The 72,089-nt window shown below is 39.2% G+C and overlaps 1 protein-coding gene across 2 annotated transcripts; it reads right to left on the minus strand.

The window, feature by feature from the left end:
• Window positions 1-35,296: 35,296 nt before the first annotated feature.
• LOC120317881 (inactive heparanase-2-like) lies at window positions 35,297-59,703 on the minus strand. 2 transcript variants are annotated; one of them, XM_039364866.1, is made up of 4 exons: window positions 58,448-59,703; window positions 57,203-58,060; window positions 56,121-56,278; window positions 35,297-35,846 (listed from the first exon to the last, which is right to left on the minus strand). In XM_039364866.1, the coding sequence occupies exons 2-4, from the start codon at window positions 57,460-57,462 to the stop codon at window positions 35,668-35,670; spliced, it is 597 nt and encodes a 198-aa protein (XP_039220800.1). In that variant the 5' UTR covers window positions 57,463-58,060; window positions 58,448-59,703; the 3' UTR covers window positions 35,297-35,667. The 2 variants fall into 2 exon arrangements, with proteins under 2 accessions (XP_039220800.1, XP_039220799.1); XM_039364865.1 differs by having other exon boundaries at window positions 57,203-59,703.
• Window positions 59,704-72,089: the final 12,386 nt, after the last annotated feature.

Below are 72,089 nucleotides of genomic sequence, written 5' to 3' on the forward strand. Positions count from 1 at the left end.
AGAAACCATCTTTCCCAGGAGCTGAGACAGCTGGACCAAAGGCACTGTTCTCTCTCTCCAAACCTGGTGCACGAGCTTTCAGATGCTGATCCGACGCTCCTGTGAAAGATAAACCTTGCAAAGATCTGAATCTATAATTGCCCAAAGATGAAGGAGGCGCTTTGTGGGGATCATGTGGCTCTTTTTGAAGTTCATGGAGAACCCGTGAACCTGAAGGGTATGTATCATGATTTCCAGGTCTGACAGAGCCGACTGGAAGGAATTGGACTGTACTAAGATATCGTCCAGGTAGCATTGCACGCACACCGGCATCATCCTGAGGTGGGCCGCCAATACTGCCAAAACTTTTGTGAAGACCCTTGGAGCTGAAGAGAGACCAAAGGGAAGGGCCCTGTATTGGTAATGCCAGTGCGCGTAACAAAACCGAAGGAACCTGCGATGGTCCAGAAGTATCGGAATGTGTAAGTATGACTCTGTCAGGTCTATGGAGGAGAGAAAGTCCCCTTTCCTGATGCTGGCCAGAATGGACTTTAGGGACTGCATCTTGAACCTGTTGTAGGTCAAGAAGTAATTTAGACCCTTTAAGTCCAGTATCGCCCTCCATCCCCCTGAGGCTTTGGGAACCACAAACAGGATGAAGTAAAACTCCTCTCCTTCCTGTTCCTGTGGTACAGGCTCTATTGCCTTGATTTCTACCAAATGGGAGATGGATGTGGCTACTAATTTTGCTTGGTTGTGTTTCGTGATACTGGGCACTGGATAAAACGATCTGGAGGAGGTGAATAAAACTCTAGAGCGAGCCCGTGTTTTATGGTCTCTCTGACCCAAGAGTTGGTGGTGGTGACCTCCCAAATGTCGCTGAACAGTGCCAAGCGACCCCCTATGGGAGAGTCCTCCTTGGCATCACTTGGACCGCCTATAGGGGTGGCCCCCAGAGCCTCTGAAGGGACACTTAGACTGGAACTCGCCCTTGGCTGCAATGTTCTGGCGGTCCTGTTGGCGATCCTGCCTGGGGGGGAAAGATCGCGAGCCTCTGGGCCAATCCCAGGACTGCCTGGTCCAAAAGGGCTGCCTCCACTCCCAGGAACCACTGGGACGGAAGGCCTGCCTACGAAACTCCTGCTGGGGCCGCCTATCCGACCTTTTGGATGGGTGTGCCAGGATCTTACATTTGTCCTTGCCCTCAATTATGTGTGGTTTGAGGATTGAACCGAATAGGTGTGTACCACTGTACTTGGATGTCGACAGATGCCACTTTGACCTTAAGTCAGTCCGCCACTGTTTCAGCCACAGTAGTCTGCAAGAAGCGACAGTAGCTGCAATGGATCTTGCAGAATACCTGGCCAAATGAAGAGAAGCGTCTGCCATGTACTCTGACACTGCCACTAGTTTCCCTAGTGTCTGATGTGTCCTAACCTGATCAGGGAGAACGAGTGCCTGATGTTCGCGGAGCCACATGATTGATGCTCTTGCGAAAAAGAAAGATGAAGTCGCAGCCCTGATCACCCAGGTTGAGGATTGGTGAGCTCGACGAAGAGAGAACTCAAACTTCTTGTCCTCTGCCTTCAGGGCCTCAGCCATATCCCCTGGAGTAGCAGAGGTGGAAAACAAAGGAGTGTCCAAAGAAGGCACATCTAAGAGAGAAGCGAATGAGGAAGAAACATTGAACAGTTTCTTCTCTGTACTACTGGGAGAAGGCAAAGTAGCCAGAGATGACCACTGTTTCTCCACTGTAGTATGAAAGACATGCGGACAAGGAATCTGTTTCTCCTCCACAACCTGTTCTGCAAACAAAGGTTTAGACTCTTGGCTAGTGGAGGTGGAAGGTTTGTCTTACTGTGCCGAAGTGAGGTTGGCCATGGTACAGGCCTTGATAAGTAGAGACCTGAAAAGAAATGGATCAAAAAGACCCGAAGTTGGCGCCTGCTCAGGCGCTGCCTCCTCATCCTCAGATATAGGCATGTCGGCTATCTCTAGGTCAGTGGTTCTCAACCTTTCTAATGCTGCGACCCCATAATACAGTTCCCCATGTTGTCGTGACCCCCAATCACTTATACATTACCATGTGCCAGGGGCGTGGCCAAAGAAAAGGGGGAAAAATGGCGGACAGCCTTGTTTGGCGACCCCCGTGAAATGGTCGTTCGACCCCAAATGGGTCCCGACCCACAGGTTGAGAACTACTGCTCTAGGTCCACTGAGCCCTCCTCTCCTAACTGGGAGGAAGTCTCAGAGATGTCAGAACCAGGGACTGTGGCACGTCCCACTTGAGAAGGTGGTATGGATGGAGGCAATGGAGGTTGCAAAGGTGATTGATTCCTAGAGGAGGACATAAACTGAGTAAATGCATGTTGCATAAATGCCTGAAATTGTGCCGACCACACATTCTGTTGGTCCCTAGAACTGACCCCAGCCTCAGTTGAGGCATACGTGACTTCAGGACCCTATTGTGTAGGTGAGGATAATGAGCGAGGAGGACCAACCTATTCAGTTTCCCCCTGAGGAGACCATGCCCTAGGGGCATCATGGGAAGGCACAAATGGAGGCTCAGATGGAGAAGTGTTCAATGGAACGGGGGGAACCACTTCAGCTTCACTGACATGAGCCTCAGGGCTTTGGAGAATCCCCTCTCCAGTGCCTGGTGTCTCCTCGTGGCCTTTCGCTCGGCTGCCTTGGAGGGCTCCTTGGTAGATAAATGCTTTGTCTTGGCCTTTTTCTTCCCCCACCCCAGCGTCCAAATCAGTTGATCTGCGCTTTGTCTGTGTGGGGGGGATACCAGAGCCTTGTGATGCCTGGGGTGAGGAACTGTCTTCCACTGCAATCTAGATAATCCGGGCAAGACATATCTAGAAATGGGGGGAACCCAAACACGCAGATCTAGTAGTCAGAGATGGGAAACCGACCCTCGCTCTGAACCACAGCAATGGCAAAAACAGCCAGACAGTTCACTAGAACTGCCTGTCAAGGCCTTGTGGCACAAAGCCACAGACTAAACAGAAACAGGTGGATTCTAAAATAAATTCCCCTTCGCTCAACACACACTAGTAAAGAAGTTATACAACCTTAATTTCAATGAGTAGTCAGAATAATAATGCAGGTGCAACGAGGCGATCACTGGTGTGATTCTCTTAATAATACACCGAATTATCTAGAAAAAATCCTCAAATGCTACCCCCCGGTGAAGGCCTGACACAGCAGGCCAGGGCAATCAATCAAGCAGGCCCCAATAAATCACAAAGGTCCCTACAAAATGGCGTCTGCGCCTAAATCTGTTCCAAAATGGCGACCGCGCCCTGAGCACATGCTCAAAATGGCGGCCACGTCTTTTAGTGCCTCTGAACAATGGCGAACACGCCAAAAAAACAGAAGAAATTGGAGCTACAAGTCCCCTTGGAGAGAAGAGCCTTAAGAATCAGCAGTCTAAATAGGCTCCCTTCCCCCATTCTGAAAAAGGCACTTGCAGTTTGGTCGCGCATCTCTGCTGCGATCCAAAGTCGCCTGCTTCCAACAGAGAAAACTCCTGCGTCGGCAACAGCAAGGAAAGGAAGCCCTCCGATCTGTGCAAGCTCCGAGGAACTCTGAAAAGCCGCAAACCAGCTGTCCAGCTGATCAGTAGTCCCGCTGATCAGTTCAATGGGAGCAAGAAACTCCACTAGTGATCAGCTTGTAGCCTGCCCTGTAGGAGCCTATTAGGCTCTTGAGGCCCAAAGGCCTGAGTAATATCCAGGAGGATTACTGCCAAATTCTTGCCAATTTGAGTCCAAATATCAAGTAAGAATAAAACAAATAAATTTAGAGATCTTTTGAATAAGTTGAAATGCAATTAGGAATGAACCAAATTAATTAACCTAATCTAACTGAGGAGCCAAAGTAATTGCGTCCTACTGAGTGAGACTAAGTCAAAAAACTGGAGGACACTCCCAGAGGGAGGCATGGCTAAAGTTCTGACTTAGTCTCTTCTGAGTAGGAAGGCTGAGATTATCCACAGGTGGATTCTACATTCATCATGCTGGAGAATGCTAATTTACTATGTAAAGGGAAGGAACAAAATATGAAATTGATTTATTTGTTTAAGATTAAGATAGTCCTAGACTTACAACAGTTCCTTTAATGAACATCCAAAACTACAACAGCACTGAAAAAATTGCCTTATGATCATTTTTCACACCTACGACCATTCCTGCATCCCCTTGGTTACCTGATCAAAATTTGGACGCCTGGCAACTGGCATGTATTTATGACAGTTGCAGTCAGGCAGGTCATGTGATCACCTTTTGTGACCTTCTGACAAGCAAAGTCAATGGGGAAGTTAGATTCACTTAATAACCATATTATTAACTTAACTGCAGTGATTCACTTAACAACTGTAGCAAGAACAGTCGTAAAATGGGAAAAAATATCAGTTACAAATATCTCACTTAACAACAGAAATAGGGGGCTCAATTGTGGTCGTACATTGAGGATTAGCTGTATATTGTTATTTCTGATACCTCATAAAGGACCTTTGTTAATTAAGAATGAATGATGTGGGTTTCTTATTTGCTAATAGATAAAAAAATCATTTATGGGATGAACAGATTCCTAGTTGAAATGTTAGAGAAGATGATAAGTTACTGAAATTGTAAGTACTGATCAAGGAGGAAATCATTTCTTTATATGTTTTTCTTTTTTTTTTCTTTTTATATATATTTTCTCTCCCTCCCCTTCTTTTGCTCTGCACTTTTTACTTTTACTTTTTTGTATTTTTCTTAGTTTATATAAAATAATTGGAATGTAAAAGCTGTTCTTTAAATAAAATTTTAAAATATTGGTGGAATGTACCTTTGTAAAAAGCATTATAATGCAATATTTACAAAGATGTTTCTACTAAACTAGATTATGCCACTAGCATATAAGTATGCACAGAGGAGTGGTGAATTGGCACAATTACAACATAAGGAGACTTCCTATTGTCTGTCTTCCTGACCTCAAGGTTACAGGAAATGGATTAAAACAATCTTAAAGTAATCGGTCAGTTTGCTGCTCAGAAATGCTAAGTTTGAAGGCAATGTGTTAAATGCTTGCTGAGCCCTGTGCTTCAGTATGACACATGAAAGAGGAGGTCAGATTTACTAAGTGCTGAGGAGGTGTCATCGAGACATACATATTATTTCAAGATGTGCTTCTATCAGCAGTGGGACTATATTATACCTTATAGAATAAGCCTGCTCCAATTGTAGGCTGCTTTATCTACTAGGAATTTTTAAATCTTAGAACTGCTGGAAGAACACCTCCAGCTGGTATGGAACTGAGTTCAGAGACTATCTATATGTTACACTACCAGTGAAAAGCAATTACATTTTGTGTGCTGCTATGCATATATTTGTTGCCTTGAGAGATGAACAGAAAAAGTGGCAGTTAAAAGGAACAGGGATGATTCCAAAAGATATTAATATGAACCATGTGCTTTCCCCCATTCACCCCCCCCTCCAGCTGATTGGGACTTCACAGACAATATAGTCAGAATGTGTTGAACAATTTTTCTACCCTTTGAACTCCCATGAGTCATGGCATCAAAGTATGGCAGCAAAACATTGAAGAGAGGTGAATTTTCAATAGAGCCATTGAGGACTACTCATTGAGTACGGTTTGCCAACCAGCTACAGATCCATCAGGTGGTGATGTTGTCTATTCCATCTTTTTCTAGCTTACCAAGGAATAGGTTGTGGTCTACTTTATCAAATGCCTTACTGCAATTTAAGTATACTACATCCACACATTTTGCTGGTTTAATAGTTTAGTCACTTTATCAAAGAATAAAATAAGATTGATTTGGCATGATCTGTTTTTAACAAACTTGTGCTGGCTATTAGTTATAACTTTGATTGCTTCTAGTTGTTTGCAGATCTGTTTCTGATTATCTTTTCTAGGATCTTCCCAGGTATTGATGTTAAACTGATTGGTCTGTAGTTTCCTCAGTCTGTTTTTTTCCCTTTCTTGAAGATGGTAACCACATTAGCCATTTTCCAACCCTCAGGTACTTCCCTGGTGCTCCAGGATTTATGAAAGATATGGTGCAATGGTTCTGAGATAACATCTGCCAGCTCCTTCAGAACTCTGGGATGTAATCTGTCGGGTCCCCATGATTTATATTCGTCAAGGTTGGATAGATGCTCTCTTACCATTTTATTGCTTATTTTAATTTTTGTTTGTAGTTTGTCTTTTGCAGTGGGTTTTTTTTGGTATGTTGGGCTATAGTTTCTTTTTGTGTGAAGACTGATGCAAAGTATGAGTTAAGCAGCTCTACTTTCTCCCTGTTGCCTGTTATTACCTTGCTATCTTCTCTCTTTAGTGGACCTACAGTTTCCTTGACTTTTTTCTTGTTAATATGTTGGAAGAAACCTTTTTTATTATCCTTGATTTCTGTTGCAAGTCTTTGTTCATTCTGAGCCTTTGCTTTCCTGACTTCCTCTTTGCATGTTGTGGTTGTCTGCTGATAATTGGCCTTAGTTATGTACCCCCCTTTCCATTTTTTGTATTTGTCCTTTTTGTCTTTCAGTTTGTCAGAGAGATCTTTGTGCAGCCATGTTGGTTTCTTCTTGAATTTCTTGTTTTTCTTTTTCAGTGGTATTGTGCTGGTCTGGGCTTTTATCATCACATTTTTCAGAATTTCCCATGCTTCTTGGGTTGTTTTTCCCTTTAGGATTTTCATCCATGGGATCTTTTCTAGGTTCTCTCTAAGTTTGTTAAAGTCAGCTCTTTTGAATCTTAAGACACTGGTTGGGTTGGGTTATTTTCTATTACTAGTATTTGCATTATATTAAATTTCAGTATGATGTGGTCACTTTCACCCAAGGTTCTGGCAACTTCAACTCCCTCTATCACTTCTTCTCTATTAGTAAGAATTAAGTCCAGTATAGCTTTATGTCTAGTTCACTCCTCTACCTTTTGGGTGACAAAGTTGTCAGCTAGGTTGGTTAGGAATCTGTTTGATCTCCCAGTCGCTGCAGAGTTTGTCTCCCAGTTGATATCTGGATAGTTGAAGTCTCCCATTACTACTGTGATATGCTTCCTACATGCATTTGTTAACTGGTTGGCAAAGAGTTCGTCTATTTCTTCTGATTGGTTGGGTGGCCTGTAATATACACCTATGGCAATGTCACTTCTTTACTCTTTTATATTGACCCATATACATTCTGGAGAGATTTTATCTTTGATCATGTGCATTTTTGTAGATATGTAGTGTTCTCTTACATATAGTGCAGCTCCCCCTCCTTTTGTAGACCTGTTTCTTTTGAACAATTTGTATCCACCCATCAGTCCATTCCAATTCATGGGTTTCGTCCCACCAGGTTTCTGTAATGCCAAGTATGTCATACCCTCTCTCGTGTACTATTGCTTCTAGTTCACCTGTTTGTTCCCCAACTATGAGCATTTGTATATAAGCATTTAAGACTTTTATGCCTGTCTGTAGGTATGTTTCCTGCATCTCCTGATAGTTATTTGAGTGTTTCTTTTTTCTCATCACTGTCTACCTCATTGTTTGATTTGTTTTCTTGGGATTTATGGTTTGTTTTGGGTTCTAGAGATTCTAAAGATTGGTGACCCTTCCCCCTCAATTTTAGTTTAAAGCCCTCCTGATGAATTGGGCCAATCTTTTTCCAAGTACTTTTTCCCCTGTTTTTGTGAGATGCAGCCCATCCCTTGCCAAGAGTCCTTCGTGTAGGAAATGCAGTCCATGATCCAGGAAACCAAAGTTTTCTTGGTGACACCAACCCTTTAGCCAATGGTTTATTTCTAAAATTCTTTTTTTCCTCAATGGGTGTTAGCCTTTTGTTGGGAGTACTGATGAGAACACTATTTGTGCTCAAAAATGTGTTTTGTTTATTTTGGGGCCAAAAGGGTATGTGAATAACCCGTTATATCCTAGGGCAGTGATGGCGAACCTTTTAGAGACTAAGTGCCCAAACTGCAATCCAAAACCCCTTATTTATCACTGGGTGCTAGGTGGGCGTGGCCCACTAGGTGGGCATGGTTGTGGCAGTCATGGCAGACTGGGTGGGTGTGGCCAAGGTGGGCATTGTCACCTTGATGTTGCTCATGGGGAGGGATGCCTGTGGGGGGCGGGCAGGGTTGGGGGAGATACAGGGGGTCTCTGGCAGATGGAGCGGTGGGCAGGAGGCTTGTCCTGCAGGGTGAGGTGAGTCAACATTATAACCAAACCAAGTCCCACTCCTCATGGTTTGCATTATCTGTGATTAGATATTTTAAGATTTATTTTCTGCACAGAGATTATTTGAAGTAAACACCATAGGAAGTCTATAGAAAATTGAGAATAATTTTATGTATTCTCACTTTTTGTGTCATCATAAAAGTAATGGGAAGTCTAAACAGAAGCACATTTAACCAAAATTGGATTACTGTAAGGAACAGGTTGTTAACGGAACAAGTTTTGAAATCTTTGGTTTTAATACATTTGAAAAAATAACAAAATGAGCCTAGCATGATTTTAGCTCAAGGGTGAAGTTGAGGTCACTTGATACAATAAGAACTTCTCCATGCTATTGTTCATGGTATCAGCCATAAAAGGTAGTCCTTCAGTTTTTAAAAAAGACAGAATGGAGGACAAGCAGAAAATCTTTTTTTTAATTAACTACCAAAGAATTACACAACTCTGAGCAAAGCTATGAGGTATTTCACCACTAGTTTCCTCACAAACATCTAGAAAAGATATGTATTAAGTTTTTCAGAGCAAGAATCAGATCACAATAAAGTGAGGCATAGTGAAACAATGTAATGCTAACAGTCTAAGCATTTGCTGTAATCTTACGTTATGAAGTTAATGGCCCTTATTCTTTCCTTTAGGATAGAGTTCCTAAAGAAATGATTTGTGAAAATCCTTGACAAGAACACTAAAGGTCATCCAAAAGGCTGAACACTTGAACAGATTGTCCACATTTCCTATATTGTAGGCCTATTCCAGACTTTAGAGCACGTTCTTTGTTGGTAAAAGTAATTTATGAAGCAGATCTGACTACCAGAATCTTTTTTGGCAGGGTACTGTATATAGACTTTATGGACTCCCCAGATAAGCAGCAGACAGAAATAAACAAGAGGTCAAAGAAAAGGAAAGGAAAGGAAAACTGGAAAATTGCCTAAGACCAAGGGATAAACAAAACACACTTGTATTATGAATAACAGTAGTTCTAGATATAAATCCAGCTTGGACAGCCTTGGATTTGGATTTGAATTTACAGATTCTCTCTGTTTCATCACAAGTGCGATCACATAAAATCCCCAAGAAACTTTATTTATTAGGAGAGCTACACTAACAGAAAAAAAGGAAAGCCGCCCAACATATGCAAAAGTCTAGCTGACAACCCCGACTTAGAGGAGGAAGTAATACCATATAAACATTTGAGAAGATCCATAACCAAATTCACCTCACTCCCATATTAGGTAGTATGGGTGACTTAAACAGACTTGTCCCAAGTCGAGTCATGGCCTTACTTCATACAGTTCCTATCTGGTCATGTCGTATATTAAAAGTATATCAGAAATAGGATCTGGAGAATGGAACATTCTGAAACTAGGACACTGTCAGTTTTTTCTGCTATAAACAGGAATAATCGTATAATAGTGGCAAATTTGTTTTAGTTAATTGATTCATAAATTCATTTGAATATTAGCTTTCATAAAGTGTTTTCTCATACAGTGTACCTGGTGTGTGACAGCTGCTTCTTTGTAACTTTAGGGAACTGTGGTTTTCCATTTGTGAAAATTCAAATAAATCTATCATTGTTTGGAAAGCTACTATGTCCTGTGGTTCTCAAATATCTTTATAGGTTAAACACTTGGAAAGAATTCAAGGCTCCAATCTATGGTAGAATATGGGGAAGTGTTTAACAGTATATAAAGTAAGGTATGTCTGTGCTTGATGATTATTTCAGGATTGACTAATGACTTGTCCTGCTGCCAGACACCTCCAAGATGGCTCAGGAGGCTTATTTTTAAAGCTTATATCCATGGCATTCCATCAAATGGAGACTCTCTTTTTTTTCTGCAAAAGCTCTGGACTTGGGAATTCAGAGCCAGAAGAAGCATAAATGAACTGCTGGATACTAAGACTAAACACTCCTAGATGTGATCATGCAATTAAATCATATAGCATTTCCATATACAACAGCCAACAGTGGGAGAAACAACTTTTTAAAAGGAAGTAAAATGGGGCCATGATGTCAGTTGCAGCTTTCCTTAGTGATTCTTGAATATATGCCAAATTGTAGTTAGCTTTTTCATTCCACAAACCATTCTTTGCTAAGTAAAAATTTCAGAACCCTTAAAGTTTAATATTACATGCCCACAATTGCTGGGAGTCAGGCCACATATACTTATATATATTTATTTATTATTTATATGTATATATACTTATTGTTATTACTATTATTACAGCCAAAGGTTGTATGTTTTCCTAAAAGAACAAGCATATTTGCATGCACTGAAAACAATGAACCTAAGAAGTACAGTATATTTAAAAATACTAGATAATCTATAATTACTTTATAATTATTTTAATTTCTATTTAGAACCTATAAGTGTATCGATAGATGACAGATGGAATTATGCTTCAAGTGGCAGTGGCATATAGTTTAATCCAAAAAAGCTATTATTTAGAAGGAGGGAGTGAAACTTTCAGGGAAAAAACCAGATCTCTCTCACCAGCTCCTAACTTCTGAAAAGAGCATGGAAAAAAAAAATAGAGAGTTATAGCAGTGAAAAGAAAAATCAATGTGGGGGGGGGAGGACGGTGTTTAAAAAAAGGGCAGTTTCTACAGATCCTTGAGGGTCATGTACAAAATATATAAATTAATACAAACTGTAGAGGAATATATCACAAAGGTTTCTCACAAAATATGCTAAAAATAGAGATACAGAAGATTGAAATATTTCATACACTATTCTACTATCATTTAGGATATACACACTAAAGTTAATTCATGTGTTTTCGTTTCACTACTGTTGTAAGATTGGATACTCTGAGATCAATAATTTTTAAATGCCAGTTTCAAGGAAAGAGACATATTGTTCTGAATCATAAAGATAGCAAGTAATGTAGCTACTTTCTACATGTGCCCAATGTTAAATGGAAAAACAGAATTAAGTGATCTGTAAATCATATAATAGGGAAATAACTAAATAAATAAACAAACTGGGCATTTCACAGACACAGAAAGAGACGTCCATAGCTATTAAATATATGGAGAATAAATGAATGAACTTTTCTAACAGTGAAAAAGTTATATTGTGTTTTTATTGTTAGCCGCCCGGAGTCCTGCGGGAGTGGGGCAGTCTATAAATTTTAATAAATAAATAAATAAAAACATTGGTACAATGTCAATATTATTGCCATCACAAGGTTCAAACCACAGGTGTTCACAGTAGGCAAATGATGTAACGTGTTAAGATGTCATGATACAAACTCCATTCTTTTGTTATAATATACTCATGTTGTGTAGTTATATGCAAGTGCATATGTGCTAGAGCTTGCTTTCTGACATTATGTTACATGTTTTGTCATTCTAGTAAAACCTTCTACAGTATTACTGCAGATGCCCAAGTTCAAAACTCAAAATCCTCTTTGTCCTAGCAGATTGATAAATGGTTTTTTATATATATATTTGAGTCTAATGCTAATAGACAGTAATAGACCCGTGAGCTTTTATGCCGAAGGAAATACTAGAATTCACTGTTCATAACTATTCTTTATAATTATCCCACCAAACTAACTGGTAGGTTGACTGGCCAGCTAGCTAACTAGCTAGTTATGATGTAAGGAAGAAAGAAAAAAAAAGGCAGTTACCTGCCTTACTATACAGGCAGTCCTTACTTGCAACCATTTGTTTAGTTACAACAGCACTGAAAAATGTGACTTAGGACCATTTTTCACATTTGCTATTGTTGCCTCATCCCCGTGGTCACATGATCATTTGGAAGCTTGGCAACTGGCATATATTTATGACAGTTGCAGTATCCAGGGGTCATGTGCTCACCTTTTGTGACTTTTTAACAAGCAAAGTCAATAGGGAAACCAGATTCACTTAACAACCATGTTACTAACTTAACAAACTGCAGTGATTCACTTAATAACTGTGGCAAGAAAGGTTGTAAAAACTCACTTAACAATTGCCTTCCTTAGCAATGGCTCAATTGTGGTCATATTGTTTTCATGATATTAGCAGAATTGCTCTGAGGAAGATGAGCGGCCTCCAAATTTAATATATAAATGAATAAATACAAAATTTAAAAGTGAATCATAGGAATTCATTTCAGGATTTGACACCATAATACACCATATCTCCAAAAAATATAAAAATAACATTTAATGTTTTAAAAAAATTTTAAAAATGACCAAAATCTAAAATCTATATCTCATAAAATCTGTATTCTCAGCTGAGATTACATAAATTTTTATCGTTTGTATTCTTTTTTAAAAACATTCAATTTTTATTTTTTTAAAAACTGGCACCCATAATTTTGTTGAAACCATACAACAATCCTCATAACCTAAAAATGCTACTGATCCTACTCTATATTTCTGAGTTCTGTCTCTCTCAATAAGCTCATTGAGATAATACTCTCCTTTCCTAAAAAAAATATCGTAATACTGCAACATACAAAATTTTGCAACTGATTCCCTATTCTTGAATCCTGTCAGAGAACACAGAATGGGAGATTTTTTTAAAAAAAAAAAAGTTTTATCTATATATATATTAATTTCTCACTAACCTTTCTCATCAGTGATACTTTAGATCAGGGGTGTCAAACTCAAAACGTCACGTGACATGTTGCAATGTATCACGACTTTTTTTCCATTGCCGGCAATGGGGTGGGCGCGGTTTCGGCATGATGCATCCGGCCTGTAGGCCGGTAGTTTGACACCCTTGCTTTAGATATATCCCATTAAGTATTTCCTCACCAAATATATGGTTCCAAGACTGTTTGGAGGAAAGACAGCTTAGACCACCCAATACTGTATCTTGGATACTGAACTTGTACAATTTCTTTGTTAGGAAAAGTTCTGCATTCCAAAATATCTTTTCTACATCTACATGAAAACTTTTTATTCTGCTTCGCCTCCTTTCTGCTTGCCAGTTGCTTCTTTCAAATTACCCAATTGGGCTGGCTCAAATGTATCAACTTTTCTTTTTTAACACGTGCACAAATAGTGACACTGTCATACAAGACAAGTGAAGATTGAATCTAAGGGCTAAAAACCAGATGTTTCCAAATATTCCTCTGTAAGTCATATTTTATCTATAGCTTGTCTCTAATTTATAGCCAATGAAAAGATGTTACTAGATTAGCTCATGGAGGGGGTGGATGATAAAACAAGGGAGGAAGAGACAGACAAGACCAAAAGAAGCTATCCAGAGCACTGCAATAGGAGAAGCATGACGAATGGGCAGTGTGGCTGCTGCAGGCTTCAGCAGAAAGGCAGATTGCCAGGCTAGGAGTGATTGGCCACAGCTGGAAGCAGCATTGCAGGCACCATCTGGAGTCCCTTAAAGAAACTTCCCCAGGTAGTCCAGTTTAAGGGGTGTCCAACAGAATGAAGAAAAGGAGCAATTGAGGCAAATTGAGCTCCAGTGTCCTCTATTTATTTAATGGAATATGTTTCCTCAGATCTACTGCTCTTGCTTCTTTGCCAGCAAATTCACATTTTATTCCTAAAATATTTTTCACCATTTTTATCTGAAAAATTCTGAATGTGCAAGTCATGACATAAGAACCCACCAAATGCTGGGAGGAATAAAACTGATCTATTTATCAAATCCATTTCATCTCAGTTTGATTTAAATATACTTCTAGAGAATGTGAATACCTGTTAAAGCTTGTGCAGTTCATTAGTAGAAATATATTCCATGCAGTTCCAGAATACAGGTATTCCTTGATTTACAACAGTTCATTTAGTGACCATTTGAAGTTACATCACTGAAAAAAGTGACTTATGACCGTTTTTTATACTTACGACCATTGCAACATCCCCATGAACACATAATTAAAACTTGGATGCTTGGCAACTGGTTCATAATTATGACAGTTGCAGTGTCCCGAGATCATATGATCCCCTTTTGCGGCCTTCTAACAAGCAAAGTCAATGGGAAAGCTGGATTCACTTAACAACCATGTTATTAACTTAACAACTGCGGTGATTCACTTAACAACTCTGGCAAGAAAGATCATAAAATGGGGCAAAAATCATTTAACTATCTCACTTAGCAATAGAAATTTTGAGCTCAATTACAGTCTTAAGTTAAGGACTACCTGTATATGACAGTTTTGACTGTGTAATTTAGAACCCATGTCCAAAATGTATATGAAATACCACAAACATATACACATACATTTGAACATCAATCCACATTTATTTAAAAGAAGTATGTAAAGTGTGCTACTCTGTCCCAATTCATATGCCATTCTAAGCCCAGAAGGGAAGCTATGTTATTGTTTTCTAACACAAACAACCAAGGGTATTTGAAGTATAACTATGAGCTTATACCAGCCTTCTTTATCTTACTATCCTCTAGAGATGCTGGGAATTTCTGGGAATTGCAGTCTCAATACATTTGAAGATTCAACAAGGCTAGCCTAGCACAAGATTTTTTGTTATTTACATTGAAACTTGCCTTACAGTTTAGTCTTATGTCCAAGTCTTTATACCATCCACTTCTCAAAAACTTCAGAATAATACAAGGTATAGATAATCACACCTTCAGCATAACAAACAGAATACCAAGACTCAAAGAATCTCCTAGCTATGTGCTGGATTTCTAAGACATGTCCAATCTATACTTACGTATCACTGTTCATTTCTTTGAAATCTTAGGCTGCCTAAGAATCACAGCTGCCTAGAAATTCTATTTATCCTGACCAAATTAAGGATAAAGGGGAGGATATCAATAAAATAGGCTCTGTCCCTTAACAATCATTAAATCAGGATTTTGTTTTCAATAGACTAGGTGGGAGAACAGGAAAAGTTGGAGGCAAGGAATCAACAGGGGAAGTGGTTTGGAGTTAAACTAAGCACTCGCATCAGATTGTATTCCTAACAGCAGGCAGTGCCCCTACTGATCAGAGCAACCCTTGTGGCCACTTAAATAATAATCCAGATGTACACTCACCCACTGTTCTGTCTTCCTTTGCTGCTGCTTCTAAATTACAGAGGAATCTTATTCCAGCAATAAAGAATTGATCTGTCATCAGAACATGTCCCTCAAGGTACAGATGAAAGAATGAGCAATGACCCTATCAGCAACTTGACCACAACATTCCTTCAAACTCTCTTCCCAGGATCTTTAGCATCATATATATGTATAGCTTTCACAGCAACTCACTATCCCCTTCTCTTAACAAAACCCTATCTTAAAATAATTCAAGATTGCCTGCTGGGTGATAACCTCAGTGTCAACTTCCTCTAATGCAGCACTCTCCACATGTGCTAGAATTCTCATCTTCTTCAGCCAGCATGCCCCTCTAACATCTCTGGGTGGCACTAAATTGAGCAGTAGCATAAGGTGCTAAATTTCAAGACTGAAAATTCTATGAATAAAATGCTAGGTATATCAAGACTATATTATTCACATCTTTGGATTCAGAATCCCAACTGTGTCATAGGAAATAGAAAACAAAATTCATGTTGTTTATTCATAAACAGAAATGCTATTTTTCTATTATAATGTACTAAAAGCAGCTTACATTTCCTTTGTGATTCTCAGACTAATGTAGTTTATAAAATAGTCAGATAAGTTGTGGTTTTGTTTGTTTTTTTTTTAATTTTTTTCCCACCTTTTTTCCCATATACAACTCAAATCGGAAAACATACCAATACCCCTTTCTCCTCCTACTTTCCCCTAACAACAAACTTATGAGGTGAATTGGGCTGAGAGAGAGTAAATGGTCCAAAGTCACTTGGCCAGTTTTTCATGCTTAAAGTGACACTAGAACTTACAGCCTCCTGGTCTAGGCTAACACCTTAACGCAGGGGTTCTCAACCGGGGATGCGAGGCGATTATTCCAGGGGGTGCAAAAACTGCTAAACCCAAGTTTCAAAATTATAATGTATATGAATAATTCATTGCCATTATTTCAAACTTTTGTAAGGGATGTGAGAATATATCAGAAGTGTTCTAGGGGTGCGGGGTATAGAAAAGGTTGGGAACCGCTGCCTTAACCATTAGATGAAACTGCTCCAAATTACCATTTTCTTCCAACCTAAAATGAAGAATAACTTAATAAGACAATGAAATACACTTTGAAAAGATATTCTGAATATTGAGGATATAAAACTTAATTAAAAAATAACCACAAGATTTATACTGTGGTATGATCTAAATTGTCTTTTATGTTTTGACAATTCTCCATCACACAAGAAAAATGCCTATCAACATGTTAAGTATCACTTTCTACACACAAGGAAAGAATGAACCATGTGCCCAGAGCTTTGAACCACATTTCGGTACAAATATCATCAGAAAATGGCACTCTGGTATTTTTCATACAAATATTTCAGTATACATATTAAACAATTTTGCCTGCAATCTATGCTGTTCTTTAAATCAATTTTAATAGTTGCATTTTTTTTCTAGGATTGATGCCTTAGAAAAATTTGATGCGTTTTACTAAAGATGGTAGAATATTGTAGCTTGAAACCTAGAAAGAATGATTTATGTAACATAACATGATCTATCTTTTTACAGAAATAACCCATTTTCTACCTTGAAATCCTGAACCAAATGGCCTGGGCTTACAAAGTAGACTAAGTCTACAGGGAAAAAAATTATCTAATAACTGCAACCACTAGATTTGTAACTGATTTGCTAAGAATATTGTGTAAACATAGCCAAGGAATTTATATTGACCAGTCTTGTCTTACTGTTTTGTGCCATTCCATTCCAAAAGCAGCAGGCCTTTAATGCTTTGTATCATTTAAAACTGCCTCTATAATATTTGTTTTACCCGGAATTTGTAACAGATAAAATCCATTTTTAGAATATAATCCTCCTCCTCCTAGCTGTATAATTCTGCTTCTATCATGCCAGTGTGAGATGGTCATATAAAATGACTTTTTATGCATCAAAATGTCATACAAATGAACTATTCCAATATTAATTTTTCTTTAGAATAGTGATTAAAAATAACATGATATAAAATTTGCTTTTATTTTAACTCTAAAACATGTACTAAAATGTTTATAGCACTTCATATTAGCATTATCAAATAGAAGAATTTTTTACACTACAGACTGTCTCTTAAAAGTGCTTAAGATCATTAAGCCCATATAATACGAGGAATAATGCTTTTAAGAATGTTAGAAAAGGAAATTTTATCTGGTGTAGTATGACTTCCCCATCTTCTCCCATCAGCACTGTATATACAGGTAGTCCTCAACTTACAACAGTTCATTTAGTAACTGTCCAAAGTTACAACACGCTGAAAAAAGTGATTTATGATAATTTTTCATAGTTACAACCATTTCAGCATCCTCATGATCATGTGATGCATGGCAACTGGTTCATACTTATGATTGTTGCAGCATCCCAGGGTCATGTGATCACTTTTTGCAACATTCTGACAAGCAAAGTCAATAGGGAAGCCAGATTCAATTAACAACCAGGTTACTAACTTATCAGCTGGAATGATTCACTTAACAACTGTGGCAAGAAATGTCATAAAATGGGATAAAACTCACTTAACATAAATTTTGGGTTCAGTTGAGGACTACCTATAATGGAGTTAAAAATATCTTGTTGTATAACCATGAAAATCACACAATTCAAAATGAATGAAGATTAATTTACTTGGACTTCAGTAAGGCATTTGATAAAGTAGATCACAACCTACTACTTGATAAGATAGAAAAATGTGGGGTAGACAGAATCACCACCAGATGGATCCGTAGCTGGCTGACCGGCCGTACTCAGCGAGTGGTCCTCAATGGAACTGCATCTATATGGAGGGAAGTGTGTAGTGGGGTGCCCCAGGGCTCTGTTCTGGGCCCAGTGTTCTTCAACATCTTCATCGATGATCTGGACGAGGGGATAGATGGGGAACTCATCAAATTTGCAGACGACACCAAGCTGGCAGGAATAGCCAACACTCCAGAAGACAGGCTTAGGATACAGGAGGATCTGGACAGACTTGAACACTGGGCGCTATCTAACAAAATGAAATTCAATGGTGAAAAAAGTAAGGTTCTACATTTAGACAAGAAAAACCAAATGTACAGGTATAGTATAGGGGGTACCTTGCTCAATAGTAGTAACTGTGAGAGGGACTTCGGAGTCCTAGTGGACAATCACTTAAATATGAGCCAGCAGTGTGCTGCAGCTGCCAAAAAGGCCAACACAGTGCTAGGCTGCATTAACAGAGGGATAGAATCAAGATCACGTGAAGTATTAATACCACTCTTCAATGCCTTGGTAGGCCACACTTGGAATACTGCATCCAGTTTTGGTCACCACGATGTAAAAAAAATGTTGAAACTCTAGAAAGAGTACAAAGAAGAGCAACAAAGATGATTAGGGGACTGGAGGCTAAAGCATATAAGGAACGGCTGCTGGAATTGGGTATGTCCAATTTAATGAAGAGAAGGACAAGGGGGGACATGATAGCAGTGTTCCAATATCTCAGGGGCTGCCATAAAGAAGAGGGAATTAAGCTATTCTCCAAAGCACCTGAAGGCAGGACAAGAAGCAATGGGTGGAAACTAATCACGGAGAGAAGCAACCTAGAACTAAGGAGAAACTTCCTGACAGTGAGAACAATTAATCAGTGGAACAACCTGCCTCCAGAAGCAGTAAATGCTCCAACACTGGAAGTTTTTAAGAAGAGACTGGACAGCCATTTGTCCGAAATGGTGTAGGGTTTCCTGCCTGAGCAGGGGGTGGGACTAGATGACCTCCAAGGTCTCTTCCAACTTTACTACTATTACATATAATTTAATTTAGAAATCCTAAACAATTGATTCCCATCCTTCCTAGAGATCTCTATTTTATTTCCCATTTACTATAGCAGTAGAATATCCTAAATTTATCAAGTAGGAACTATCACTTTTTAATACCCATAGTATGTAGGAAAATGTGCAGATGTTCGTCCACAGCAAGGCAATATCTTGTTTGTTCCTACTACCCATGGATGCCCACGATATTAATGTTATCCAACCTTATGAAAGTATGATGAAGCTGCTTTGTTTCCCTACTTATCTTTCAAGTTTCTTTGACTGACATCAGTTCTATCCCCCCCCCTCACAAAAAAATATATTTTCCAAAACTGACATTATTGAAGTGGAGGTTTAGGGATTTAATATATATATACTTTTTCTTCCCCAACAAACTTTGTTTAGAAGCTAACAAAGCTATTACACTAATCTGCACATACAACCAATTATATACATTAATACATGCATTTTCCCAGAATAATCACCACAGATAATCTTTGTCCTACCTACTGCAAATTCAAACATAATATTTGCACTGTTTATACAGTTTGGACATTCCATAGAGACTTTAAATACTGAGGGGTCTTTGGTGGTCTCTAAGCTTGGTTGCTTTCTTGCAAATGTTTCATTACTGAAATTAGCTAACATCATCGGTGCTAGTGACTACCACAAGGACCGCTCATTTCAACCCTGAGCTACAAAATATTCTCAAATATTAATACTTTAAAACTGAATGATACAGTGATGTATATGCAAATGTTAATCTATGCTAACATAATAGCTATATTAATAGATTAGAAGATGTATCTATCAAAGACTATTTAAAAGAATCAAAATATTAGGAGAAAAATATAGAATTACACACTACTGAGTAGCAGCTCCTTCAATATTGCTACTCAGGTCTGGTATTTTGCGAAGATTGACATTTAATTTTGGGACTGGTCCCTGGCACACAGGAAATAAGAATATGAATCATTATGTTTCCTTGCATTTCAGACAACTTTTAAACAAGATAATTTAATGTGCTTGTAGAACAATGACACATATACCTTACTGAAAGCCGGTATTATGGTATGTCACAAAGCTTAACTATACAATTTATCTCACTTCATAACAATATCTTGATTGATTTAAATAAAGTCAAACAGCTTACTAAAGGAGGCTAGAATGCATTAGAATCTCTTTAGACATGTTCTGTGCTGTTTCTCGGTCAGTTCCAGTCCTCACCATTATTTCAGCTATAGCTGAGCTGATATTTTTCTGACTCTGAATCAGTTTATCACAGCAAAGCTTCATTTTCTTTCCCCTGACACTAAATTTGGTGACCAGACTGTTTTGCTTTGGTTGCTTAGTGCAAACAAGATCTTGGTCAGCATCTTCTGCAGCTAACTGTGCCACTTTTATAGCAAATCCCCTTCACTCCTTATAGTCAGATTTTCTTCACTTTCACAATACTACCATAATTTCTTAAGCCTCTCTGCCTATTTGCGTATGCTTACATAAACAGCATGCAGCAAATTCCTCCCAAATTCTAGATGGCAACCTATAACTACAGTTAGCATTATCATGAAAAGTGTCTGCCTAATTGAAAAAAATATCACTATATGATCTTTAAGTTGGCAACTCACAACTAAAAAAAAGAGTAATGTCTTCACTGGAAAATGGCTTCCTTCTTAACAATGTACCCATGCGCAAATGGCCAGACAAATGCACACATGCATTACAAACATAAAAAGCAGGGGCTGGGAATTCATTTTCTTTTTCTCTGTAATAATCTGTGGTTGAGAAGATTTTTGTTATTCCAAGAATTGTGGAAGCTCAGCAAATGAAACGTTGTTTAAATCCCTTTAAAAAAAAAAAAACACCTTTTAGGTAAAAAACTGAAAGTGGTGAGTTTTGTCTTTTTTATAGAGTGGAATAACAAATTTAGATAAAATCATGAAAAGTAAAATATATTTCAATGATAATAATTACCAGTATTAGTTAAAATAATGATCTTCCCAGTAGTAATGTATACCTGTGACAGTTCTGAGAGAATTTTTAAAAAAGAGTTCAAATTACAGATTTAGAGACACTAAGAATATCACAAACTGCAAGAACTAATCAATCAATCCTAGTCCAAATAAAGGGTAACTGTTCTTCTGAGGCAGTGAACAACAGCTCGTATGCTTTGGGCCTGTGTTCTGATCAGATGATGGACTAGAAGAAAATATTATTCTTGGCAAGGTTGAGGAAGCAAGACAGAGAACATAACCAATAAGGTAGATGGATGGGGAAAAGAGATTATTGGAATGTTCTTGGGAAAGTTAAAGTTATTACTACAGTAGAGACAAATCAAGATAAAGTGTTCCTGCAGTTGCCAAGAGGCAAACCTAAATCAATAGCAATTACTAAGTAATTATTTATAAAATGGAGGGATAACTGACTGACTCATGAAGTTCCTTGCCTATTTTTAGCATTTTGTGAATATCAATCTACTTTGTGACAGATTAGAGAGAGAAAAAAAATGGAAAACTTACAGGAAAGTGCCTCTAATTAAAACTGCCTTCTTTGGAATAGAAACTTTGGCAAGCAGGATTTAAGGCTTTTCCTATTGCTGAGTTAAGGTACTATCCACTTTCAATCAGCAAAAAACAATGTCACTGTCAATCCCAGTTTTATCTCTACCACATCTGTCTGAGTCATTGCCAAATAACTGGTCCCTAAGTGTGCCACTCACTATAGACAAAAAAAACCGGTGGTTTATTTCTCTGCTTTACTGCTGTCTCCTTTCAATAATTTATCAGTCAGCAGGATGGCTGATATGAGAGCATTGCAGAAAGAATTAGGGAAGGGCAGACTTGGACAAGACTCTGCCTTCTCTATGCTGGTTTGCTTATTCCCCTCACCCCATTCTGCATTTGGCTATTTCTCAAATTAAAATAATGTGAAATAAAGAAACAAAATGGAAGTATGATAATGGGCAAGGGAATTCCTATCCTAGGCTGCACACATGCCTTGATTCAAGGAGTGCGGCAATCAAATCTGGTACAATAAATAATAACTGAATATAAATAAGAGTCAATAGTATTACTCTACCCTCTCCCCATTCATCCTCTACTCATATGGAATGGTAATACTTGAAGTTGAGTCAAGCTGGAAAATGGGGACTATTTTTCTGTATGAAACATTTTTCCCTTTAAAAGAAAAGACAAGCCCTCATTAGGGCTCTGAGAGATTTGGTTCCTATATTGCCTAGACCAGGGCTTTTCACCCATTGTACCACTTTTAGGATATGGCACTATCCTAGTACTACCAGTCACCTAGCAAGATGTCAAAAACTTGATGATCCATAAAAAAAGGAAAAAAATGATGAAGTACAGGTACTCCTCGTCTTACAACAGTTCACTTAGTAACTGTTCGAAGTTACAATGGCACTGAAAAAAGTGCCCCCCCAAGCCACAGCCAAGCAAGACACCTGGCTGCCCATCTGGTGGCACTCTTCCTCCTGTCCGAGGTTTTCATTGTTGTGAGCATTTCTATTAAGGATTGGCAGCGGGGGTTGGGTGGGGGGGTGTTTGGTTTTTATTTCCCTCGTCTGCTGGGTGGTTGCAGCAGGTTTTGGTCACTTCACATGGCCCTGGGACACTGTGACCGTCATAAATATGAATCAGTTGCCAAGCATCTGAATGTAAATCACAAGACCCTGGAGATGCTGCAACATTCCAGCTGATCGGCGCGTCGTCTGGGCTCAGCAGAAGTGTCAGGATCAGCGCCGAGCTCCAGCTGGAGCCTGGTGCTGATCCTGGTGCTTCCACTGAGCCCTGACAGCCCTGAAGAAGCGCTGGTCCTGGCACTTCTGGTGAGCCCTGACAACCCTGCAGCTCCAGCCATCTCTTGCTCAGGCTTGTGCGGTGCTGCCACCGGTTCAGCTCATTCCCCTCCCCCACTACCACTGTTCTAGGATGGTCACGTACCACCTGCCAGGTGCCAATGTACCACAGGTGGTACCCGTACCACTGGTTGAAAAGCCTTGGCCTAGACAATGGAGGAGTCAATAGAATACTACACTATTGAAGATTAGGTTTTTCTTTACCATAGTGAAAAATATTGATATAGTTCTATCTTCTAATGGCTATCCTTAATATTTTTTGTTCACCCATACTACAGTAATAAAGAGCAATACAATCCTTAAGTATAAGCAACTGCTTCTTAGCCTGTAAATTAACAATTTTCTGCAACAAAAAGCAATTCATTACTGATTAAAACTTGCAGTGCTACTATAATTAGAAATTAAGCACTTTAAAAAAAATACATCCATTATTCTATGTCTTGAATTCTGGAACAAGAATTTATCTTTACTGGAAAACAACATTTTCCAGTAAAGATAATGATACTATCAAGTAAAGCTGGATCCTGGGTAACTCCATAGACACATCCAAGGAGATCCAGAGTTTAATTTAAAGTACATTAAATAAACAATATGGAAGTGTTTCACCGCTGATTTCTATTCCCCCCCCCCAAATTTTCTAGTTTAGCCAACTATCCTGCACTTCTCTGGTGCTCTTCCACTGAAGTAGTAACCAAATCTCAGTTCTCCTTACCTACTAGACCCAGACACAGTTGGCCAGAGTTTTATTTAAAGTACATGGATTTCATATTTAAGAACACTTGGGTGGATTGAATGAGCACATGCCGTCAAATCACTTACTGACAACATGGACAAATTTCATCCATGTCTCTCTTTCTTTGTATCTTTCTATAATGATCTTTCATCATCATTATAACTGATTCTATCATTTGCTGCTTGTCACCCTCTTCTTATTTATTTATTTATGAGACTTATATACCGCTTTAAGTGCAAGCACTCTCTAAGCGGTGTACACCAGTAAGCAATGTATATATATATATTTTACATTGCCCCCAACAATCTGGGTCCTCATTTTACCTACCCCGGAAGGATGGAAGGCTGAGTCAACCTGGAGCCGGTGAGATTTGAACCGCTGACCTGCTGAACACAGTCAGCTAAAGTGGCCTGCAGTACTGCACTCTAACTGCTGCGCCACCTCGGCTCTTCTCTTTCTTTCCACCTTTCCCAACATTAGAGTCTTTCCAATCAGACCTGTCATTGTATAATTTGTCTGAAGTAAGATACGTTGAGCCTGATCATTTGTGACTCAAGTTGGAAATGGATTGATTTGTTTGATAATCCATTGGTTTGTTTTAATGTCTGTCCATGGTATTCTTAGGCGCCTTCTCCAACCCCAAAGTTTAAAAGCATCAATACTTTTCCTTGCCTGCTTTTTCATTCCAACTTTTGCTTCCATAGAGTGTCATGGGGAATACTATAGCATGCACATTTCTAATCTTTGTAGGTATAGATATATTGTGACATTTGAATACCTTTTCCATGGCCTTCATGATTGCATTTTTTTGTGTTCCTTTAGAGTAGACAATAGTTTCATTCCTAAAAAAGTCTTTTATTTTCTAATTTGTTTAATAATGCTGAGTTTGTGACAACCCTGTGATGTTGGCTCCTTTTTTTTGAGGTATGAACTGGCACTTTTTAAATGATAATTTAATAAGAAAATAGGATTCATTTTTGAGTATACAGCATCATTTTCAATTAATACTTGAAGGAACAGAAAACAAATGCATATCAAGCTAAGTTATGGCATGAATATCCTTGTCTACTGTTCTTTCTTTCATTTTTACTTTGTAGAGCAACTTTCAATTTCTTATGCTGCTCCTAAGGTTTGTACTTGTTGGACGCCTTTTGTTCCTATCATTTGTTCCTTGCTTAGGTCAAACATCAGAAACCATAGATCAGAATTAAAAACTTTATTTAGCACATAAGACAAGAGCATAAACGCAGCCCTCCTGTCCAGGGACCATAGCATCCTTTTATGTCAGGTATAAACAACTAGTTTCTACATGCCCATTTCTAAATTCTCAAGTTTAGCTTTCCAAATAAATTATAGCCTGATTTATCACTTTCTCACTGGTGTATCTTACTCTATTGTCAGACATGTAACAGCTTCTTCTCATTGCTTCTTTACCTGTCTATATACCCTCTCACTTCTCTATAATGGTGAAACACTAATTTCCTTCTAAAATGGTGTTACTTCATCCTTCTAATAATTACTTTCCATTATTCCCTGCTCTGGGCCTTTAAAGAAACTTCTTTCAAATGCTCATCTTTCCTTTATGTTTATCATGTTTTCTGCTTAATTTCCTGAATCTCCATGTGTGTAAGAATAGTCAGTCTAGCACACAAGTTTTGAAAATTTTAGAAAGCTAGAACACACCATAGATAAATACTTAAACATTGAAAATAAACAACATCCAAAATTACAAATTATTAATAGAAAATTGATACGTACTACGGTTTTTAACCAGCCAAAATTTGGAAGCCACAAAGTGACTCTTTCCCATCATTAGGAAATGTGCCAGCTGGTATCATTCTTGGCTGCATTTCCCCAACAGTAATGTGGTAATTTCAAAGGATTTCAAACTACAGTAGTTCTAATTCATTTTGTTTTTCAAAAACTGGTACTCTTCCGATGTACTATTACCAGAGAGACTGATAGAAAGATGTTCAAACCACACATAGGAACAATTAGTAAACATTGCTAGTTTTTTTCTCATAGAATGCCCAGAACGGAGTTCCGGCACCTTTTTGGATGGAACCTTGTAGGGTAGGCAAGGAGGGTTATATGATATGTGTGAGCACCTTTTTTTTTTTTTTACAAAAAAAGCACTAACTATTAGAATTCAGTTGTCATAATTCTACCTCCCTACTTTACCAACAAGGAAAGAAATGGTTTTTCATGTATTAAAATATGAACAAAAGTGAAAGGATAGATGTTATGTCCCGAGCCTTGCAAACGGCTCGGGCGTTTGCAGGCAGTCCCGGGCAGGTGCAAAGCTGCCCGGGACCAGACAGGCTGTCGCCAGCGCCGTGCGCATGCGCGGGTGCTGGCGCGGGAAAAGTAACACATTTACCCGGGAAGCGTCTATATAAGAAGCTGGGAGGTTTGGGGAGCTGCTGAAGCCATCTACTTGTAAGCTGAACGCTGAATAAAGGAAACTGAGAACTTCAATGCTTCTCGTGTCTGCTTCCCGCCAAGGACTCAACACTTGCGACGAAGGTGGGATGCCTTGCACTACCTGGAAAGGAAGAAGTGTAAGCTTACCCAAGGAGTCCTGAGCGGCGGAAAGGAACGGCGTCGACTCGGCAGCTGCCCGCCAATCCGGTGCGCATTCGGGGGTAGGCTGGCTGATAGACCCGTCTCCTGAAGATCTGAAGATGGCGAAAATCGGAAGGCTTTCGGACTTCGACGTCTCACATCCAGAGCGGTGGGAGTCATACGTAGCCAGGGTGGAGAACTACTTCAAGGCAAACCAAGTGAGGGAAGAGAGCTTGAAGGCTGCCACCCTGCTTTGTGTTTGCGGTCAAGAAGCCTTCGACATCGCAGAAAACCTTGCAGCACCTGTTCCAGTAGAGTCTGTCAGCTACGCAGATCTGAAGAAGCTACTGAAAGAGCACTTCCACCCCAAGATGTCCATCATCGCATGGCGCCACATCTTCGAGCAGAGGGATCAACGGCCCGGCGAGTCGGCCAAAGAATTCATCGCCGCATTACGGAAGGCCGCCAAGCACTGCGAGTTCAAAGACCTCGAAGAACGACTGAGGGACCGCTTCGTGTGCGGGTTAAGGCATCGAGATCTACAACAGAGACTTTTCGCTAAAGAAGAACTGTCCTACCAAGATGCCTTAAGGGAAGTCACCGCAGAAGAAGCAGCAGGCGGCGCGATCAAGAACATGCGGCCGATCAGAAACAGTCCAGAGGTTGCATCCGTGCACCAGGAAGACGCCCAAAGGAACTCCGAGGAGGATCTGGACGAGGAAGTCGACCGTCTCCACCCCACGACGGAAGAAAAACAGAAGGGAAGCTCTTCAGCTCCGCTCAAGTGCATCGGCTGTGGAGGTCGCCACAGGAGAATCGACTGCAAGTTCCGCTCCGCTACCTGCCGGGCATGCGGCAAACAAGGACACATTGCAGCTGTGTGTCTGGGCCGACGAAGGTACAACCTCAGGAAGAACTGCGCCTGAAAGGTACCAGATTCCCCAGCCAGAATAGGGTAGGGTTTTGCGCTTCGCGAAGAAGCATCCTTAGGACAGGCACACACAAGCCCATTAAGAAAAAGCTGTCACTCAAGGTGAAGCTACAAGGGGTTCCATTATCTATGGAACTAGACACAGGGTCTGCCTTTTCAATTATCTCCTTGCATACATTTAGGAAATTTGTTCCGGTAGTGGAACTCAGGCCAAGTTAAGGCTTCTGACATTGTGTTAACAGATTTTCAAATTCAAGAGTGTGTGTTAAGGGGGAGGCCACCCTTAACGTGCAATACAAGAGTTTTGAAGGTCCACTAGACTTATTAGTAGTAGGGGGTGAACGAACGAGTCTCATAGGACTCGATTGGTTTGAGGCCCTGGGGATACACGTCACAGGACTCAACAGCTTACAAACACTCGACCTACAGGAAGTCTGCAAAGAATTTGCAGATGTTTTCAGCCCCCAGCTGGGCACATTCAAAGGACCCCCTGTGTCCTTAAAGCTAGACCCCACTGTCACTCCCATTAGAATTAAAGCAAGAAGGGTCCCTTTTGCTTTAAAGAGTAAAATTGACACTGAGTTAGACAAACTGATTCAACAGGGAATCCTAGAACCTGTTGATTCCAGTCCTTGGGAGACCCCCATTGTCACGCCTCTAAAGGCAAATGGGGACATTCGCATTTGTGCTGACTACAAATGCACTCTGAATAAGGCATTGCAGCAACATGCCTATCCTGTTCCTGTGGTCAGTCATATTCTGGCCTCCCTCAAGGGGGGGCGTTTTTGCAAAGCTTGACCTAGCTCAAGCGTATCAACAGCTGCCTGTTGATGATGATGCTGCTATAGCTCAGACTATTGTGACCCACAGGGGAGCCTTTAAGGTAAAAAGGCTGCAGTTTGGAGTGAATGTCGCTCCTGGGATTTTCCAAAGCGTAATGGAAAACACACTACGGGGTATACCAGGGGTTTGCCCCTACTTTGATGATGTCTTAATTGCAGGAGACTCCACACACATTCTAGCTGAAAGGCTAAGGGCTGTTCTGTTAAGATTCAGGAAGTCAGGCCTCAAGCTCAAAAAAGACAAATGCAAGATTGGGGTGCCTTCTACTGAATTTCTGGGGTTCAAAATTGATGCTGCTGGGATTCACCCTGCTGAATCCAAACTGACAGCTATTTTAGAAGCACCTAGGCCAAAGTCCAAGGCCGAACTTCAGGCCTTCCTGGGCCTCCTGAATTTCTACAATTCTTTTCTTCCACATAAAGCTAGTGTAGCTGAGCCTCTTCACAGGCTACTAGACAAACAAGCAGTGTGGCAGTGGTCACATACACATGAGGCTTGCTTTAACAAAGTCAAGGCCTTGCTCACTTCTAACAGTGTACTTGCACATTTCAACGAATCTCTTCCTGTGTGCATCGCATGTGATGCGTCCCCTTACGGGGTAGGAGCTGTCCTGAGCCACCTCAGGTCTGATGGAACTCAGGTTCCTGTTGCATATTACTCCAGAACATTGTCTTCTGCTGAGCGCAACTACGCTCAGATAGACAGGGAGGGTCTGGCTGTTGTCGCTGGAATTAAAAAATTCCACGATTTTCTCTATGGCAGGCATTTCACGGTCTTTACTGACCGTAAGCCTCTGCTGGGACTATTTACCACACGTAAGCAGACTCCCCAAATCATTTCCCCTAGAATGCTTAGGTGGTCTATTTTTCTGTCTGTATATGATTTTTCTTTACTCCATAAGCCTGGGAAAGAAATGGGCCATGCTGATGGCCTCAGTAGATTGCCTCTGCCAGTAGTAGAAGCTGACCCTGCGCCAGCTGTCAACATTCTATCAATCCAAGCCTTGCCCGAGCTCCCTCTTTGTGCCAGGGATGTTGCCGCTGAAACAGGTACAGATCACACACTTTCACGTGTCCGTTCCTGGGTTTTGTCCGGTTGGCCTGAGCACTGCCCTAGTCCTGAGTTTCAGAGTTTCTGGTCCAAAAGAAACGAGTTGTCCCTTTCTCAGGGTTGTCTGCTTTGGGGAAACAGAGTTGTCATTCCCTCCTCAATGAGGACTAGGGTCTTAGAATCCCTCCACGAGGGTCATCCTGGCATTGTTCGTATGAAGGCTCTTGCACGCAGCCACTTGTGGTGGCCTGTTTTAGATAAGGATATTGAGGCTCAGGTGCATGCATGCCACCTGTGCCAACGATCTCGCCCAGAGATGCCCCAAGCTCCCATGCATAAATGGGAGGAAACGCAGTCCCCATGGTCTAGGGTGCACATTGACTACGCTGGGCCCTTTCAGGGCCAGTTCTTCTTGGTCCTTGTTGACAGCCATTCAAAATGGCTTGAGGTTGTACCTGTCTCTTCCACCACCACTGCAAAGACTATTCAGGTACTGAGGGGGATTTTTGCTGCACACGGGCTTCCAGATGTCATCGTGTCTGACAATGGCCCTCAATTCACTTCCTCCGAATTCCAAGCTTTCTTACAGGCTAACATGATTCGTCATGCCACGTCTGCACCCTTCCACCCGTCCACCAACGGTATGGCTGAACGTATGGTGCGCATCACAAAGGACGCCTTGAAAAGACTCACCTACGGGGACTGGCATCACAGGTTGGCTGACTTTCTCCTTTCTTATCGCACCACACCGTCCACTTCTACAGGGAGAAGCCCAGCTGAACTTCGCTGGGGGTGTCAACTTACTACTAAACTTGACCGGTTGCATCCGGACAGACTGCCTTCATCTACCTCACATCCTAGGGCACCTAGACAACTACTTGTGGGTGCCCCGGTTTGGGCTCGCAATTACGAGCCTGGTCATACCTGGGTCCCCGCTTCTATTTCCAGGGTCACAGGTCCTCTCTCCTACGAGGTTGCCCTGGACAACGGTCGTGTCCTGCGTCGGCACATCGACCAACTCCGCCCTAGGTGGGACTTTTCAGATGAGACTCCTGGGTCTTTTCCAGGGGGGGAGGGGGACCCTTTGGAGCAAAGGGAAGGGCACGAGCTGCTGCCCATCTCCACTGATGGAGCCACAAACGGCCCATCCCAGGGTTCCGCAATTGCTCCGAAAAGGAATTCATGGAGCTTACCCACACAACAGGCACTCACGCCTACTCCAGCCAGGGAGTCACCCCGGGGGCATACTCACCTTCCACACACATCACACAGCACTCCAGTCACGGAGGATACCCGGGGGCATCCCAACAAATCATTCCCCGCAAGAGAGCTGGCACACAATCCCCAAGGTTGGCCTGACCTTACCCCAAATTCTACAGGGGGTCAAACATACAGGGAGGTGGTCGAGGAACCAAGTCCCGACTACAACACCTCTAGCCCAAATCAGGGAGTAACTGAGTTTTGGGAAAGTACAGAAACCCACACAAGCCCGGACACAGAACGGGGTTCAGGGAATGGTCAGCCTCCTGACAGGTCTTGGACGGACCTAGGAGGTTCAACAGAGACGCCCAGCAGTGGCTATCACTTCAAGGGGCCCGAGGGTCTACAGCTAGGCAGGTCAACCAGGTCACAAAGTGACAGAAGCCCTGGCCTGACGAGCCCGGTGGGCAAGCAAGCAGGCCAGGCATTGGGGCACAGTCCTTGGAAGGCACCAAGGCAAAATAAGGAGAACAGGCTCACATCTCCCTCCAGTCAGGGAACTCATGCTAGTAACCCAGAGCTGAGAAGGTCACAGAGAGCAAAGAAGTCTCCTAAATACTTAGAGGATTACATAACATTGCTGGCTAAACAAAAGCCAGGTAACGATAGGAGCACTGAGAAGCAGAACACTGCATAAAATAAATGTTTATATGTTGGTAGTAGTTTTAGCCCGGGGGAAAGGGGTGTTATGTCCCGAGCCTTGCAAACGGCTCGGGCGTTTGCAGGCAGTCCCGGGCAGGTGCAAAGCTGCCCGGGACCAGACAGGCTGTCGCCAGCGCCGTGCGCATGCGCGGGTGCTGGCGCGGGAAAAGTAACACATTTACCCGGGAAGCGTCTATATAAGAAGCTGGGAGGTTTGGGGAGCTGCTGAAGCCATCTACTTGTAAGCTGAACGCTGAATAAAGGAAACTGAGAACTTCAACTGCTTCTCGTGTCTGCTTCCCGCCAAGGACTCAACAATAGACATCCTTTTTTTGCTGGTATTTCCATACAATATGGGCTTGTGGTCATTTAGTAACTGTTTGGGATAATGTATTAATGTATATTTAATCATTTATGGGAATATCTTTAAATACTAAATATGTTAATGTAATGTTGAATTATATTTGGATTAAATATGGAACTGTAGTTGTATCAATCATAAGTAATGGCATAAAATATTAATAAATTGAAAAAGTGGAATTATTCTAAATGTCAAGGAATGTTTGCCTGAAATGTGTGATCTGTTTGTTAATAGAAAGGCAATACTTTCTATTAATCAAAGGATGCAGCACTATGTGTTAGTATGGCAGAGATCCATTATATCTTACAATAATATATTGCACTGTTTATATTATAATACAGAATAGATTAATAAACTGGTGACTATTGATAAATATAAAAGATATTTTTCTTCTTTCCTTCAGTTTGTACTTTTACTTTGTATTTTTAATTTTTTAATTTTTAAAATTAAAAATTAAACTAAAGATTCTTTTATTGTAAACAATAAAGATGGATGGATGGATGGATGGATGGATGGATGGATGGATGGAGAGAGAGAGAGACTGATAGAAAGATGTTCAAACCACACATAGGAACAATTAGTAAACATTGCTAGTTTTAATATTCTTGAAATACCCTGAGAGTTTATTTTCGCTCGGGAATTGCTATATAACATAGGTATTGGCATAAACAATTTAGAGTCCACTTATCTCCTTCTTCTCGTTCCTCTTATATTCTTGTCCTTCTATTTATTTGGCAAAGAAAAAGCCTGGACTGCTCCACTGCTCACCTCTTCTTTTAAGAAAAAAAATCTACCATTGTTATCTTGCTTTCTTTATTTTGTTTTGTTGTCCTTTGTTTTGCTTTGGTGTAATTGTCTTGGTGCATAGTTCTCTCAGATTCATCACACAACCAATAGACAGAATTCATCACCAGAAAGAGAAATATTTACATGGCTCTGACTAGTTAGAAGTAAATATTATGCTTTACTTTTTGAGAAACTAAGGCTCAAATACCTTTGTGAAATCAGAGGTTAAACTTTCCAATCATTATCAGACTATATACACCCCATTCAAGGAGATGGGACATAATTTCCCAGTTTTGGGTAAGTTGTATTTTACTGAAACCTTCCTACTTTGTCCATTAACATATTGTAACAGGCCAAGACACTACACTAACCAGGTGCTTTTAGGCAACAAGTTCAAAGAAAAATGTGAACAATGTTCTAGGCAGTTCTTTGAAACTGCTTTGGAGAACAGCGTACGAGGGAACAACTCTCCCTTTGAGGGTCAATTTATTTACTGAAGAATAAGCAAGTTGTCATGGGAGATTCCAAGGGCTCAAGTACAATTAAACAGGACAGTGCTATTGAGAATGAGAAATGGCTCAAAGAGAACCTGCCCTAACATCGGCCAGGTGCAAGTCTAGGCCCCTACCACAACTATATCTCTTCCTCAGAACACTGAAACAAGACTTTAGCTTCAGTTGGTTTCCGTTTTCTCTCCACATGGTGGGATGCCATGTTTATCAGAATAAAGTACACGTCACCACAATTCAGCATCCATGCAATATTCCTTCCACTATATGGCAACAACACTGGATACAGCTTGGTAGGCTTTTCAGTATTACTCACTTGCCAGAGATAGGAAAACTGGATCCTTCCCTTCTATTCTCTCACTGACAGGACAGAACATATCCAGTTTACAAGCACCTTGCATCTTTCTTTCACAGCCTGTCAGTCATTTCATGCATTTAATGGATAATTCAAACAACACCCATAATAGAAACAGCCACTCTGCTCCATCTGGGCCATTATCTCTTTTATATTTGCTCTTTAATATTTACTGGGTTCACACAAAGTGCACATGCTCCTTTAGCTTCAAGGACACCAAATTTAGTAATTGCTGCATCTCTTTTGTTGAAGCAGGGAGAGAGGACAAAGTTTTTACAAAAAAAATTAAAAAACCTTATGGGCTGCTATTTTCAGTACTGCCAAAACGCTACAAACTGCCTTGATTTACTTTGTGTGGGCAAAGAAACATGTAAATGTATATAAATTTCTACTACATTCTACCAATCATCCTCTGTCTCTGCAATCAGGACCTTTAAAAAAGAAGTAGTAATTAACCCTTTAGAGAAACAATTTCGGTGCCATCTCTCCCATGAAAACTGCTGAAAAATAGCTATAATTATTTTTTAAAAAATAATCTTATATCAGAGATTAACTGAAAATTAAAGTCACTCTACCCCTCATACACACATCCCAAAAGTCTTTGTCATCTTACAAGTGACTGTAAAAATGTTCTATTTATTAATAAGTTAAAATGTTTTTAAGTGTAATGCTGCATCTATATTTAGATAAGTTAAGATCATATAAAAAACTAATCTACTTATCTCAAGAACATATTCTGAAAATAAACCAACACTGAAAATAAATAAGGTATGTATTCTTATGCTAAATTTAAGGTATGCATGAAATAAGGGATGATTCTTCAAAATGCAGAACATTGATTAAAGGGTTTTTAAAATGGAAATCCAAAATGTGTTTGGAATTAAGCCAGGTGATGCAGGTCTAGGTCAACTCACCACAACCAACTCGCCGCAGAACAATTCAAGGCTGTATTAATTATTTCATTGAGTTTCTTTTATTACTGGTGACCACATTTTTGTCAAAATTATTATAACTCTTATATTTCTGAATTGACTTTATTTTATTATTATCAGCCATAGTTCCATTGAAATTAATTTAACTTTTTTATTTGTTAAATTGTCTTGTGGTGAGTTGTCCCAAAGCGAGTTGTCCATGACAAGTTGTCCCACAGTGAGTTAGCCATGGCGAGTTGCCCATGGTAAATTGGCCGTGGTGAGTTGTCCCATTCCGAGTTGATGCTGTCACTGCCCTCTCATGGTGCCTGGAGACTGTGGAGGTCTGGATGGGGGACATCAAACTTTGGCTGAACCATGGTAAGAATGAGTGGCTTTGGATGCATTCCAGGTTTGAGGTCCTTAACCTCTTTAATTCTGGATGGTGTTGCAAATGGACTTAGTGCACAACTTGGGGGGTTCTCCTGGACTCATCAATTCTGATTGATGAGCAAGTAGCAGTCATGGCTAGGAGAATCTTTGCGCAATTTTATATTGTGTGCTAGTTGCACCCTTTCCTGGACTGAGAGTCTCTCTGCTCAGCCACTCAAGGCCTGGTCATCTCACAGCTGGATTATTCAATGTGCTCTACACTGGCTATCCTTGAAGAATATCCAGAAGCTTCAAGTGGTACAGAATGCAGCTGCACTGGCACTTTTTGGAGGCTCAAGGGTAGGTCACAATACACTATTGTTCTGCAAACTGCACTGGCTACCAGTTTTCTTCCAAGTCTAATTCAATCTGTTGGTTATCACTTTTATTGCCCTTCATGGCATGGGTCCAGGTTATCTGAGGAACCATCTCATTCAGGCTGGCAGAAGAGGCAGTCAGTCAAGGAATTTTGGCTGGCAGGAGAAGAGCCTTTTCTGCCATGGCACCCACTCTTTGGAACATCTTGCTCCCCCGGGATGAGGTCCACACACCCCTTTGGGTCCTACCTTCTCCCCAGGCACACTTTGCTTCCTTCCTCTCCAGGTTAGTCAATTGAATTTTAACTAAATTTTAAATTCATGGTCTTTATATATTGTTTTAATGTTTTATGATAGTTTTATTGAATGACTGTAAGCTGCCTAGAGTCACCTCGGCAAGACAGGCACCATGGAAACTTAATAAAATAAATAAATAATAGTTCCAAAAAATACATAACCTTAATGAATTTAATATGAACACAAAATTGAAGTTTCTGGTGCAATTATTCTTTGCTTTCATATTTAAATAATAATTAATAAGTCTTGCTATCATGACTCCACTAAGGGAAGCCAAGTGAGAGCCAAAGTTCAAGTCTTCCTGATACAATGCCAGGAGAAATTGTTAGGCTTCCAAGCCTATTATGACTATTGTATGAATTGCTCCAGATAGGAGAATTTGCCCTTTGTGCACCCTCCAATTATATGTCCTTTTTTAATAAGAATTTTCTATAATGTTGGATATATTCTCTTACTGTTATAAATATTCAAGTTGCCAGCAAAGTAAGGAGGCAAACTCATGACCATATTTTAATGTGTACAACATTCCAGTTGGCTTTGTGCTATCTGTACAGAATCTTCCCATGGCCCCAGAGCTATAAATAAATTCTCTTTCAAGTCAAGCTTAACTACTGCTAACTTTATGGATAGATCCACTCAGGTTTTTTGGCAACAGAACAGAAATAGTTCGCCACTGCCTTCTTCTGGGGCAGTTTTCAGCTCTCCAGTCTATTTCTCTGGTATTCCCTGCTAGTCTGTCATCAGTAGGCTTTCATTAAAAGTTTTATTTTTCTTTTTGTCATGAAACATGAGCAGTTATATTCTACTACAATTTCTATGGAATAATGATCCTTAGCTTGCAGCCTTACCTGTAAGTGTAAGATTTGTGTAGGTGTTAGAGAATTGTTCCTTGAGAAGAACCAGGTGCATCTGAGCTGCCTTTTCTCTTTGTAATTCCAACATGATGTCAGGATGCTGGGCAATCTTACAACCTTTTTGTTTATCCAATGCAATATCACTGCGAATAATGTCTGCAGCACAAGTAAAAAAAAAAAACAAAAAACATGTCACACAGTCAACTTCCAAACTTACCAAAGTAGCCAAAATTTACTTTAAAACCAGATAATATTATTACTGTGGATAATTTATTCTTATAGTACTTTGGACATCTGAGTTTCTTCCCAAGTAATCTTGTGTTTCTATTTAGACTTATTTCCCTGAAAGACAACATGGCCACTTGCCAGTCCTGCCTTTTTTGTTATGAAAAGTTTTTCCTAAAACAACTTTTAATATGATCTGTTCCACAGAGTACATCTGTCCTGTTAAATGTACCAGTGATAAAAGCAAGAAACATAAGCCACAAAATAGGATTTTAAAACATTCAAAACATGAACTTCTAGATTAAGATTTGAGGTAAAGACTTACATAAAGATCTTGGATTGGGGCTGGGAGGACAAGTTCAATTTTATTCTAAATCATGCAAGCTCAGTAGCTGATTTGGGGCCAGTTACCATCTCTCAGTCCAAACTATCCCTCAGGATTGTGAGAGAAACCTGGAGGAAGGGAGTGTTGGATACACAATTTTTCACTTTTGGATGAAGAATGGGATATAAATATAATCAATATACTTTTTTTAAAATGGTTTAGAAGGCAGTGAAAGAATATTTAAATTTGCTGTGCTGTTAATACTTCATCCATTTTAATGAAATCTCACTGTTAAAACATTGCATTACAATATATTGGTAAATTCTGTTGAATCATAAAATCATAGAAAATAAGAACTGGAAGGGTGATCTTGTTCAACACTTTGTTCAGAAATCTGATAAGCTATCTCTCTCAGGTAATCATTTAGTCCCCAGAAATTCACTATTGCAGTACACAAACCATTCTACTTCTTAACAACTTATTGTCAAGAAATTCCTCCTAATAATCTCTTCTATTTATTTTAATTTGTTGATCTTTGTTCTGTCCTTAATTTCATCAAACAACAGGTCTGTCTTTTCTGGCACATGAGAGACTTTTAAATACTTATAGACAACTGTCACACCTCTTCTCAGACTTCTCTTTGGAAGCTAAACATGCCCACCTCCTTTCTTTAAAGGGCTTAGTTTCCAAACCTCTTATCATCCCATTAGCTTTTTTTCTGAATTGCTCTGGCATTTCCATGTCCCTTTGAATGTGCACAGCGCAAAAGAAACACAGCACTCCAAGTGAAGTGTAATTACTACAAAATTATTACTTGTAACACTTATATTAAAACAATTCAAAATTACATTGGCCTTTTTAACAGCTGAATCAAACTACTTGTTCATATTCAACTATTCCATAAGACCTATTCATCTTATGTATTTGATTTTTACTATGTAGACACAAGACCATGCATATGCCACTGTTGAATATCATTCTGCTGGATTTAAGCAGTTTATTGCAAGGGAAAGAAAATCTGGATTTTGGAGCTGATCTTCACTTCTAGACCAATAACCTAATTCCACAAACGAGAAGACCAGATTATTGGATGTTTTGGCCTCCTGTTGAATACCAGATTAATATATAATAAGGCTATGTATATCCATAGACGACATACAAGTGAAACTCAAAAAATTAGAATATGGTGCAAAAGTTCATTTATTTCAGTAATGCAACTTAAAAGGTGAAACTAATATATGAGATAGACTCATTACATGCAAAGCAAGATAGTTCAAGCCATGATTTGTCATAATTGTGATGATTATGGCTTACAGCTCATGAAAACCCCAAATCCACAATCTCAGAAAATTAGAATATTGTGTAAAGGTTCAATACTCTAGGCTCAAAGTGTCCCACTCTAATCAGCTAATTAAGCCATAACACCTGCAAAGGGTTCCTTGTGCTTGATTGGACAGCAAACCCGCCTGACCTGAACCCCATAGAGAATCTATGGGGCATTGCCAAGAGAAAGATGAGAGACATGAGACCGAACAACGCAGAAGAGCTGAAGGCCACTATTGAAGCATCCTGATCTTCCATAACACCTCAGCAGTGCCACAGGCTGATAGCTTCCATGCCACACCACATTGAGGCAGTAAGTGCTGTAAAAGGGGCCCAAACCAAGTACATGCTTATACTTTTCAGAAGTCCGATATTGTTCTATGTACAATCCTTGTTTTATTGATTGAATGTAATATTCTAATTTTCTGAGATTGTGGAGATGGGGATTATCAACTGGAACAACCCTTGTTGTCAACCCTTCCTGGTAGTCCAGCCTAGAAAACCAAAATCATGAATACAAATACTACTTTATTGTAAGGTTACAGTAATAGAATCTTGCAAGTTTGCAAATGCTTATCCCCTTCCCCTGACTTTACATTCGAGAAAATTAAAGAGGGTCAATTCTGAGATATTTTCTCAAATTACATTTCTGGTCTGGGCTCAGATTTCATTTATCAAAGTGTTATATGGGTTGCAATTCTTCCTCCTGTCTCTCAACACTATTTTCACTGAGGATATTAGACTAATTCAGAAGTTTAAAATATCAGACGATTCTTCAGTTTTTCTTTTATTAGTTGCAGAATTGATAGGCATTACTTCTTATACAGTATTGCACTCTTGTACAGTTTTTGAAGCTTTTCGGAGAGTGAAATATGCTGATTTGGCTGCCATTTCTATCACTTTTTCTATGTATTTTATATTATATCACTAATTTTTGAAGAGTCTTTAACAGAAACTGAGGCCCTTCATCTAAAATTCAGAACTGCACCCATTCATGCTCAGACTGTCATTTGGAACTGGAATATCTTGTAATTAAATGTTTCCATCTCTTTCCTTAGACAATCCTTCCACAAACAAGCAACTTTATAATCTTGATCTGACAGGGAACTTCAGGAACTGCTTTTTGTATAATTGGAGCACTGGACCCAGGCTTTTATTCATGTAGTAAAAATGTATAATTTATAGTAAATTCCTTAGTTTGGACAATAGATACCTGTTTCTTAACAACTGATGATTTGTGAACATGCCTGAAAGTCACATGGGGATTTATGTTGGCATAAGAAAAATCAGAAAAGCTATGCAAACAGTTATGCTTGATCTCATCCTATGTTCAAAGATATCATACTTCCCAATAATTGTAACATATATTATTTCTACTTTTCCCTCTTCTTCCCGATGTGTGCATTATTCTCCTTCCACATAAAGCTAAGAGAAGGAAGAGAAGAAAAATCATGTGGTTTAGAAATGGAAAGCAAATTAATACGTGTGCTTTCTCATATTCATGTTGTCTATCCCTACTTTAAATTTTGTGCACATGGACAAAAATATATACAAGTAAGCATTCATATTTTAATATAACTACAAATCATGCATAAATGAGAAGGGATTTCCATATGCCTCTCTTCATAACATAATCTTATATATATTTTGACCCAACCAAAATGTTTGAGAAAGATAATTATCAATCCAATGAGAGTAATATCTAAGGCATGTTTGCCCAATCTGTTGTCCTCCAGATATATTAGATATCTATTATCAAGGATGATGGGAGTTATAGTCCAGCTGATCTGATAGACAATAGGCCTGATATTTTCTTCTAATAACAATATTTTAAATATCTATGACACAATGTCCATGGTGAAGAAATAGCAGTAATATGATATATTAATCAGGTAGTCAAATTTCACTTTATCAACTAATTACAGAGCTTCATTTAATTCTATAAACATCAAAGTACATTTTGTTTAGTATGTTGTGTAAATCCATCCAATATGTGAGTGGCAGTTTATGATTTAGTAAGGTCTTTGCTTATTCAATAAACCATGGTTAATAGTTAATTATGTCATGGATTAATATGTTGTGGGATTACAGTATGAAGAAATTACAGCTCCCTTATGCTGTATAACTACAATTCTCAGCATCTTTCATTATGCCTCTGCTGACTGGAGCTGTTGCATGTTGCAATTCAACATTTGGAAGGTTAAATTCTGGTGCTTAGTGAACAAGATTGCAGCAAATCTTTGGGTCTATTCTCTATTTTTTCTTCACAAATGAAGACAAATATACATGTTCCAGAATAATGTTACAAGGTCCAATCTGGGTTGGTTACCGAGACCAGAGGTTTAGTCTTCTAAGCTTTTGGACTCGTACTGGAGCCCATCCTCAGGGAACTTTGGGTTATTCTGTGCATCGTATTTATGTAGTGCATCAATATTTTTTTTATATTTTTTCTTCCCTTTTCCCATGGCAGGATGAAGAAAGACAGGAGTTTTCATGAGTCTGAAATTTGAGGACATCATTCTTTTAAGCAATGGTTTCAAAAACACAACTTAGTTCTTGTTTGTTCTCAATAATTAAATTAGTCATTTCTTTTCCAGTTTTGGATGTGTCAAATAATAGTTTTGTCTTTAAAACCATAAATGGATACTTTCATTTCATCTAGAATGCACATACAATATCCTGAACTCAATATCTTCTTATGCAACAATTTGAGAAAAATAATACGGATTTACTTCTGTAGACCAAACTGGAGTAAATTGCTGTTGGATTTGGTTACAATATACTTTTGAATAATCAGGAAGACAAAGCACAGTCATCCTTCTGAAGTTATTTGTACTGCAGATTCATAGATGAATATGAAGGGAGCACACCCATGTGGCAGGTAGATGAGCTGCGGCTAATTGCAGGATGCAAACCCAGCCTTCGTAAACTGGAAAAATGAAGGGCTATCTTTCTAGTACAACTCTAAGGCCAGAATATGAAAAAAAAAACAGTAAGGCTTTCTGAAGGTAGCATATTCAAAGCTTCTCATACTACCTCAGCATTACCCTGGAGATGCCTGAATACCTTTGGGACCTTCACAGTGAAACTCTGTTTGGAAATTTTGTCCATTTTCAGCAGTGGTATAAAGGATCTTCTGTACTTTGCTAGGATGGGTTCCATATTTTCCACATATGTTTTAATTGAGGATCTCCTTTTCAATTGAGACACTAGTACATCCCACATCAATTTTAGTACATCCCACACCATTTTTAAAATTGTTATTCGAACAGAATAAAATTTAGTTAGTCTGAGATAGAGGCAATACATTTATCTGTTAAAACAATTGTTCTCTAGAGGCCTACAATAATTGTAGGCATCCCAAAGCATTCCTCTGGGATGCCTACAATTATTTTCCAGAAATTATGACAATTGCCACAAAAAACAGTTTGAAGATTTCATTGACTCTTTTAGGAAAAATACCAAATGACAAAAGAAATTTAAGTTGCCTTTCTTGTTGATCAGAAACCTTTCTACTTATGAAAATACTGGAAGCATTTTATTGCAACACCAGAACCAAGATATCCAGCTGCGGTGAAACCACTCTTTTAATCATCAGACAAGATGGCCAGTATAAAGTTATAAAACTTTGAAATAGCTATTTTAAAAGATTGTAGCCATTAAGTATGTTTTTACACTTGTGCCCATGTTTCTGGCCAAGTTTGTTAGAGTTCAGTGACTCAATTTTTGAACTTTGGCAAACAATCAGATAATGTGAATTCTTTGCTTTAAGAAATGCTATGCTAACTATCATAATATAAGCAGCATATATTTGTTTTAGTAAATGTTCCTATCTTAGAATATGAAAAAAGCTTAGAAACCAGTATTAATGCAAGTTAATAGTTTCCTGAATAGAGTAAGTCAGTTTTCTCTTGCCCATAGAAAGACAATTCTCTCTTCTATACTCATTTTTAAAAGACTTCTTAAAAATAACAATCATACAGTTTCTAAATACTTTGTCAATATCTTTGTTCAGTGTATCTTTGATATGCTAATAATGCAAGTAAAGTTTTCCTCGTCATACTCAACTCCTGATAATTTTATGGACAGAGGAACCATATTAATCAGCAATACATTTATTTGTTTGTTTCCTTTTATTTATATAGCTGTCCACGGGTACATGGACAAGTTGTAAAGATTAAAGCAACAATTAAAACAGAAATAAAAACTTCCAATAAAATATTGAAAGAAGAATAATCACAACAGACAACTTTGTATCTGGAAAAAGACTGGGGTGTCTTGGTGGATCACAAGTTGAACATGAGCCAGCAACCTGATGTAGCTGCAAAACAAATCAACTAACAAGCAGACCAAAGGCAATCCTAGGATTTATCAATAGCAGTGACATGATCAAGAGAAGTAAGGCCAATTTGTGATTTGCAGAATAGCATGTAAGGTTTTTTTTTAATTTTCAAAACTACTTCATCTAGCAAAATAATTTGAAGAAAAGCAGATATGAAAATTGTGACTAGAGTTTAACTCATGAGGTCTGGCCTAAAGTCTCATTAGACTTTTTTCCCCAGTTCAGATGCAGCTAAATTCAGATGCAATATAAATGACAATTTTATACCCCATCATTTTTATTTCTTAATGTGTGATGAAAATCCCTAGAAATTAAAAAGCTTACATTTTCAATATATTTCAAAAACCTGAATTTAAATTAACAGTTATGGCCAAAGAAAGCTAACAAGCAAACATTACTGAGTCCAGATTATTGTTTTATCATTTAATTTTAATATTATACCGTATTTAGTAATTTGTTTGCTTGGTTATACACAATTAAATATTTCAAGGTGGCTAAAAAAATACAATATAAAAACAGAACAAAACATTTCAATACAATGGTGAAAATAAATGCTAAAAATAATAATTTAAATTATTATTAAAGCAGGCAACTGTTGTTGGAAGGAAAAAACTAAGGCACTGTCTCTGTTAATCCCCAACTCACTGCCAAAATAACTGAAATACATTTTACTGTTCCATTTCCAGAGTATACTCTTTCACGTTATGGTGCCTCAAGTGTTCCTGCCTGTTTCAGTTTGTTGCGTGCTTAACCCCAGCAGTTCACTGGATAGTTTGCAAAGGAATGAAAGCCTCTTCATGAGTTAATGCTTACTGTGTTCTCTAATATGTTTTTAAACTGTCTTTTACAATGAATTCTAAAATAGTAAAATGATTATTCCCTTATAAACAGGGGGCTTTTTTGAACCTTGCCAGAAATATTGTTGTTTTAATTACTCATTTTTCTTTCTCCTATTTGTCCCATCTTTTAAAAAATCCCCTAGTAATGTACTGTTTCATCATTATTACAGCGACTTTAGGATACTAATGGGTCATGATAATCCTAAGGGCCTTAGGAAAAAAAACAGGCTGGTAAGTGAGATTTTAAAAGAAATAAGCTGCTTATTGTCCCTGCATGTATGCATTTTTATGCATTTACTTTCTATATTTACATTCTAATGAATTTTTTGTATGGAGGAATATATTTATAATTATAAATCTACCTACATATTGTCAATTGCTTTCCTTTCTAGAACAGAAAAGTGGGAGGTCAGAGCAGCAGGACAATTATTGAGTGGGAGGAAGTGGTAGCCTATGGTCCAAAACAAATAAACTATGGTTAAAACCAAACATAGTAAAGCCAACATTAGTACAAGAAAACCAACTATAATTTTTTGAAAATATCATATTTGTCTAAGTTATCAAGATTTTGGATTAGCCAATATCCATCTTCAGCAACAACCTAATAGTATACATATAAAATATTTATTATAGTTTTCTTTTTTCTTTTTTTGCTATCCAAACCCCATGTAGTCTATATGCATATTTGTATCTAGTTTGCCCAAATATTCCCACTTGCAAGCTCTAGAATTTCTGAATTCTGTAGAAAGAGATCCTGTTCCCATGAATGCTTTAATACAATTTTATTAGTTTATAATATAATTCTTGAATAGTTCATCTTTAAAAATATTATTCTCCAGTTCTATTTCTCATCCACAATAGCTGAGTGATATTAAAACTAACATCCATTTACAAAAGGTTAGCTGGATAGTACAGTCAGCATAATGTTACAGGTCAAATTGGCAGCTAAAAACTGAACAAAAGAAATTTCTAACTGAGATTCTTGACTGCTATTGACAAGTACGCAAAGCAGGAAGTGGAATATATATTGAGATTAACTAACAGATCTCCGGACCATTCCACAATCAGTTATAAGAATTTCCTGTCTATTTTTTCTAGCAAAAGCAAAAACAAAATGATTTTTTTCACATAATTAAATTGCTAAAATCAAGAAAGCAGAATAACTATGGGTAGATTTTTGTGTGGAATGGATTACAAACTCAGTTCAGTTCTGTTATTGGAAACACATTTTTGTTCAAAATGTATTCATTTTTTAAAAAAAAAAAATCCTACTTTTTCATGCTAAGTGTATATACCCAAACTTTGGATGGATATTCTGGAGTACTAATAAAAACTTCAGTGATTTTTAAAACTGACATAATTCAGTCTTTGGAAGAAATAATTCCACTGCTAGATAGTTTCATGTATTTAAATTTATCTGATTAAAATCTACAAGGTAAATATATATTCTAAAATATTTTCAATCAGACATCTGGTGTGTTAGAAAGTATGTTTTAGAATTAATGGAACATTTTATGGGTCATAAAACTAAATCCTGCAATTATATTGCTTTTATTGTTTATAATTGCCTACATTGCTCCGTAAGAGGAAAAATAATAACACATTCACTTTTATCACACAATGTCAATATCAACAGACTGCAGATTATGGATAAAGATATATTTCAGGAATTAATATTTCTATGCCACTTTTCACATTTCTGGGGAAGAAACAGAATAAGAGCGACTTCAGGCAACTCCACACTTTTATCTCCCTGTTTACTTTGATGCTACATAATTGAAGCAACAGGGGGAAATGCTGTTCTTTGGTTCCTATCTTTTCCTCTGTAGGTAGTCCTCAATTTATGACCATAATTAAGTCCATAATTTCAGTCGTAAGTTGTGACCATGCCCAATTTTACAATACTTTTTTCAATGGACATTAAGTGAATACCACAGCCATTAAGCAAACCCATTGTTTACTATGAGGCAGGTTTAGCCAGAATGTCATAAATCATGGTCACATAACCATAGGATGCAGCAAATGGTTATAAATGTAGGTCAGTTGCTGTGCATTCCAAACATGGCCAAGTGACTGCATGAGGAACCAGCCCTTGGAACTGAGTCATAAATCTTTTTTTCAGGTTCTGTTTTAACTTTGAACAGTCGCTAAGCGATTGGTCATTAGTCAAGGACTACCTGTAGGTCCATGGAAACTTTGCAACAAGGAAGGACTGATAATTCAGTTTCATATAAACAAAAAAGCAGCATTCCTAAAGATGTATTAAAAACAAAAGGGAAGGAAGAGAAACTTTGCTATACTTCATGCAAATGGTGGGAAAGCAAAGGTAGAACACTTCACCCAGCCTGAGCAGAAGCCAAAATGATACCCAGTGGAAGATGAACGGTTTGAATGGAGCATGAGCTTTAAAAGTTGATAGTTCACTGACTTGAGACCATAATTAGATAAACCACAAGATTATTTTTAAAAATGTAATGTAGGGAAGTGACCAGCTGCTGGATGGGAGAAGATAAGCAAAAGCTGCAGCTAATTGGAGGTGGTCCTGCTACTAGAATGGACATCATTTATATAGAATAGAATAGAATAGAATAGAATAGAATAGAATAGAATAGAATAGAATAGAATAGAATAGAATATCTTTATTGACATTGTGTAACTCACAACAAAATTAAGTTTATTCTGAAGGTCTCAGGATGGCTCAGGTCAGAAAACTGCCATTTTAAATCAAAACTGGAAAAAGGAGACAGGAGATACATTTTCAATCACTTGTGATTTGGAAGAAGATAGCATAATTTATTCCTGCACTCAGGAATCAGTGAGTGGCCAGGTGTTGAGATAAGCAGAAAGTATGGATCTGCTTATAGTTGATATTTGCATTCATGTAACTTGAGATGCCTTTAAAAAGACTCTTTCCAGGTTTTGGATAAAAATGGCCTGTTTGTTTGTACATTTTTCAGCCAAAATAAATAGACAAGATGCCTCTACTCTCAGAACATGATGTTTTTAATAAATGACATAACAACACAAGGTTACAACTCAAAGTAGCTTATGAACCAGACCTACTACAGGCAATCTATTCACTCTACTAGTTTAAAAAATAACTTTTAGCCTTGCTTACCTTATAAGTTCAAACAGCTTATATTTCCTATCTACGAGAATGTTCAAATGTCTTGCAAAAAATTCCTATGAGTACTTTTCAGAAAAAAAAATAAGAAATACCATCATGGAGCAGAGAGACAGAATGCTGACTGAGTAACAACTACTTAATTTCAATGCATAATCTTTGAATTTGCAAGAATCAAATATGTTCAAACCCAATATCAATGGGAACCTATGGCTCTTTTCCAATCAACAGAACCCGTAGTTAGTTTTTCACATGAGGTTTAACAGTTCTGTCAGAATAGTTCTAAAGAATAAAACATATACAAGCTCCACTGTACAAGATACATTCTCACCTCTGAATGAGAGAATGGAAAAGTAATTGTTCGACTGTGCCTACTGGATTCATGCAGATGTTGAGTCATTGTAAGGATTTTAAACAATCTGCTGCTCAGTTACTTGGGTGCTTTTTGTAAACAATGAAAAGGATTTTAAAATATTTAAATATTTTTGACATAGATTCTAGATAAATCATATCTTTAGGCTTAGCCAAAAAGGTCACACTATAATTTGCAGCTTAAACAAATCATCCAAGATGGTAATACAGATAAAAATATTGTACTGTATTGATCATTTGTATGAAAACTTGGCAAAAGCATTAATAAGAGATAGAAAGTAAAACACTTTTCCTAACAGATATCAACATATTTAATTTTTCAGTATTGGAAAATCCCAAAAGTTAATATAGTACTCTTTAAGAAAGGGGGAGCATCAACTTCCAAATATTTAACCTTTTCAAAGAGAACTTATAATAGTCCCACTCCCACAGTTTCAATTATCATTTCACAAATTAAAGCCCTACCTAAAATATCACATTGAATTTGAATTGAGGAGATGGCGATATGAATGTCACTGTTTTTTAAAGCAATTATATTATAATGGATTACAAGGAGTCCTCAACTTATGACCATAATTGAGCCCAAAATTTCTATTGCTAAGCAGAATACAGAAGTAAAAAAAAAAAAGATAATGGGGAAAGAAAAAAAAGTAAGATAAAAAGGGAAAAAGAAAAAGAAGAGCATTGACTTCCAATTCCTTTTGACACGGTAGAATGAGGTAAATAACATAAAACCTCGACTTTTTACTTTTATATAATAATATATATTTGTATAACAACAAATTTCTATAACAACAAACCTATCCAATCAGCAAAGCCTAATCAAAGTTTTATTTTTTTTCTACCTCAAGCAGAAAGTCCAAAAGTGGTTTCCAATTAGAAACAAAATTAATTGTATTTTTTTCTTTTAATCAAAGCAGTCAATTTAGCCATCTCTTTATCAACTTTTGCAGACATTCCTCCATTGTGGGAATCAAAGTATCTTGCTGCTGTCAGCATATAAAACATCAAAGTTCCCCCCAAAAAGTCAAATTCTTTATTCGTTAAACCTAAAGGAAAAGTCTCGGGTTTTATATTTGTATTTACTTTAAGAATCTTCTGTATTAAGATATGAATCCTACTCCAATATTTCCTTGCTTTGTCACGTCCACAATAAATGATAAAAAGTTCTTTCTTTACATTTACATTTATGTTTCCAATATTCATTTGAGGTACCTTTATACATTATTGACAATTTGTCCAGTGTTAAACATCAATGGTACATCATCTTATAAAATTCTTCTTTTAAATTATAATTTAATGTAAAGTTTAAAACTTTCGTCCACATGTTTTCCCATTACTCAACCATTATATTATATCCAAAGTTCTTTGTCCACTAAATCATACAATGCTTTACATAATTATTCTCCAGGTTCAATTTCAATAGCAATTTATAAACCTTAGCAATAATGTGTTGATTACTACCACACAATAGGATTTCAAATTCATTTTTTATAAAATCAAATCCATAGCTTTTTAAATCTGATTTAAATCTTTCTTGCAACTGTAAATATGTAAACCAACAGCAAACACATTCTTCTGATTCCAACTCCTCTTTAGTTTTGAGGACAGGGTCACCATGACTGAAAGATATCGTTTGACCATAAATCCACCAGTCTGGCCTCGCTACCATTTCTTTTCTGAAAGAAGCTTCCTGGGGCAACACCCAAAGGGAGAACTTCGCAAAGAACTTTACTTTATATTTATTCCAAATTCTTAGGATGGCACATCTAACAAAATTATTGTTAAAATTAAAATTTACTTTAACCTTATCATACCATAAATAGCTGTGTGAATCATTGAAGCTGTTAAGTTAGTAACATGGTTGTTAAGTGAATCTGGCTTTCCAATTGACTTTGCTTGTAAGAAGATCGCAAAAGGTAGTCACATGACCCAGGGACACTGTAACTGTCATAAATACATGCCAGCTGCCAAGTGTCCAAATTTTGATCATGTGACCATAGGGATGTTGCAACAGATGTTAAGTATGAAAAATGGTCATAAGTCATTTTTTTCAGCACCATTGTGACTTTGAACTGTCAATATATGAATGGCTGTAAGGCGAGGACCATCTGTACACTCTTGAAACATCCATTTGAAATCACTATAAATAACATAAATATGTAACAGCTAGGTTGGTATATGAAACCATTTACTATCTTATAGGCAGGCATTAAACTAGCTCACGGGTCGGCAACCTGCGGCTCCGGAGCCGCATGCAGCTCTTTGAGCCTTCCCCTGTGGCTCCCAGCCTCCTCTGCCTTTGCAGAGAGAGACAGAGACAGAGAGAGGCAATTGTGCTTCCCTGCTTCTCTCTCTCTCGCTCGCTCTGTGTGTGTGTGTGTGTGTGTGTGTGTGTGTGTGTGTGTGTGTAAAAGAAAGTGCACTCACAGTGTTCTTCGAGGAGCTGAAAAGCTTACTGGGCGGAGCTCCTCTCTTTGCTGCATCTCTGCAGGAAGCAGGAAGCAGGAAAGGCAGGAGAGAGCTAGCTAGCCCAGCTAGGCTGATTCAGGAATTCTGGGAGTTGAAGTCCATGAGTCATAAAAGAAACGAAGTTGCCTTCCCCTGAGCTTGTTGGACAACAGCTTGAAGCTTGCCAGGTGAGCAGCAGATAGGAGAGGGGGGAGAGAGATAGAGAGGGAGGGAGGGAGAGAAAGAGAGAGGAAAGAGAGAGAGAGAAAGAAAGAGAGTGGGGGAAGAGGAGTGGCAGACCAAGGGCAGATAGAGAGGGAGGGAGAGAGAGAGAGACAGAGAGAGAGAGACCCTTTTGACATCTAAAATGAAGATAACACTGCAAATATCCTTTTTTTTACCTGTGTGTGTATGTGTGTGTATACACACACACACACACACATATATACATATATACATACACACACACACACATACATACATACACACACACAAACACACACACACCTATAATAAAGGTAAAAAAGGATATATGCAGTGTTATCTTCATTTTAGATATCAAAAGGGTTTTGCGGCTCCCGGTGTTTTGTTTTTAGCGGGAAATGGGTCCAAGTGGCTCTTTGAGTGTTTTGGGTTGCCTACCCCTGAACTAGCTTATTGGACTTGTGGCAGTATGTCTTAAAAATCCATTTTTTTAAAGAAGAAATGTAATAACAGTATATATTCCCTGTATACTTTTTATTATAAAGGAAGATTTTTTTATAAAAGAATCAACTGTTCATAAAATAGGAAGTAAGCAGAAGATGGATTATAGACAGTCCTAAAACTTGCACTTCCAGTATTCTAAGAAGAATCTCTAGATCTTATACACTCTGAGAATTCAGATCAATGTCTTATCTTAGGAGTAACAAGACATCCAGACCTACATAAGCAAGTAAAAAAGAAGCAAAGAGATGCCTATACAGTACTTCAAATATTTAGGTCAGGAAAGTGGCAGTAGAGAAAGCATAACAAATTCAGGTACATTCTCATTAGATGTTATGCTTAAAATTTGGTGAATTCAACAGTTCATAATCCAAGATCTTCTGGCTTCCCGAAAAATGTTATAATGTATTTATTTTTCACCTGGCTCTTGAAATTTAAGAAGCTGGGCTTACTAGTACCATTTCCAAGAAAAAACTGATCAACAAATTCATACCTAGCACAATATGCACATTTCACACTTTAACAAGGGGTTGAAGGGTAGAAAGCAACATTTGCAATAATAGCCAGGCAACAAAATGGTAGAATATTGGGTATGTTATCCTTCCTACATTTTGAGTATTCATTTATGGGAAGAGAGAACAGCCATAAATAGTTCTATGCTTGCAGAGTGCAACCCAAGTCTAGCTATTGATCTACATTTTATTATTACATGCTTCTGACAGGTTCATGCTTAGAAGTCATTTTGTTATAAGACTCCCAGTTTTTTCCAAAATTATCAAATTCTGTGTCTGTGGAAAATCCTGCTTGTAACTCTTGGTTCTTGTATAGAACATCCAGTAAGAAAGCTTGGCCGTGGGCAGGAAATCCCCCTACCACACCTTTCTGATTTACACTGATTCCTGATACACACCACATGTGTCCCCTCCCTCCTCCCCCCATTTGCTAAGGTTCTGTTCCACATTTAAGTGATGAAAAGTTAAGACCTATGGTTACAACTTCTATGAGAAACTTCATTTTGAAGGGCTGCTACATTTCAAGTTTATTGCCATGAGGAAAAATGAAGAAAGAAAAGGCCACAGTCACTCAACAGCAAAGAAATCTGGGTGAAGACATTTAGTAAGTGTAAGTTCTCTACCAAAACTTGTTGAAATATTGACCTCTGGGCTGAATGAATATTTATTTCTGCGAATCTTTAATATGAATCAACTTCAGTTCCTGGTCCAAGAAGTTTTATGCTACAGAGAAAGTTTTCCTTTTAACTTTTAAACAACAGCAAGCTGCAGTGGGGAAGGGGGGGGAGACAGGGAATAAAACAAGCAGAAATCTGTGTGGAGAATGTGGCACATTCTTTTATCAGGTGAAATTGAGAGGGTACATGCAGTAGGAATCTCAGCCCGTACTGCCCTTGCTGACCAAAATATCAATACTAAAAATAACTTCTACAATAAAAAAAGAAATAGAATTGGGGTATGCATGGGGAGTTGTTTGACAAAGCACATAAAATCTCCATAAACCACTTAAAGTCATCAGGTTGAAATGGCATAGAAGTTATACTTAGTAAGCATCTAAATAATAAAATAAGGTACTTTCTCTTTTGTCAACTTGCTCAGCAGAGTTTGTCTGGGATTAATTGGTTGTCCTGGTAATGGCTTTTAAAAAACCAAACAGCCTCCTGGAGCAGATAGCCAAAGAAAGACTGGAAGATGGGTATGTTTGTGTGTCTATTACTTTTCTTTTTGAATTAAAAAAGACATGCTTACTTGTCTCTAATCATACATCACATTGTTTATTCTAAAGATGACATTCATAAAGCCACCCATGTTGGCACACAGCAGCTCTTTTAAAAATGGTCTATTTAAAATATATGAAGTATAATTGTATTAATTTGGACATTCATGCTAAGTTCCTAAGAATAAAAGTTTGTATTTATTGAGAACACTGAATTTGGATTAAGTTACTATTTAATGTACTGTATATTCCAACTAGTATCCTTAATTTTTATTTATTTATTCAACAGTAATTCAGTAATGTCCTCAAAGGAGTTTACTCTCATGAAAAGATACAGAGAATCTGTACAAAGAACATAGCTTTCAGATTAGTATTTAAAACTTAGCGATCACTTCTTACAACTTTATCTGGAAAAGTATGCTGTCTGCAATAACATAACAGAGTAAGTAAACTATTTCATATATTGAAAACTAATGTTCCATAGCCTTCCAAAGTACAAGAACGTAATTTCAAAACATTTAATTTATCAGCAAAATTTCAGTCATGGATTTATATCTCCCAGTCCTATCTTCCATCCAGCTATAATATATGAATAATAATACAATTTTCAATTGTAAGAATTGCTGTTATTATGAAGCCTTTTTTAACATTTAGGAGAAAATACTATGTGCTTGATGAATAAAATTATTTACAAGTTTCATAAGCTAGGCCCACTCTTCTGGACATTACTTGAAGTGAAATTGAGAACATATCAGAAGACCTATCAATATTTATCATGCAGGAGAAGTGCTAGACTAATTAAATAGAGCCCTGTTATTCTAGGATATGAAACTTCCAGAAGACACTCAAGGATAAGATTGGTAACTTGATAGCTTTCTTTAAATATGGTAGTTACTGACAAAACAATAAATGCAAGTAAATATTACAGTATTGCAGCCAGAATTAATTTTGAATATATATTTTACTGGGATTAATGCAAGTCTTCAATCCCCAGGAATCAGATAGCATATTTGACCACTCATATTTAACTCATATTTAACCACTTAATTTTTATTATTATAAAAATAATACATTCGGTAATAAAATCCACATCCTAAATATAGTACATTGCTTTAAAATGTTCAATTGACATTGGTATTAGGAGGTGCATAAACACACTTTTAGAGTAAAAAAAGTTGAAACAGTCATTTGAATTTTGCAATCTAATAAGTACACTTTTATTCAATGATTAAATGTGCCTAAATATATCTGCAACATTGAGGAAAAAATGTATATGACATGCCTTATCTTATTATTCTGTCAAAATTCAAGGTTATTATTTTTGTGCTGGGGAGAATAATTCACCTTCATGTGGAAGGGGATTTCAGTTCATCCAAATACAGCTCTGGATAGAAAATAAATAAATATAAATAATTAAATGGTAAGAAAAGTACAAATACAATTTGTTCCTAAAGCTGCTTCTAATGAAGGGAAACATAACTGGGATGATTAGGAATTCATGGGAAATCTTTTCAGGACCACTTTTTTAGCACAGTTTATTTCCGTTTTAAAAGCTGTGATATCTTGACTCCAAACAGATGCGAATGGATGGCGGTTAGAAATTAGGTAGGAAACAGATTAGTTCATTATGGTAAATTACTGGGCTCAACTGATATATCTGGAACAGAGAAGAGGATTTTAGAAAATTATTTCCTTCAATCATTAGAAAGAAAAGGTAACTGCCTCAGTATATGATAGGAAAAAATTATATAATGAAGGAGGTCTGGATGGAAAAGTAACAAAATGTTATTGCTGATTTAAATACAAACTATTCCATTTCAAAATGACAATTGGGACAGGAATAGATGCTGTTCTCAGTTTTAGATGAAATGCCCTCACGTTTTGTTCTATTTATAGGCTGTTCATGAAGATAAGGTATATAATATGAAGCATTTAGAAAAATAAGAAATGGTTGTTTGGTGGTAATCAGTGTAGCATTTTTCACTCTCCAAGAACAGTATAAAAAGGGATAATATAGAAAGTGATGCTTATTAATTCTGTTATCAGAAAAAAAAGTCCCTAATATTAATGGCAGCCTTCAGGTAGCATAGGTGGCAGCAGACTGGAATAAGAGCAGACAGAAGAGTGCCTCCCAAAATGAGCAATTCAATTCCATCACAGTTCCCTTTGGTAGAGCATATTCTAGGTACAGCATGTTAACTAAAGGACAAAATAGGAATTAAATTTATGATTGATTTTGAAGTATTTTTTCTTTCAGAGAAATTTTCAATGGAAACCTCTGCCTTTATTATAATGGTATATTAATACTACCACTTCACTTTCAAAAAAATGGCAACCCATGGAACAGTGTCTCTTCCATTGCCAAATGTAGGTTTTTACTAATAATTTTTCTTCTGGTGTCACCGTTGTCAGGTACACTGGGGCTTCCATATGTTTCCTTTCCCTAATACTCCCTTATTAGTATTGTATTCATGGGGGAATGGATAAAAAAAAACTAAGGGATTACAGCACATTGTGATCCAAACAGGAGAATAAATGTATGGAAATTTTAGTACACAACCCACAGCATCAATGATGCCTCAAGAGGACTTCCATCTATTCACATCACAGTTCATACTGTGAGATTGAACCATGTCACATTATTTCATTCTTCTTTGCACTTTTTCAACATATCACAGAATATTTCTTGGAAAGCATGTATTTCACTTCTTTCTATAACAAATTATCTCAAATATACATAGCCATCATGTTATTGCATTTTGGAGTAATCAATGTTATATAAAGTAAAGAAAAACGGAATATGAAATTGTAAGTGAAAGAAATTGATATTAGAAAAAAGAAGAAAAATAACTCAGGCTACAATGTCATTCGCTATTCCTTTCCATGTCTTTTCACCCTTGCAAACCACCCTTGTTTTCCTTTTATCTTGATTCTCACACTATCTTTAAACTTGTATCTCTTTTGAAGAGTCTTGCTAATTCCAACTATAACTTCGTCATCTTCTCCATCCTCTCCACCCATTCATTCTTTTACTATATGTTTGTTCAGTCTTCCTTCATTCTCTCTAAATGACAGTTGGTCACTCATCTTTGTATTCAATCTCATTTTAATTACCACCAATCATTCTTGATCATATACATTTGTGTTTTATTGTAAACATTTCTTAAGCAACATATACCTACTGTATTCAACTTAGTTCTCTGTGTCTCCAGACATGCCCTATTTATTAATCACAGGGCTTTTGGTGGCTCACAAAGTAAACAATAATAATATAAAAACAATATAAAACAAAAGGCAATTAAACCCCAGACAGAACATCTGGCATCAGATCCAGAAAAGTTCTGTCTTCAGCTATTTCCAGGGGGCAGACAATCTTGAAGACTGCCATTAACAATTGGAGAGAAGTTGGGGAGGGGATTTATTTTGTAAAATGTTAAAAATTTTCAATTAAAAAAAAAAAAAAACAATTGGAGAGAAGCAAACACTTATATAACAACGAGTTTCACCTCTTTCAATTAACAGCCATTCCTCACAACAGGCCACATACTACCCACTTCCTTAGTATCAACATTTGCATCTCTTAATATTTCTTTGTGAATTTTACCATCTTTAGCAAATATTCCACAAGGTATAAACATTCTTGTGTTTCTTCATCATTTATATAGGCAATTGTTCACTCCATTTTCTCTCAGCCACAACTATATTGGGTTTTGATACCTTAATTTTCACATTTCTGCTCCTCATCCATACTGCATTTGGATTTGCCACAAAAAATCATCTGCATATAAAATATTTGTTCACACCCCAACTACCACATTTTTAATGTTTCCAAAAATGTCTTTATTTATTTATTCATATTTATTTTAAATCTCTCAAATATGTTCTGGTAAATCAGAAATGCTAAATATGCAGCTATGTTGTCTAATATAATATGAAAGATACTGAGGGAAAGTTCTAATGAGGAGTTAGCATATATTGGAATATTGATAGAGCCTAGAATGTCTAGCTTTGTAATTCTTGTATGTTACTCTTTCTTTTCAAGTCACACTTTTATTTTATACCTATAAAAAGTATAAATTATAATTTGCCTTTATTAACCAACCTGAACTAATTATTGATATTATCTGAGAAACAAACAATTAGCTTATTGTCAATCATTCATGATAGCAATTAACTTTAAAAGAATAGGCCACCATACTAAATCATAGTGAATTTAAAGTTACACATCATCAAGAAATGTTTTTTCCTTGAGAAATGGAATATAAATATAAAATAAATACATTAATAAAGTGTTTATAACATTCACAGTTCTTGTTTGAGCCAAGTTTTCAACTTCATTCAGCATGTTTTTGAAATGCCTTAGATGAGGGATATAAGATATGGACCCTGATTCTACAAATTAGCTATTGTGATGACAGCACTCTCTTCTTATTTGCCTGATTTAAGTAACCCCAGAAATACAAATAACTTTTGTCAATACAACCTTTTCATACACATGGTTACAAAACAATAACATGTTGGAAGCACAGTGTTGTGCTTCTTGTACAAACGAAAGCAGAAGATTTCTGAAAGCAGCAGATTTCTTTATATTGTAGCTCGTGCTCAAGTTTTTGTTATTGACCAGCTGCCTGGGACTTGGGAAGTATATAGTTGACAATGTTCTATGACACTCACATGAGGTAAGAGAGAAATAATACAGGAGTCCCAAACTTCTCAGCCTAGGATAGTTTAGAAACAAAAGCATCAAAGCTTCTTATTTCCCGCTGGACACTTTTTTGTGAACAGGTATGCACTCAGTCATAGCACCCACATTTTCCACAAACTTGTTTTTATCCCTGCACTTCCCTTGGTCCCTTGAAAGATGTGCTACCAAAGGCCTCCCTCAGGATGTCTGGCCTTGGCCTCCGGTGACCCAGGCGCCTTTAGCTTGCTCCTCTCAGAGACTGTCTGAGAATCCCTCCCCAGGACCTTCCTGCCCCTGAGGCCTGATTCTCACCGTCCTCGTAGTTTTTGAGGTAGTAGTCCGGTCCCGGTCCACCACGGCTCTTGGCTGGGTTCTTCACGTTCTGGAACTGCAAAAAGTCGGTCCTTTTGCCCGCGAAGCGGAGAAAGGCGGGCGCCAGGCCACGCGCCAAGGTCACTAAGCGCCGGGAGCTGCAAAGAAAGGGGCTGACTGAGCGAGGACGAAAAGGAAGGGAGCGAGGCTGCACGGCTGCGACGGGCTGGGCGCGGCGCCATCGCGGCTCCGGTGCCCGTCAAGAAACGGCTCGCCAAGCCGGAAGCTATCAGCACAGCTCCGGGAGAGGCCCCAAAAGCAGAGTACACTGGCTTGAATTCCTGCACCAGCTGCTGGAGGAAAGCGCCGGAGAGCCAAGCATCCGTTCCCCCAAAATTGCCACAGGGACGGCGGCGGTTCTCAGGAAAGGCGCCACGAAGGGCACTTGCGCCTTCTCGACGGAGCTGGCGTTGCCCTTGCCATCTCCTCGGACTCCGTGGAGGTCCCTTTCTCTACCTCCCCCCCTCCCCACGTGCTTGGGACAACAGGCGGCGCAGCGATTGGCTGTCGGCTGGGAAGCCCGTGTTGTCCTGACCAGCGAAGCAGAAGGAGCCGAGTTGCTTTTGCCGCCTGAGGTGGGCAGATTTTCCAGCGTTCCCTCGCCACGGCCACTTGTGGCATCGCCCGCGGCTCCTCTCCTGTTTTCTCTTCCCGGATCAAAATCGCCAAAGGAGACGGGAAGGCTGGGGCCTGGATACTGCCCTGGGGGGCTCCTCACAGGAGGCAATTTGAGACCCCCTGCAGATCTCTAGAGATGACATCCGCCCGAGCAAACCTCCGGAGAGGGGCGGGGGAAAAGACAAGCAGCGAGGATTTTCAGAACGGCGATACGTTTCCGAGATGCTTTCTCCATTACAAACATGTGCATCTTAATAGGAACCATGGCCCGGCCTCTTCGCCGCGGCTCTGCGGGCCGTGGGAGCCCGGAGGGTGCATGGGTCTAACCGCAGTGGGGGCCACGAGGGCTGGAAGAACTAAAGAAAACGCGGCGTGTGGAGAGAAACCCGAGAGCCGCCCCTTACCTGAGGAAGTCCAGCCAGCCGTCGTGAAGGATTGAAGGGTCCAGTTGCAGCGAGAGGAAGTTCTCGCTGGTGACACGGAGGGAGCTCCTGGTACTCACGTCCAGGAGGATGAGCGTCCTGGCCGGGGTGCCCTGCGGGCTTGTCCTGGCGGGAAGCCGCTTCACCCCGGCCTGAGAGGGGAGAGAGAGGTGAGCCAACAGCGCCAGTCCAGGGGCCAAAAAGGCCAAGAAGCCAGAAGGGCCAGAGCCGGGGCAGGGCATGCTGGGCCGAGGGGGGTTCCTCAATTAAGTCCCGCGCCGGGCACAGCCAGTCACGGGCAGCTAATTGTCCGGAGTGCAAAGCGTGGGGGCGCGCTGCCTTTTTTCCCCTCCCCCTCCTCCCCCCAATGTTTTGGTGCTGGGGGAAGAGGGGAGCTCACGCCCCTGACCAGCCTTCCCCGGGGCCGGTGCCAAGACGCCTTGTTCGCCAGCGCCGCCCCTAGAAGAGTCGCCGCCTGCGGACATTTTCGCGTTTCCAAAGGTAAAGGAGAATCGTTCCTAGCTTAACGCTCTCGGCCCGGGATCCCCAAGGGCCCAGGCTGGTTCCCTAAAGGATGACGGCTGTAGGCAGCGAACGTTTTTTGTTTTTTTTTCCAAAGGCCTTTCCCCCTCTGCGATTGTTTAGAAGACATCTATCCAGAAATTGCAAACAATCCTTTTGCTAAGGGTAGTTTTGCAAACCGGAGCCTCACCTGGGCGGGTCAACCAGAGCCCCGAAATAGATTGCATTGTTCGGTCCATTGCTCAGTCGCGGAGGCAGTGCTGGCAGTTCGGCAGAGATCTGGAGCCCGTGTAGAGGCAGGCGGGGAGGGGTCGATCGCTGAGGGTGGAGGCGAAAGAAAAACATTTAAGTTTAGCCTTTGCTTTTTTCCTGGTTCTTCTGCGTTCTTAACGAGCAGTCAGAAAACCAGAAGTGCTGGTGGAAGGGTGCAGGGATACTAGCAGCGGTTTACCCGCGCTGCCAAAGGCCGAGAGAGGAGTCCAGAGCCCGATGCCGCCGAGCAAGAAAGAAGCGCTGGGGATTCAAGAGAAGCGCTGCCCTGAAAAGCAGAGCTCTGCGAGGAGGAAAACCGGAATGAGATGGAGCGGTGAGTCCAGCCATCTTCTAGGCCAGGAGGGTAATTTTTCCCATATTGGAAAAGCAGCCTTTCCCCAACAACCGAGAAAAGTTCTGCGAAAATGCCCTCCCATCTTTGTACCCCCTTACCTCTCTACTTTCGGGGCAGTCGTCTTCCGCCTTTTCTTGGGAACCTTTCTCTTCGGCTGTAGGAAGAATCAAAGGCAGCGCAGAGGTATTTTTTCAGTCAGAAGAGTCGGGAACTGAGCTGCCATACCGGACAGACTGGGGATAAGCGAGGCGGCCAAAAAAATTGATCCAGTTTTGTCTCGGAGACAACTGACAGAGGCGCCTGAAGGCAGATCATCGCCACTCCCCCCTTCTTTGGGAGAGATTCACTGTGGGCCGTGGGATAACTCCAGTTCAAAACAAGCCTCCAACGGCGCTCTTAGTGGGTATCGGTACCCCCTTCCTTTTGACGCGTCAGTCTGACTTTTCTGGGTATAAGATCCATATGGAGCAAAGGATAATTGCTTCGGAGTAAATCTGCGCGACCCTAATCTCCCACGCAGTACAGAACACGAAATCAATTCCAGAGAAATGCAGACCAAGCCTTTTCCAAAAAGAAATATTTTCGATGGAATTAGGTTGCTAAACAGTTGGAAGAGCTGGTCTCTCTGAGCCTTGTTTACATGCAGCTTGCTGGTGCTGCGGCTGAAACAGCGAAGCAGTCCCCACAGAGTGGCTGGCGGGCACTTTTTTTTTTTTTTTAACCTCTGCGCCGAGACAGCCGGTACGTCTTTAAAGACCGTTTTTGTATACTCATCTCCTGCCCACACCATTTGTGGCCTAAAAAGAGGAACTTCAATACACCTCCTTTTGTCAGTATAAGCCTACCGTACGCGCCCCTCCAAACACACACAAAAAAAACGCACCTCAAAACGTTAGGGACTGTAAATGAACGATCAGAATTCTGCAGCTTTTCCAGTATCAGATATTGTCTTCAGAAAGTGGTTTTGTGCCGGGGCTGTGTGAGTCATGTCTACCATAAAGTGAAAACTATTGAGTTTAGTCGACTGCATCTGATTTATGGCTCAAGAGACTAGGATTAACCTTTCTTCCTCTCACTGAATACTGTGCCATAGGAAGTGCCTCAGTGAAATCTGAGAGGGGAATCAGTTGCACTTTATGGATATAAGTTTAAAAACATTACTACTCACGAGTATGTTTCAGGTATCACTTGGTGCACAAGACAATTGCTGATTACTTATGTCTTTGTGGACTTCAGATCATCCTCCTATCCTGTGTATCTTTAATTAAAAAATAAATCCTATCAACCCTATTGGAGTTTACTCCTGAATAAATAAGTACTATATAACAAGAATGCGGCTACGGTAATAATTATTTGATCAGCAAGCCTTCATCAATTTGCAGTAGAATTTATCCTATCACAAACTACAAACAAAATGAATGATTAATTAACAGAGAACTTTTCACAGCTGTTGACCGGAGGGAGCCATTCCTTATTTTATGCTCCTAATATTTCCAAATGATGAAATATGCACTTTTGCAACAAATTGTCCTGTTATAGCCATTTATAAACACCTTCTGCTAAGGTTCACTAGGATGGAGGTGCAGCCAACAAGGTTAAAACATTTCAGCTAGGAAAGGTGCTGTATCTGATGTCTGCTTCTCAGGGAGAAGCAGCAAGGGTGGAGGAATGGGTTACAGTACTAAACTTACCTGACCCAGAGAAATATATTAAGTAGTCATCGCATTGGTCTTGCCTAGTGTCTCCTTGTCAGAAGATGGCTGCATAATTGGACTCCCTGAGTTTGGGAGAGTACGCTGAAAGATGGGGATAATATTGCTCTTCCTTTATGAATGTAAATCGTTCTCCATTCCCGAAGGTAGTCCAACAGAGTCCTTGAGCCCTTTTCTTCTACCCTCTCCCCCTCCCCTTTCTTTTGACAGTATCCAGATCCAGTGCTAGGAAACTTTAAAACAGTGATTTGGGTATGTAATTACTAGATTCTTCAATGCTACTTTGTGGAAAATTTATTAAAGCAGATTAACGTCTCTCTGAGTGTGCTCAGATTATTGATCATTCTTAATCCAGTACATCTTCCAATTATATTAAAAGGCATCAAGTTTACAAGATTTCCAATATCAATTGCCCATGAAGCATAGTTTATCCAATTATTTAAATTTAATTAAATTCAATTTTTATGCATCTTTCAGTTCTGCAAATTAAGATATCCTAAAATAAACTTGGGAATTCTGACAGGAAGCATGTACTCTATTTTCTTTCAACTTAATATCTTTTACGTATAAGATGAGCTGAAAGGGCATAGTAAGTAACTCTTTTCCATTTATTTTAAAGCATTAGTGGTTTTATGAAATCATTTTTTTATACATAGATCATGTAAGTATTTTAAAATCCTTGTCACCAAGGATTTCTGATAATCTTTTATTTCTCTCCAAATTAATATGCTAAATAGCCATCTGAAAAATCTGGATGCTTCTTCACTGTGCCATTGATATCTGAAAACTATGAGGGTGATGCTATTAAAAAAACCTTAATACTACTATTAATAATAGTAATGTATTAAATTTATATGCCACCTGCACCTAACTTAATAATCTTATGCTTATTATCAGATAAACTTCCCTCATCTTCAAAGTGTCACAAGGCCTCTGTCATTTTTACCTCCTCCAAAGGTCCAAAGTTACTTCTATTGTTTCTCGATGGCTGCTGGAATCCATTGAACCAGTATTTCTAAAGATCCCCTTGAAATGTCCAGCAAGAGCTGGCTTGGAAGCAGCAATTATTGCAACCAACTCAGAAATGCCACTCTCTGTAGGACTTCTTTCTGTGACGTGAGGAACAGCTTGTTTTCTTCCACTATAATAAAAGATGAAATATGTATTGCTGACCATTTATCTCTAGTTCCAGTATAATTCTACTAACTAGCAGACTGCAATACCAACCTGTTCCCTACAAGAGAGTCCCATTGAAAATATCTTTTAGGAGTAGGCTAAAACATTTCCTACACTTATACGCTTAAACAGTGCACATGCTCTAATTATAGCATTTGCCTTACATTCATGTGAAATAATTATAGTATATGGAAATAAATGTTGTTTAACAAATGAGATTGGTGTCTATAGAAAATCCAAAAATAAAGCTGAGTTCACAGTACAAAGAATATGTTCTAATTCAATTCTGTATCTCTACCCTGCCTGGTGTTTCCCTTCAGTTTGATCCTGGAAACCTAAGCAAGGTCTGTCTTGCTGAGTTCTTGGATGGGAGACCATCATAAAATTCAAGAACTGTGGACCACCCAGAATAAACATCCCTGAAGGTGGTAATGATAAATCTTTTTAGTGAAGAAAACTGCAGGGATTTATTCAGGGGATCAACAGGGTATGAGCTCAACTCAAAAATATCTTTACCTTTTTTATTTATCTGCGTATACAGTAGATGTAGAAGATTAGGAACTGTCAGTGATTAGACTGATTTTTTCTTGTGTTTGGGATCTAGGCGTTAATTGGGATGGGAGAAGAAGTAAAAAAAAGGGGGGGGAGGCAGAGAACTACAGCTTCTCTCAAAGTTTCTTCGCCGCTGAACCTACTTGGAGAAAGCAAAGAAAAAAATGATTTTTGCCAACTGTACTATCCGGCAGAGGGCGCACTACAGAGCTTCTGAGACTTTGATTTGCCTTCCAGTACACCACTATCTGACATTTCTGACATTGCTTTAGGAGCCATTCCCTGAGCGCCTCCTGGCGGCCAAGATTCAGGTCAGTGCCTGAGAACTACAGGAGATTCCTAAAATGCAGGCGGCTACGTATTAGATAGCGGGAAGTGGGGGAGGGGATTAAAGAACCTACAGCACATCCGTAGATCCTTCCTCGCATCTTGGAATTCTGGAACTGTAAAGAGAAAGCTAACTGAGTATACCTCGCTCCTTGTCTCTGCCAGTCAAATGAAAGGATGGTAGGAACAAAAAAACTCTGCTGCCTCAGGCGGTGGGCCCATTTAGTCCAGTATTCTCTACCGCAAAGGAGCCAAGTGCATTTTGGAAGTCCGCGAACGTGGTGGATCACTCAGGCATTTCTCGATAGTCTTCTTTTGGAGTTATATTTAAAATATGCTGCCAGTGGTTCAGGAACTAATGCGTGAAAGTGTGGGTTCTTCTAGCCGAACCCGTTGGTGCGCGTGGAAACAAATGTTTTAACTTAATGTTTTATACTGTTAATCAATGATTACCAATAGCTACTGGTGTGAACTGAAGTTCCGTGTCTGCATTAATTGAATGAGAATGAACACTAAGTTATCCAATTGTGCACCATCTCACTCTTGCCTGCCCGTTCTTGTGATTACATTACCCGTGGCATTCCCGAGAAACACTATTATTGTGCTCCCTGGTTTATGGTTTTGCTCAGAATCCCTTTGCCAAAGAAATACCTATAGCATAAATGAATGGACTTCTGATTTCTGAAAGGTTTCTGAGCGTGCAGTGCCACGCTTCCGCTCCGCTAGGTGAGCTACTGTTACCAAGAAGGACAGGGTGAGATCTCAGGCTCGGCTTGGGCTCCCTAATTTAACATGTGGTCCATTTGTAAACTCTGGGAGACTTCTACTACATAGGCATCAGCGCGCATTAATGCCACCAAAGATGCTTTCCCGGCAACCTGCCTAGGAACTCTTCCTTTTGTTCACGTCTGCAGATAGACATTTTCTCCTCCCGAATTGGCGACTTGGCACGTATATTTGCCTTTTTTCTTGACAGGTTTCTCATTTTTCTGATCGGTAAAATCTAGATTAAGCGATGCCAAGTATGTCAATGATCTGTCCAGGGAGGAAAAAATCCTTTTTACAGCGCTCATGAAACTTCTTCCAGCGGACAGAATAAGAAATGTATGAGTGTTAAAATAAACGGAGTAATACCATGATATTCGGGTACTTTTTAAACCACCGTAGCCAGGAGCCAGAAACCTACACCTTTAAGGGCGATCTTGATTTTTCTTCGGAGCCTTGAGCTTAACCTGTGCGACTGCGCCCGGCTCAAGGCTCCTTCCGGCTGACACCCCGATCCAGTAGATCGCGCAAGAGATTTAAGGAAAGGATTCTCAGGCGCTTACTTCTTCGCTGGCGAGGAGTGCCCCCCCCGCCTCCCACCTGCTCATTCGATGCTTTATAGCAGTTTCTACGGCAAAAGTAAGCAGGTGACTCTATTTTGTAGCCAACCCTGTCAATACTTTTTAGTGGAATCTTGTGATCATCTTCAACTTTACCAGGTAAACTCTAGCGTCGCCATGACTGCAGTAGTAGTTTGCACATAGGGGTTCATTCTTTATGCGAGAAGACTCTTCGCGCCATTTTCTTGTAACGGAACACAATGCGTGTATTTCAGTAAACACTCTCGCCCTGGGCTATGTTTGTAAAATTAAAACGCAAGGATTATAATCTGCACCGAATCTGAGTGCTCGTTTGCCGCTACTCCCCCCTCATCCCTCGCCCCCTCGAGGTGATCATTCAGGGCGGGGTAGAGGCAGGACGCCGATCGCCTGTGCTAATGGGGGTAGAGAAATGCCTCTGCGGAACAAGCTTTATAGCACAACGACCTCACATATACGAGATTCAGAAGATAAGAGGTTGGAGTTGCATAGGCGACCCTGGAAATAGCGAGGAGGCCTCAGCCTCCGCCTCAGCAAAAGTGAATCTGTGGGTTTCCCATCCAGCCCATTTGGCTGCCTGAATAAACTGGCTGAGAGGGTGGACAAAGGAAGCTTTTCCTTGATTTCAACTTAAAATGAGCCTAGCAGGCACTGGTCAGGAAGACTTTCTAATCTCCACCTATGAACCAGGCCTATATAAATATATACAAAAACAGCCGGTTTTGAACCAATATCTGTTACAAGTTTGTCAAAGGAATGATATTTTGGTTTGCTTGGTTCAGATTGTCCCTTGCTTTGAAGCTTTGGACTGGTTTAATTTATGCAGACTACTGTTTGTACTTGCTTGGGCTTGAAAATCCTATGATCTAGTGGCTGTAAACAGATCAAATAGCAGTTGGTTGGTTTTTTTAACTAGATTGTCTTCCAGATATTTATGGGAAACATACTGCATAAGATTAAATGTCTGCAACAGAGATGGTATTTCTTTCTTAAAAAGTAAAATCAAGTAGAAGGTGAGGTGTTTATTCCTGTCTTCACTGCCCTGCAGAAATTAGTCTTTGAGAGCAAAGAATCACTGGATAAGCATTCCTGAACTTGGTGCCTTCCAGTTGTCTATCTAGACTCTAGAGAAAAGAGGAAAGTTATCAAGTGTCTGGCAGGCAACAAGTCCCAAATACAGAAAACTTGCCCTTGATCCAATCAAAATTAAAGCACTTTTGTGTCCTTTCGGAGGGCCCTAGATAGAAATCTTTTATCCTAATAGGTTTTAAAAATAGTTGAACATTTACCAAATCATGCTTAAGGTGAGCATTAATAATTGGCTATTTAATGAGGACTAATGTTTATACATTCTTTATGTTGCTACCTCCCTTCATGATACAAATAAAAATAATATGAGAATTCTTTTTTTTTTTGGCTTTTCTTCTTGTATATACAGTATATTCAAATAATTTTTCCACTGAGATCAAAGAAACTTGCTTTAGCCTGGTCCTAAACAGATTCCCTCTTAACTATTCTGTGAGCATTTTTTAGACTGGAAAGCAAACATATATTCCAATTAGATGCATGTTTCCAATAGAAGAGAATATATTTAACTCATGACATTTCATGAAACACTTGCAAGCAAACAATCAAGCTCAGAGGCCCCCAAAGACTTCACAGATGCATTTTTAGTCAGTATAGTCTGAGCAAACAATTTCAGCTGAGAGTAAGATTAAATTAATTCATTGAGATGGATATCTGAGTCATATTATACCAACCACACTTTCAAAATATTATCTGTTTGTTAATTATATTAATATGGTAGCATATCTCTTATATCTGTCTGTCTGTCTGTCTGTCTGTCTGTCTGTCTATCTATCTATCTATCTATCTATCTATCTATCTATCTATTTTGTTGAAGTATCTCCTAAGAGCATGATGAAAAATTCTTGTTATTAAGCAATTTTTTTTGCTGTGTGTATATATATATCAACCTTCCCTTGCTTCCTCCATGCTGACTTCAGGATTTCAGCCTAACAGAAACAACAATATATTTCATATATATATATATATATATATATATACACATACATACACACATACACAGACACACACACACACACACACACATTTTAATGGTAATTAAAAATTAAACTACAACAAAAGCAAAACAACGTCACTGTAGACCCTATAAACTGAGTGTTGGAGATACCTTTTCAAAAAGGAATCTGAGAATTGTAGAAACTGTCAGATGTTTGGTAGAAAGAATATAAGAAATGAAGAAATCCTTATCACATTCTGCTGTCTGACTTTTAAGTTTGTATTTTATGCACTCTTTTAGATGTAGGTCTCATCCCAAGAAATCTATGTTCAAACAGAACTATTTTACATAGTAGTCAAAATAAAGCAGTCTATATTTCTGTTCTGCTCTGTTAATTTCCTCTGACAGTGTTTCCAATAACTGTGCTGAGGATTGCATTTAGAGCTGTCCACCAAAGGTATAAGCCTTAAAAGTGCTTAATTGTGGCTAAATCATGCCTGGAGTGTTTATATGATCTCTCCCTGAAATGGAAAATTTGACTAATAATTTCTCCTTTCCAGAAATTATACATACATCTACATCTTGAGTTAGAAGTTAGCTCTGAAACAACAGAGTTAGGTGCTCAGCCATACATAGCTGGCTCAGTCTGGGAAGCAAAGTGTTGCTTTGCAGAAAAAAGAGATTTAGCAAAAGCAGATGATGTAAGGGAATCCTGCACATTATAAAGTAACCATCCGGTCTATAGGCTTCTGCCCCAGTGGAGACTGCTGCACAGCCTTTGATGAAGTGACATTCCCTCGCAGCCCAGTTCTGCTTCAGATAATGTTTCAAATAGGCCGATGAAGATCTTTTTGCCTCTTTTAAGATAAATAAGACAATGCTGAAAAAAGTGTCTTTCCTTATTTCTTTCCTCTGCTCTATGAAATCCAGGCCGGGTGAAGGGGAGGAGGGCAAGGCCAGAGAGGGATGTGGAGTCAAATCATGCAGGATTAAACAGAATCCAGCTTTGAGTTAGCCTCTGCAGTAAAGGCAAGTTAAATTAACTGCAGCAAAGTATGTGCTGGAGAAAACCTTTGGAGAGAACCTGGTTCCCAAGGCCCCGATGGAATGAGAAGAGCCCCTGTGCCAGCAAGCCTCCCAATGAAACTTTGGCATTTCTTTGCTTAGTACAGCCTTGCTAAAATTGCCACAAATCAGAACATGACATGGCACAATTCCAGATTTTTGAGTGAGTCATTCATGTAGGCAGGGAAAGGGCACTGCTTTATCAACACCCTCAGCTCTGGCACTTCTTGACTATAGCTGCACGACAAAGAAAAATCTGTTCTAATAAACAGTAAGGTTTCCACATAGTAACTATTAATTGTAGCACAAATCGGAGGTTCAGTACAATATATGGCTCAGTATACTTAAAAACATTATCCTTTTCAGAGAAAGCCAAGGCTTGAGCAAGAAAAATAATTACTTTATGGATAAAAAGCTGGAAGGTTGTAAAGATTATATTTAGAGAAAGCAGCCCTCCCTCCTTCCACCAATTCTCCCACAGCAACAAATGCAGAAATTTACTATGGGCAATGAGAAATAAATCTGTTGTTTGAAGCAGATTCCAGCTGCGTTGGCGAGGTACAGTGTAAAAGGGACATTTTCACCTTCCAGGCAGAAAAAATCCATGCCAGCATTTAAAGTCAAAATGTGTGTGACCCTTGACTAATTAATTTCTTCCTGAATTGTGTTTGTTTATAGCTTTTACTATGGAAGCAATATATCTACACTGATTTAGTATATACGTCCTCCTCCTATCCTCCAGGAAAAAATAATTGTATTGGATGACTGCCCTACAGTCTTAGAGAAGCTATTTCTTCTATAGACCTTGTATCAGTTAAAAGAGTTGATGATGGAATAGGGATGGTAGGTTAGCATATTCTGTGGCAACAAGTAAGAAGAAAGAACCAAAAATAAGAATATAATTTCAACAGTCTTTTTTTCACTCAGAAGTATTTCTAAAGGTTTGAGTCCTCAAGATAAGTTTAGAGATTCAAATATATCATGTTATAACCTGTACTGAGAGCTTCCAAACTGAAGTCTGTCCCAAGATAATCTAAAGTTTACTATTAAGGAAAGCTAATTTCTGTGTCTTGATTAATTTAGGTGAATTTGACTTATGTTTTTTACATAATGTTTTTATTCTTGTAAACTCAAACTGCCCATGGGGTTTTCATGGCAAAGATACTGGAGTGGGTTGCCATTTCCTTCTCCAGTGGATCACATTTTGTCAGTACTCTCTGCTATGACCTGTCCGTCTTGGATGGCTCTGCATGGCATAACTTATAGCTTCATTGAGTTACGCAAGCCCCTTCGCCACGACAAGGCAGTAATCCCAGAAGATGGTAGAGGACAGGAAGGCCTGGAGGAACGTTGTCCATGGGGTTGCCGGTGAGATTTGAACCGCTGACCTGCTGAACACAGTCAGCTAAAGTGGCCTGCAGTACTGCACTCTAACTGCTGCGCCACCTCGGCTCGAACACAATCATTGGCTACAAATTTAATGAAAAAAGAAATGCATTCTAGTAAACCTGCTTAAAAATTTTCCGATTGCTGTTATTTTAAAGCAATAGTTTTAAGCTGGGATTCCAGAACAGAATATATCTGCTCAGAAAGATTAGGGATAGCCCTACTCTCATCTGGATTGGGGATGAGGAAGGAGGTCAAAAGGAGAATACCTTTTGGCACACAGATACAGGGCAAATAAAATAAACATTTAGAAAAGGCCAGACCCAACCAAAAACTTCACTGTTTGCACCAGTTGAGGATCTGGCACCCAGTTGGTGTGAATGGGTTGTTTCTTTCAGATATTATCATAATTACTTCTGAAAGTCGGGTTCCTTTTAAACTCTCCCTGTAAACATTTAGTCCACAATTTTGTTAGGCTTGTAAATAAGCCCCCACACTCCTCCTTCCTCTTCTAAGTTTGCTGTTTTTAATCATAAAAGGAACCTTTGAGAAAAGGGGAATATGAGAATGAGACGTAGGGGGTTGTGTGCAATGGAACTTTGTCTAGGGCAGAAGCCGCTTTGGTCTTTCGCAAATTTACGAAGGAGCAAAACTAATCAGTTTTTTCGTGTGTTTGACAAGGTTTGTATTAGCATTCACTTGCTTGGGGCTTGTGCAGCCAGGGCTCTATACAAACAGTTCCCAACACTGAATGTGGCATTTCCCAAGATGTCCTTTGCTTGGTAGGAGGCAACCAAGGAATGTATTTCCCCCCCCCCCCCAGAGGTTCCACTGAGTATTTTGAGTTTGGTAAAGCGTGGATGTAGAATCACACTGTACACTGCAACCTTCCAGTTGCATCAATGATTCAAAAGCTTCCTCTCTCATCACGGACATCTTTCTGTGGTTCTTAGCAACTACCTTCCACAGGTAACCCTTGATTTACAACCACAGTTGAGACCGGAATTTCCATTATTAAGCCAAGGGAATGTTAAATGAATCACAGCCAATTTTACGACCTGTTTTGCTACAGTTCTTAAGTGAGCCACTGCAGTTGTTAAATAAATTGTGTAGTCTTTAAGCTTTCCCTATTGAATTGGCTTGCCACAAGCCAGCTGGGAAGGTCATAAATGGGGATCTCAGGATGCTGCAAAAATTGTAAATATATACCAGATGCCAAACAACCAAACTTTGATCACATGACTGTGGGGATGCTGTGTCAGTTTTAAGTGCAATGACTGGTGGTAAGTTACATTGCTCAGTGCTGTGGTAAATTTGAACAATCACTACATGAATAATTGTAAGTTGAGGACTACCTGTATATGCATTTTGGGAAGAAAATAATATTTAATGCACAGAATACTCTAGGGCAGGGGTGTCAAACTGCCGGCCCGCGGGCCGGATGCATCATCTGGAAGCCACACCCACCCCATTGCCAGCAATTGCAAAACCGTCCCCATACATTGCGCGACGTCACATGATGTCGCAAGTTTGACATGTCTGCTCTAGGGTAAAGTGTGTTCACCTAACTCACAGCCTTTATTTCAACATACTGAGTTCTTGATATCTTTGGCAAGCCTGCAGCTTAAATCTGTTCATGTTTACTCAGATTTAGGGTGTTTTCCTCAGAATAAGTCCGTACATAATTTTGTGCAACTTAAAGTTGGTGAATCTTTGGGTAAGTTCAGAGAAACAGATGACCCATTTACCTCAAAAGATAAGCATGCATTTATTAATGCTAATAATGTTTTTTAATAAACAAGTTGGAAAGGATATAGTACACGATACAGCTGAAATATTACTTCATTAAATAACTCTCTAGGAGAATTTTTAATAAGCGGGGTATTACAAATATTCAGAGACAAGAGATGAAAAAAATTAAAACTCAGAGACCTTTTCTAAGAATTTGTTTGATACGTCTATTAGAAAAACTCTGGAAATGGCCCCCTTCCAAAGTAAAGCAGGCTGCCAACTAGCTGAAAAGAAAGGTTGTAAGTGTCTTGCCTGTGTTTTAGCTAAGTTTGGAATGCAGAAATCAGCACCAAAAGCTTTGAGTGGAGATAAGCTTTATCACCTGCTACAGTCTGTGCATCAATCTGCTGCAGAGTAAAATGGCCAATAGGGACTAGCAACCCTTCACTGAGATACAATACTTTATTTCAGCTTTCTCTCCAACCGGTGCCCTCCAGGTGGACTGGATTGCAACTTCCATCTTTCTCTTAGGCGATGGCTTTTTCCCCACTTACAGAGGAAATAATGCCCACACCATCTCTAATGTCCCTGGCATGTTGCCTTCATTTTGTTCCCAGCTCAATGTTCAAACAGACTAATGCATGTGTTGTGTGCAATATTAGATCCAAGCAGCAGGAAATCTTAATCCATGGTTGTCTTTTCACACCTTCAGGGCAAACTCTAAATGTTTTACTACTCATTATCAAATTACCTGTTATGAGTATGACCAGATGTTTTGGGAGATGCTGGCACACCACATTTTTTTTGGGCCATCCCCAAAACTTTGCCACCATCATTTCCTAAGTTCCTTTCATACCATTACACCCTCCCACACTTCATAATTTTGAAATTAAAACTCTTAAGAGCTTCCAACCGGGCAAAATGGAAAAGAGTCAAGTCCTACCATATTATATCCAGGGAAGAAGTGGGGTCATAGTTATGCAACTGCATGTTTACACACGTCAGGTCATTTTCCTCATTGCAGCAATATGAAAACAGAACTGTAAATCAAACTAGACTTTTGCTGATTATTTGCCAGCTCACATATTCTTGGTAATTCCAGTTAGTCCCATCTTCCAACTATGGCTGCTCAACAGTTAGTCAGTTTCAGTTATCTTCTCCTTTACAACAGGCTGCATAGTGGTGACAGCTTCTGTCTGCCTCCTCTCCTGATTTTTGAACTCATGTGTCTCCCTGCATGCACAGTTTTTAGCTATAACTCTTTGTCCTGGAACTTATTTTCCAGTTAATTTTCCTGTATATATACATATGTGATCAAAACCATCTTCTGCTAGCTCATGAAAGGCCCAAGTGGGACATGAGAGGAAGGCAGACACTTATGGAGTGGCACAGTGACATCTGACCCATCTGTCCCTGCTGCAGTGTCCAGATTAGTGGATGTTCCCCAGCTGGTTGGTAAGATGCTGAACAGGAGGATGGCAAAGGCGAATGAGAAAGTCAGTCTGTGTCCCTGCCCTGACTGGCATATATACAGATCTGGACAAAACTGATTTGGCAAGGAGTTGAAATAGGAACAACAGAGGCAGAATAGGGACAGGTGATGCAGTAGCCAACATGATGCTCCAACCCAAGGAACAGTGAATAGTGTTCCTCTGTCTGCCAATGTTTAGGAATGATTGTTTGTCCCCTCAATCTGCTAACCTGAGAAAACTGCCAGTGGCTGAACAGACAGAGAAAGATGTCCTTTGTGTATTTTTTGTGCCCAAGATAAATGAAAGGATGGGTGACAAGTAAGCAACAGCAATTGTGCCCCCATCCCAAGTAAATAGAATTGGTACTTGGGCAATGGCATCCCCTTCCTTTTTCCTCCAGGCTGCTTTTCCTTTCCTGTCCTTTCCTTTCCTTTCCTCTCCTCTCCTCTCCTCTCATTTCCCTTCCCTTCTCCCTGTCCCCTCCTGTCCCTCCCTCTCTTCTTCTCCTCCCTCTCCCTCTCCTTCTTCTCTCTCCTAGTCTCACTCACAGACATTCAGAAAGAGGAAATCTGTGAGCCAAGTGCATTTCTGAGAGCAAGTGAGCATATTGCAACCCCCTCCTTCCATCTCATCTGCCCAGAGGAGTATCCAGATGTTCTCTCCCCTAAACCTCTCTGCTGCTAATGCTTTACTGACTGCAATCATACATGCATTTAAAATTGAGATCAATGCACACTGCTGAGGCTTGAGCTCCTTTGGGGTATTAATCTGTGTCACACACAGGCTGGGAAGTCAGCTTTACCTGGTGCCATGGCACTCACCCCAAAGTCAGCTGGTAGAGGGCTGTATTTGAATTGGGCATAAGTCCAATTGGACACAGCTGTATTTGCTTCCCAGCTGAAATGCACAGCTGTGTGAGTGTTATTTTTGCC

The sequence above is a fragment of the Crotalus tigris genome, unplaced genomic scaffold (genome assembly GCF_016545835.1).
Source record: "Crotalus tigris isolate CLP2741 ecotype Arizona unplaced genomic scaffold, ASM1654583v1 scf7180000019888.115334, whole genome shotgun sequence".
Lineage (NCBI taxonomy): Eukaryota > Metazoa > Chordata > Lepidosauria > Squamata > Viperidae > Crotalus > Crotalus tigris.

Bases quoted from the DNA above. Each gene is read 5' to 3' on its own strand.
- LOC120317881 (XM_039364866.1), bottom strand. From the start codon at position 57,462: ATGCCCTGCCCCGGCTCTGGCCCTTCTGGCTTCTTGGCCTTTTTGGCC. The intron at 56,279-57,202 runs GTAAGGGGCGGC...CTTTCTTTGCAG, and splicing joins GGCTGGCTGGACTTCCTCAG to CTCCCGGCGCTTAGTGACCT. The intron at 35,847-56,120 runs GTGAGAATCAGG...CTTGTGCTGCAG, and splicing joins CCTCAAAAACTACGAGGACG to ACATTATTCGCAGTGATATT.